General features: G+C 47.4%; 2 protein-coding genes across 2 annotated transcripts; both read right to left on the bottom strand.

Annotated features, from left to right (window-relative positions):
* Positions 1 to 26,753: 26,753 nt before the first annotated feature.
* On the bottom strand, positions 26,754 to 31,999 carry LOC125539242 (probable metal-nicotianamine transporter YSL9). The gene is made up of 8 exons (XM_048702645.1): positions 31,487 to 31,999; positions 30,792 to 31,221; positions 30,526 to 30,698; positions 28,709 to 28,806; positions 28,486 to 28,620; positions 28,193 to 28,382; positions 27,995 to 28,109; positions 26,754 to 27,917 (listed from the first exon to the last, which is right to left on the bottom strand). Exons 2-8 carry the CDS (start codon positions 31,168 to 31,170, stop codon positions 26,995 to 26,997), a joined length of 2,013 nt encoding a protein of 670 aa, XP_048558602.1. The 5' UTR covers positions 31,171 to 31,221; positions 31,487 to 31,999; the 3' UTR covers positions 26,754 to 26,994.
* A 15,835-nt stretch (positions 32,000 to 47,834) lies between these two features.
* Positions 47,835 to 52,749, bottom strand: LOC125539241. The gene is made up of 3 exons (XM_048702644.1): positions 51,285 to 52,749; positions 48,385 to 48,444; positions 47,835 to 48,260 (listed from the first exon to the last, which is right to left on the bottom strand). The coding sequence occupies exons 1-2, from the start codon at positions 52,567 to 52,569 to the stop codon at positions 48,395 to 48,397; spliced, it is 1,335 nt and encodes a 444-aa protein (XP_048558601.1). The 5' UTR covers positions 52,570 to 52,749; the 3' UTR covers positions 47,835 to 48,260; positions 48,385 to 48,394.
* Positions 52,750 to 72,089: the final 19,340 nt, after the last annotated feature.

The following is a 72,089-nucleotide window of genomic DNA, read 5'->3' as shown; positions in this document are numbered from 1 at the left end:
GTATATAGGCATCACGTCCGTGACAAGTAGATCGAAACGATTCTGCATCTACTACTATTACTCCACTCATCAACTGCTATCCAGCATGCATCTAGAGTATTAAGTTAAAAACAGAGTAACGCCTTAAGCAAGATGACATGATGTAGAGAGATAAATTCATGCAATATGAAACAAACCCCATCTTGTTATCCTCGATGGCAACGATACAATACGTGTGAGGGAGTCCTGGATTAGGGGGTCTCCGGACAGCCGGACTATATCCTTTGGCCGGACTGTTGGACTATGAAGATACAAGATTGAAGACTTCGTCTCGTGTCCGGATGGGACTCTACTTGGCATGGAAGGCAAGCTAGGAAATACGGATATGGATATCTCCTCCTTTGTAACCGACCTTGTGTAACCCTAACTGAGGGAGTCCTGGATTAGGGGGTGTCCGGATAGCCGGACTATACCTTCGGCCGGACTCCTGGACTATGAAGATACAAGATTGAAGACTTCGTCCCGTGTCCGGAAGGGACTTTCCTTGGCGTGGAAGGCAAGCTTGGCGATACGGATATGTAGATCTCCTAGCATTGTAACCAACTCTGTGTAACCCTAACCCTCTCCGGTGTCTATATAAACCGAAGGGTTTTAGTCCGTAGGACAACAATCACAACATACAATCATACCATAGGCTAGCTTCTAGGGTTTAGCCTCCTTGATCTCGTGGTAGATCTACTCTTGTACTACCCATATCATCAATATTAATCAAGGAGGACGTAGGGTTTTACCTCCATCAAGAGGGCCCGAACCTGGGTAAAACATTGTGTCCCCTGCCTCCTGTTACCATCCGCCTAGACGCACAGTTCGGGACACCCTACCCGAGATCCGCTGGTTTTGACACCGACATTGGTGCTTTCATTGAGAGTTCCTCTGTGTCGTCACTTTTAGGCCCGATGGCTCCCCCGATCATCAACGACGATGCGATCCAGGGTGAGACTTTTCTCCCCAGACAGATCTTCGTATTTGGCGGCTTTGCACTGCGGGCCAATTCGCTTGGCCATTTGGAGCAGATCGAAAGCTACGCCCCTGGCCACCAGGTCAGATTTGGAAGTTTGAGCTACACGGCCGACCTCCGCGGAGACTTGATCTTTGACGGATTCGAGCTGCAGCCGAGCACGCCGCACTGTCACGATGGGCATGATCTAGCTCTGCCGCCGAACAGTGCCCTGGAGGCCGCACCCGTATCAGCTCCGACCCTTAATTCGGAGCCAACTGCGCCAATCGAGGATGGGTGGTTGGACACCGCCTCGGGGGCTGCAATCTCTACGGAGATCGAGCTGAACACCAGCCCTATTCTATGCGAAGCCCGTGACTCCAAGGAGCCGGACTCCTCTCCAGACTCCGAGCCCTCCGCGCCCCTACCGATCGAACCCGATTGGGCGCCGATCATGGAGTTCACCGCCGCAGACATCTTTCAGCACTCGCCCTTCGGCGATATTCTGAATTCACTAAAGTCTCTCTCTTTATCAGGAGAGCCCTGGCCGGACTATGGTCAGCAAGTTTGGGATGCGGATGATGAAGAAATTCAAAGCCCACCCACCACCCACTTCGTAGCCACTGTCGATGATTTAACTGACATGCTCGACTTCGACTCCGAAGACATCGACGGTATGGACGCCGATGCAGGAGATGATCAAGAACCAGCGCCTATAGGGCACTGGAAAGCCACCTCGTCGTATGATATATACATGGTGGACACCCCAAAAGAAGGCAATGGAGATGGAATAGCGGAGGATGACCCCTCCAAGAAGCAGCCTAAGCGCCGGCGTCAGCAGCGCCGCTCTAAATCCCGGCAAAGAAAAAATGGTGATTCCGGCATGGGAGATAATAACACCCCGGACAATGCCAAAGACAACCACCTCCAGCAAGATTCAGCACAGGAGGATGGAGAAGCCAGCCCTCATGAGAGAGCGGTAGACAGAGAGGTCGAGGACGATAATTATATGCCTCCCTCCGAAGACGAGGCAAGCCTTGACGACGACGAATTTGTCGTGCCGGAGGATCCCGTCGAACAAGAGCGTTTCAAACGCAGGCTTATGGCCACGGCGAGCAACCTCAAGAAACAACAACAACAACTTAGAGCTGATCAAGATTTGCTAGCCAATAGATGGACTGAAGTCCTTGCGGCCGAAGAGTATGAACTCAAATGCCCCCCCAAGAGCTACCCAAAGCGCAGGTTGCTACCCCGATTAGAGGAGGAAGCACCTAAACCTACATCACCAGCGCATGATGCGGTCGACCGGCCACCCCGTGGCCACGACAGAGAGGCCTCTCGGCCCTCCACTCAAGCCGGACCCCGGCGCCGCTCAAAAAATAACAAGGCACGGGAAAATGCGCCAGACCTGTGAGATATATTGGAGGACAAGGCAAGGAAAACAAGATCGATCTACGGATCACGTGGGCGCCCCACAACACGAGACGGTAATCGTCACTCCGGATACAGTCAATCCGGCTGGGCCGAACACAGTAGACAAAGCTCGTTTGAGCTGCGTCGTGATATAGCCCAATACAGAGGCGCCGCACACCCACTATGCTTCACAGATGAAGTAATGGATCATAAAATCCCTGAGGGTTTCAAACCCGTGAACATCGAATCATACGATGGCACAACAGATCCCGCGGTATGGATCGAGGACTATCTCCTTCATATCCACATGGCCCGCGGTGATGACCTACACGCCATCAAATACCTCCCACTCAAGCTTAAAGGACCAGCTCGGCATTGGCTTAACAGCTTGCCAGCAGAATCAATTGGTTGTTGGGAGGACCTGGAAGCCGCATTCCTCGACAATTTCCAAGGCACTTATGTGCGACCACCAGACGCTGATGACCTAAGCCACATAATTCAGCAGCCAGAGGAATCGGCCAGACAATTCTGGACACGGTTCCTAACCAAGAAAAATCAAATCATCGACTGTCCGGACGCAGAGGCCCTAGCAGCCTTCAAGCATAACATCCGCGACGAGTGGCTTGCACGGCACCTAGGACAGGAAAAGCCGAAATCAATGGCAGCCCTCACCACACTTATGACCCGCTTTTGCGCGGGAGAAGACAGCTGGCTAGCTCGCAGCAATAACATGACTAAGAGCCCTAGTAATTCGGATACCAAGGACAGCAGTGGCAGGTCGCGTCGCAACAAGCAAAAGCACCGCATTAACGGTGACAATACTGAGGATACGACAGTTAATGCCGGATTCAGAGGCTCTAAACCCGGTCAACGGAAAAAGCCATTCAAAAGAAATACTCCGGGCCTGTCCAGTTTGGACCGAATACTCGACCGCTCATGCCAGATACATGACACCCCCAAAAAACCAGCCAACCACACCAACAAGGATTGTTGGGTGTTCAAGCAGGCAGGCAAGTTAAATGCCGAAAGCAGAGACAAGGGGCTGAATAGCGACGATGAGGAAGAGCCCCAGCCGCCGAACAACAGTGGACAGAAAGGTTTTCCCCCACAAGTGCGGACGGTGAACATGATATACGCAACCCACATCTCCAAGAGGGAGCGGAAGCGTGCGCTAAGGGACGTATACGCGATGGATCCAGTCGCCCCAAAGTTCAACCCATGGTCTTCCTGCCTGATCACTTTTGATCGAAGGGACCACCCCACTAGCATCCGTCATGGCAGATTCACCACATTGGTTCTAGACCCAATTATTGACGGATTTCACCTCACTAGAGTCCTTATGGACGGCGGCGGCAGCCTGAACCTGCTTTACCAGGATACAGTGCGGAAAATGGGCATCGATTCCTTGAGGATTAAACCCACTAAAACGACCTTTAAAGGCGTCATACCAGGTGTAGAGGCCAACTGTACAGGCTCAGTTACACTTGAAGTGGTCTTCGGATCTCCGGATAATTTCCGAAGCAAGGAGTTAATCTTCGACATAGTCCCGTTCCGCAGTGGCTATCACACACTGCTCGGGCGAACCGCATTTGCCAAGTTCAATGCGGTGCCGCACTATGCATACCTCAAGCTCAAGATGTCAGGCCCTCGAGGAGTCATCACGGTCAATTGAAACACCAAACGCTCTCTCTGAACGGAGGAGCATATGGCGGCTATCGCAGCGGAAGTACAAAGCAGCCTCTCAAGGCAATTCTCCAGTCCGGCCATTAAATGTCTGGACACCGTCAAGCGCGCCCGGAGTAACCTACAACAAGACCACCTGGCATGTTCCGAGCAAGCGTAGCAATGCGGCCCCAACCCCAGCCCTCGTGAACTTGCGAAACCAGTGTTGCGCGTACATAACTACGCTCTGGAAATACCATGGGCACAGGGGGAGGGGCACCATCACGGCACGCCCGAAACGCGGCTTAAACCGCACTAGGGGCTACCGATTTCTTTATTTTCTCTTATTTTCAGGACTCCATTCTTCGGAAGGCTTGTCCGGCAGTAAAAATTGCCGCACAAACGATACAACCAGGGGAGCAGAAAGCTACGCCGCACTATGGAACTCTAAGGTGATCTCTATAACGAGCAATATACCTGTTTCACGTACCATTCCGCAGCCCGCCCCTAGAAAGGACATGTTAAATAGTCCCATCTTTTGCTTATTGCACTATTTGTATCATTCCACTTTGATCGCAGCTTTTTTTAAAAACAATGCATAGCTTCTGTCTATTATTGCATTACTTTTTTTTACGAATATATGTTCATTAATGACATGTTGCACCCATACACTTTGGTACGGCCAATACGCCAGGGGCTTAAGTACCCCACAATACGGTGTGAGAAGTCCGAACACTTTCACAAGTGCGGCACCCCGAACTTATAGCATTATATGCATCAGCTCCGAATCATGTCTTGGGTCAATAGTTGGGTTTGCCCGGCTCCTATGTTTTGGTACCTTATGTTCTGTTATATCGGCTAAGGTAGCACTAGGAGAACTACTGCGATTGTGCCCCAGTTGAGCTGGGCTAAGCACCTCAGTAGAGAAAGCTAAAACCGACCGTCATGATGAGGCGAGAGCTGGTCGCTGTTCGAGAGGTTTTCGAGTCCCTAAAGACTTATGCCGCTTAGAGCGAGGAGTCGGCTTTGTCTGGCCTAGGCATGGATAGCGCCCCGAACTCGGTCTTCCGAACACTAGGGGCTTCGCCGAAATTTAAAATTATAGAATTCTATGGCTAAGTGAGAGTGTTCAAGCATTATAGTCTGATTGCCTTGTTCGTTGTGTTGAGAGCCTCCCTGGAAGGACCCAAGAATGGGAAAAAGAGCGCTCATGTTTATCCCGAACACCCCAGCACTCGTGGCATGGGGGCAGAAGCCGACGACTTGCCATCTCTCAAATTTGATAAACGGCCGCATAGAAGGTAATATTTTAAATTCAAAAGCGTTGCTTAGTGCATATGAACAAGTTTTCAGCGTACAGGATCACAAATGCAAGTTTACTCAAAAATTACATCTTGGGAGCATTCATCCGCTATAAGGCGGGCACCCTTTAGGACGCCCTCATAATACGCTTCTGGGACGCGATGCTCCTTGCCCGGCGGCGGCCCGTCCTTCACCAGCTTCTCCGCATCCATCTTGCCCCAGTGCACTTTAGCACGGGCAAGCGCCCTACGGGCACCTTCGATGCAGACGGAGTGCTTGATTACTTTAAGCCGTGGACAGGCATCCACCAGCCGCCTCACCAGCCCGAAGTAGCTCCCAGGCAGAGCCTCTCCAGGCCAAAGCCGAACGATGAGGCCCTTTATGGCCTGTTCGGCCACCTTGTGGAGCTCGACCATTTGCTTTAGCTGGTCGCTCAAAGGCACCAGGTGTCCGGCCTCAGCATACTGAGACCAGAACACCTTCTCCGTCGAGCTCCCCTCCTCGGATCGGTAGTAGGCGGCGGCATCGGACGCACTGCGGGGCAAATCTGCGAATGCTCCTGGAGAACTCCGGACATGGATAAGTAAGAAGTAATTCACTTTCACGTGCTTGCTTTGCATAATGAATGCCTTACCCGCCGCTATCTTCTTCATCGCTTCAATTTCTTGGAGGGATTTCTGGGCTTCGGCCTTGGCAGACTTCGCGCTTTCAAGGGCTGCCGCAAGCTCGGACGCTTGCGTCTTTGAGTCAAGCTCCAAACTCTCGTGTTTTTTCACGAGAGCCTGGAGCTCTTTCTGCACCTCCTCCACCCGCGCCTCCTACTTCCCTCTCTCTATGTGCTCCGCGGCCGCTCTGTTTTCGGCCTCGGACAGTGCTTTCTTAAGGGTTGCCACCTCGGTCGTGGCCCCTATAATAGCACGTTGATCCTGTCATTTTTTGCAACCACATCTTCTCTATATACTTGCGCAAGGTATTACTTACCTTCCTTCTCCTCGAGTTGCCTCTTGGCATGGCCGAGCTCGTTCTCGGACCGCACGAGGTTTTGCTTCAGCGTATCCACCTCCGCGGTCAGTGCGGCGGAGGCCAGCAGCGAAGCCTGCATACGCATATTGACTTGATTATGTTAGACTCCTGTGAATGTTATTAGATCCTCTATTCGGCTTTTCTTTCCGAACACCGAACAGAGCATCAGGGGCTACTGTCTATGCGGTAATATTTTTACATATTCTTTACTTACCTCAAAGCCTGTTAGAAGGCTGGCACAGGCTTCAGTCAGTCCGCTCTTGGCGGACTGAACCTTCTGGATCACCGCACTCATAATAGTGCGGTGCTCCTCGTCGATGGAGGCACCGTTAAGCACCTCCAGCAAATTGTCCGGTGCCTCCGGTTGGACGGAGGTCACCGACTCGGTAGGCTTGCTCCTCTTGGAAGGAGGCTGCCTACCGGAGTCCAGAACCGTTGAAGGTTCCGGCGCGGTGTCCGGCTCAAGGCCGGACTTGGAGCCCTTGGGGGTTTTATCCCCTTTGCGCCTAGAGTCCGGGAGGTCGCCTTGCGGCGCCTCCAGGACCACCTCCTCCTGGCTTGGAACCTGTTGGGACAGCACCTCGGCATCGTCCGTAGGGTGGGGGGAGGTAGCCGTCGGAAGCGAATTCACATCCGACAAATCCAGGGAACCGCTCGATGACACGTCGAGCCGGTCTTTGGGTGGACTGCATAAACATGTTCGATGCAAGGAAAAGCTGTGCAATGGAGGAATACTATGAATCACTCTAGTATCCGGATACTTACGATTTCGCCAGGGGCTTGGCCCTGAGCGGCCACTCCTCTTCGCCGTCGTCAGCATTGGTGGAGTAGTCCGGAGGAAGGGGTTTCCCCTTCTTGGACCCTTCGGCCTCCCCAGTTGGGGCAGCCTTCCTTTTCTTCCCTCCCCCCGCGGGAGGGGGAGAGGTCTCTTCTTCCTCCTCCTCGTCCTCACGGGAGGAGTGCGCCTCGGAGTCGTCGGATGATGAATCCGACACCTCCAGGCGTCGGGCACTCTTCCGAGTCCCCGTGGCCGCCTTCTTGGCCTTCTTCTCCGGCACCACATAGGGTGCCGGAACTAGCAGCTTCGCCAAGCGAGCGTCCGCTGGGCCTTCGGGCAAAGGAGCCGGACAGTTGATCTGTCCGGACGTCTCCTGCCAATCCTGTCAAAGGTAAGGGAGCTTAGATCTCGCATGGAGTCAAACTATGAAAAACTAATACCCTGTAAAAGGTAAAAACAGCTTACCGCACTAGCGTGACGCTGCATGCTGAATCCGCGATCCTCGGTAGCGGATGCGGGGGCCTCGACGCCCTTGAAAAGCACCTTCTAGGCATCTTCGTACGTCGTGTCGAAGAGCCTGCTCAGAGTTCGGTGCTGCACTGGGTCGAACTCCCACAGGTTGAAAGCCCATTGTTGACACGGGAGGATCCGGCGGATGAGCATAACCTGGACTACATTGACAAGTTTGAGCTTCTTATCCACCAGGGTTTGGATGCATTTTTGGAGTCCGGTCAGCTCTCCTTTTTTACCCCACGACAGGCCCATCTCTTTCCAGGAGGTGAGCCGCATAGGGGGTCCGGATCGGAACTCATGGGCTGCGACCCATTCAGGGTCGCGTGGCTCGGTGATGTAAAACCACCCCGATTGCCACCCCTTTAGGGACTCCACGAAGGAGCCCTCGAGCCATAGGACGTTGGGCATCTTGCCCACCATGGCGCCTCCGCATTCCGCCTGGTTGCCACGCACCACCTTTGGCTTGACATTGAAAGTCTTGAGCCATAGGCCGAAATGGGGGCGGATGCAGAGGAAAGCCTCGCACACGATGATAAACGCCGAGATGTTGAGGACAACGTTCGGCGCCAGATCGTGGAAATCCAGGCCATAGTAGAACATGAGCCCCCGGACAAATGGGTGGAGAGGGAAGCCTAGTCCGTGGAGGAAATGGGGGAGGAACACCACCCTCTCATGGGGCCTAGGGGTGGGGATGAGCTGCCCCTCTTCGGGAAGCCGGTGCGCAATGTCGTTAGACAAGTATTCGGCTTCCTCAATTTTTTGATGTGTCCCTCCGTGACGGAGGAGACCATCCACTTGCCTCCCGCTCCGGACATGGCTGGAGAAGGTTGAGGTGGGGTGTGCGGACTTGGGCGCTGGAGCTCGAGTGCGCGGAAATGGATAGGCAAAGGAGGAAGAAGGCATGGATGAAAAGGTGGATCCTTATCCCCTTATATGGACGGACGCGACTATGCGTCCCCACCAGCCTGGTAAAACTCGCTTATCTCCCCAGCGCCGTAATCAATGGCGTAGTTGGGTTACCCACGCCGTATTGATGAAGAATCCCGGAATAAGGGGACACGATCTCTGCTTTGACAAGACGTGCCAAGGAAACCGCCTCGCTAAACGTGCTGAGGTGGGATAGTAAAACGATTCGAATAAAGGCTTGGCCATGGTGTGATGTCACGCTACGGAATACGTCAGCATATTAGATTTGTGTAAATATTATTCTCTCTATGGCAATATGTGTAAACTTATTTTGCAGAGTCGGACACTACCTTTGTGTTCAAAATCTTCTATGAAGTACTTGGAGGAGGAACCCGCCTTGCAATGCCGAAGACAATCTGCGCGCCGGACTCGTCGTCATTGAAGCCTGGTTCAGGGGTTGCTGAGGGAGTCCTGGATTAGGGGGTGTCCGGATAGCCGGACTATACCTTCGGCCGGAGTCCTGGACTATGAAGATACAAGATTGAAGACTTCATCCCGTGTCCGGAAGGGACTTTCCTTGGCGTGGAAGGCAAGCTTGGCGATACGGATATGTGGATCTCCTACCATTGTAACCGACTCTGTGTAACCCTAACCCTCTCCGGTGTCTATATAAACCGAAGGGTTTTAGTCCGTAGGACAACAATCACAACATACAATCATACCATAGGCTAGCTTCTAGGGTTTAGCCTCCTTGATCTCGTGGTAGATCTACTCTTGTACTACCCATATCATCAATATTAATCAAGAAGGACGTAGGGTTTTACCTCCATCAAGAGGGCCCGAACCTGGGTAAAACATTGTGTCCCATGCCTCCTGTTACCATCCACCTAGACGCACAGTTCGGGACCCCCTACCTGAGATCCGCCGGTTTTGACACCGACACTAACCCTCTCTGGTGTCTATATAAACCAGAGGGTTTTAGTCCATAGGACACAACAACCACAACATACAATCATACCATAGGCTAGCTTCTAGGGTTTAGCCTCTCTGATCTCGTGGTATATCTACTCTTGTACTACCCATATCATCAATATTAATCAAGCAGGACGTAGGGTTTTACCTCCATCAAGAGGGCCGCACCTGGGTAAAACATTATGTCCCCTGCCTCCTGTTACCATCCGGCCTAGATGCACAATTCGGGACCCCCTACCCGAGATCCACCGGTTTTGACACCGACATTGGTGCTTTCATTGAGAGTTCCTCCGTGTCGTCGCCGTTAGGCTTGATGGCTCCTACTATCATCGACGGCGATGCAGTCCAGGGTGAGACTTTTCTCCCTGGACAGATCTTCGTATTCGGCGGCTTTGCACTGGGGGCCAATTCGCTTGGCCATCTAGAGCAGATCGAAAGTTACGCCCCTGGCCACCAGGTCAGGTTTGGAAGCTTAAACTACACGGCCGATGTCCGCGGAGACTTGATCTTCGACGGATTCGAGCCTCCACCTTGTGCATCACGCGGTCACGATGAGTACGATTTGGCTCTACCATCGGACAGTGTTTAGGAGATCGCACAGGCAGCTGCTCCGACCCTCAATTCGGAGCCAGGTGCGCCTTCTGCGGACGGGTGGATGGACCCCTCCACGGAGGCCTTACCCTCAACGGCAATCGAGCCAAACATTGACCTTACCTTGCACGAGAGTCGTGTTGTTAAACTGCCGGATCCTTCTCCGGCCACGGACTCCGAACCGCCTGCGCCCGTTCCTATCGAATCCGATTGGGTGCCGATCATGGAGTTTACCTCCATGGATATTTTTTAGCACTCGCCCTTTGGCGACATACTGAACCCATTAAGGTCTCTCTCCTTGTCAGGAGGATCCTGGCCGAACTATGTCCGCCAGGACTGGGATGCGGACAGAAATTCACGACCCACCCACCACCCACTTAGTAGCCACTGTCGATGACTTAACCCATATGCTCGACTTCGACTCCGAAGACATCGACGGTATGGACGACGATGTGGGAGACGAAGAGGAACCACTTCCTACGGGGCACTGGACAGCCACCTCGTCATATGACATATACATGGTGGATACACCCAAAGAAGACAACGGCGACGAGATAGCGGAGGATGACCCCTTCAAGAAGCAACCCAAGCGCCAACGTCAGCGGCGCCGCTCTAAGTCCAGCCAAAGCAAAAGTGGTGATACCAGCACATTAGATAATAATACTCCGGATAGTGCCGAAGACAACAACAATCCCCTCCAGCAAGATTTAGAGCAGGAGGATGGAGGAGCCAGCCCTCCTAAGAGAGCGGCAGATGGAGAAGAGGAGGATGATAATTACATGCCCCCCTCCGAAGACGAGGCAAGCTTCGGCGATGACGAATTCGCTGTGCTAGAGGATCCCGTCGAACAAGAGCGCTTCAAACGCCGGCTTATGGCCACGGCAAGTAGCCTGAAGAAAAAGCAGCAGCAGCTTCAAGCTGATCAAGATCTGCTAGCTGACAGATGGACTGAAGTCCTCGCGGCCGAGGAATATAAACTCGAGCGCCCCTCCAAGAGTTACCCAAAATGCAGGTTGCCACCCCGACTGGAGGAAGAAGCGTATGACGCGGCTGATCGGCCACCTCGTGGCCGCAATAGAGAGGCATTCCAGCCAAAAACTCAGCCCGCACTCCGATGCCATTCAAATAAAAAGGCATGGGGAGATACACCAGACCTGCGAGACATATTGGAGGACAAAGCAAAGCATGCAAGATCGATCTACGGATCACGAGGGCACGCCACCATGCGAGACGATAAATGTCACACCGGATACAGTAAAAGTAAATCCGGCCGGGCCGAACACAGCGGGCAAGACCCATTTGAGCTGCGTCACGATATAGCCCAATACAGAGGCGCCGCACACCCTTTATGCTTCACAGACGAAGTAATGGATCATCAAATCCCAGAAGGTTTCAAACCTATAAATATTGAATCATACGACGGCACTACAGATCCTGCGGTATGGATCGAGGATTTCCTCCTTCACATCCACATGGCCCGCGGTGATGACTTACACGCCATCAAATACCTCCCACTAAAGCTCAAAGGACCAGTGCGGCATTGGCTTAACAGCTTGCCAGCAGACTCCATTAGCTATTGGGAAGATCTGGAAGCCACATTCCTCGACAACTTTCAGGGCACTTATGTGCGACCACCAGACGCCGATAACTTAAGCCACATAATTCAGCAGCCAGAAGAGTCGGCCAGACAATTCTGGACTCAGTTCCTTACAAAGAAAAATCAAATCGTCGACTGTACGGATGCAGAGGCCTTAGCGGATTTCAAACACAACATCCGAGACGAGTGGCTAGCCCGGCACCTTGGTCAGGAAAAGCCGAAATCTATGCCATCTCTCACGACGCTCATGACCCGCTTTTGTGCGGGAGAAGACAGCTGGCTGGCTCGCAGTAATAACATATCAAAGAACCAAGGTACCTCGGATACCAAGGACGGCAATAGCAGGTCATGTCGCAACAAACATAAGCGCCGCATTAACAGCGAAAATACCAAGGATACGGCAGTCAATGTCGGATTCAAAGGCTCTAAACCCGGTCAGCGGAAAAAGCCATTCAAACAAAGTACGCCGGGTCCGTCCAGCTTGGACCGTATACTCGATCGCTCGTGTCAAATACACGGCACCCCAGACAAGCCAGCCAATCACACCAACAGGGATTGTTGGGTGTTCAAGCAGGCCGACAAGTTAATTGTCGAAAACAAGGACAAGGGGCCGCATAGCGATGACGAGGGGGAATCTCGGCAGCCACACACCAGAGGACAGAAGAGGTTTCCCCCACAAGTGCGGATGGTGAACATGATATACGCAACCCACATCCCCAAGAGGGAGCGGAAGCGTGCGCTCAGGGACGTATATGCGTTGGAGCCAGTCGCCCCAAAGTTCAACCCTTGGTCCTCCTGTCCGATCACCTTCGATCGCAGGGACCACCCCACTAGTATCCGTCATGGTGGATTCGCCGCATTGGTCCTAGACCCAATCATTGACGGATTTCACCTCACTCGAGTCCTTATGGATGGCGGCAGCAGCCTGAAGCTGCTTTATCAGGACACAGTGTGCAAAATGGGTATAGACCCCTCAAGGATCAAACCCACAAAAACGACCTTTAAAGGCGTCATTCCAGGTGTAGAGGCCCATTACACAGGCTTAATTACACTGGAAGTGGTCTTCGGATCCCCGGATAACTTCCAAAGCGAAGAGTTAATCTTCGATATAGTCCCATTCCGCACTGGTTATCATGCGCTGCTCGGGCGAACCACATTTGCTAGATTCAATGCGGTACCGCATTATGCATACCTCAAGCTCAAGATGTCAGGACCTCGCGGAGTTATTACAGTCAATGGAAACACAGAGCGCTCTCTCCGAACAGAGGAGCACACCACGGCCCTCGCAGCAGAAGCGCAAAGCAGCCTCTCAAGGCAATCAACCAGATCGGCGCTTCATAGCCCGGACACCTTCAAGCGCGCTTGGAGCAATCGGCAAATAGACCGCCTGGCGCGATCTGAGCTCGCATAGCAATACGGCGCCCACCCCAATCCCAGCCCAACGGCGAAACTCGTGCCACGCGTACATAATTACGCATTAAAAATACCATGGGCACAGGTGGGGAGGGGGGCACAACTGCGGCATGCCCCAAGACGCGGCTTAAACCGCACTAGGGGCTTCCCGTTTGGTTATTTTTCTCTTTTTCAGGACCTTAATCTCTGGAAACACTGTCCGGCAGCACTATTGCCGAACACATGATGCAGCAACCAAGGAGGCAGACAGCTACGTCATACCACGGAATTCCCAGGTGGATTACAGTAACGAGCGAAATATTCGATTTAATATCATTCCTCAGCTTGCCCTTGGAAGAGACATAGTCCTACTCTTTGCTTATCGCACTATGTGTATCACTCTGCTTTAACGCAATTCTTTGAATAAACAATGCATGACATTACGACTATTATTGCATTCTTGTTATATATATATATATATCTATGTGTTCATTAATGACGCCTTGCAACCATACACTTTGGTACGCCCAATACACCAGGGGCTCACGTACCCCATAATACGGTGTGAAAAGTCCGAACACTTTCACACGTTCGGCACCCCGAACTTATAGCATTATATGCATCAGCTCCGAATCAGGTCTTTGGTCAAATGTTGGGTTTGCCTGGCTCCTATGTTTTGGTACCTTACGTTCCGCTCTATCGGCTAAGGTAGCGCTAGGAGAACTACTGCGATTGTGCCCCGGTTCTGCTGGGCTCAGCACCTCAGTAGAGAAAGCTAAAACTGACTGTCATGATAAGGCGAGAGACTGGTCGCTGTTCGGCGAGGTTTTCGAGTCCCTAAAGACTTATGCCGCTTAGAGCGAGGGGCCGGCCCTGTCCGGCTTAAAGGCGTGTATCGCGCCCCGAATTCGGCCTTCCGAATACCAGGGGCTTCGCCGAAATTTAAAATTATAGAATTCTATGGCTAAGTGAGAGTGATAAAGCATTATTAGTCCGGTTGCCTTGTTCGTTGTGCTGAGCACCTTCCTCGAAGGACCCAGACATGGGAACAAGAGTGCTCAGGTTTATCCCGAACACCCCAGCACTCGTGGCATGGGGGCAGAAGCCGAGGACTAGCCATCTCTCAGATTGGATAAACAGCCAAACAGAAGGCAATATTTTAAATTCAAACAAGCGTTGCATAGCGCATATGAAACAAGTTTTCATAAATACAGGATAAAACGAGCAAGTCTCACTCAAATATTACATCTTTTGAACACTCGTCCGCTATGAGACGGGCACCCGGCAGAACACCCTCGTAGTACATCTCGGGGTGGCAGTGCTCCTTGCCCTCCGGCGGCCCCTCCTCGATCAGCTTCACGGCGTCTAACTTGACCCACTGCAATTTCACACGGGCGGAAGCCCGGCGTGCACCTTCAATGCAGACAGATCGCTTGACGACCTCCAGCCGCGGGCAGGCATCCACAAGCCGCCTCACCAGGCCGAAGAAGCTGTTCGGAAGGGCATCGCCAGGCCACAGCCGGACTATAAAGCCCTTCATGGCCTGATCGGCCGCCTTATGTAGCTCGACCATCTGCTTCAGCTGGTCGTTCATTGGCACCGGGTGTTCGACCTCAGTATACTGAGACCAGAACAGCTTCTCCGTTGAGTTTCCATCCTCGGCCTGGTAAAATTGTGCGGCATCAGACACGCTGCGGGGCAAATCTGCGAATGCTCCTGGAGAGCTCCGGATTCGGGTAAGTAATCGGTAATTTACTTTTACATGCTTGCTTTGCATATAGAAAGCCTTACCCGCCGCTATCTTCTTCATTGCGTCGATCTCCTGAAGGGCCTTTTGGGCTTCGGCCTTGGCACTTTTTGCGCTCTCGAGGGCCGCGGCAAGCTCAGACTCCCGCGTCTTTGAGTCAAGCTCCAACGCCTCGTGCTTCCCCACGAGAGCCTGGAGCTCTTGCTGCACCTCGCCCACCCGAGCCTCGTGCTCCTCTCGCTCGGTGCGCTCCTTGGCCGCTTTATCTTCGGCCTCGGACAGCGCTTGCTTTAGAGTCGCCACTTCGGTCGCGGCCCCTGGCAAATTCATGATAATCCTGTCATTTTGCAATCGCATTCTTTTTATACATATCTATAGACAGGGTATTACTTACCCTTGTTCTCCTTGAGCTGCCTCTTGGCAAGGCCGAGCTCTTTCTTGGACCCCTCGAGGTCCTACTTCAGTACGGCAACCTCCAAAGTCAGTGCAGCGGACGCCAGCAGCAAGGCCTGCATACGCATATTGACATACTTATATTAGACTCCTGCGATATTATTTGATCCTCTGTTCGGCTTTTCTTTGTGAATACCGAACAAAGCATTAGGGGCTACTGTCTATGCGGTAATATTTTTCCTATATTTTAAAAACACTTACCTCAAAGCCTGTTAGAAGGCTGGCACAGGCTTCAGTCAATCCGCTCTTGGCGGACTAAACCTTCGGGACCACCGCACTCATAATAGTACGATGCTCCTCGTCGATGGAAGCGCTGCGAAGTGCTTCCAGCAGATTGTCCGGTGCCTCCGGATGGACAGAGGTCACCGGCACAGGCGTCTTGCCCCTCTTGGAAGGAGGCCGCCTGCCCGAGCCCGGAATCACTGGAGGTTCCGGCGCGGTGTTCGGCTGAGGGCCGAACTCGGAGCTCTTAGGGGCCCCGTCCCCTCGGCTCCCGGAGTCCGGAAGGTCGCTTTGAGGCACCTCCGAGACTGTCTCCCCTCGACCCGGTGCCTCTTGAGACAGCACCTCGGCGTCGTCAGCAGGATGAGGGGAGGTGGCGGTCGGGACTGGATCGCTATCCATGTCCGACGAGCCCAGGGAGCCATCCGATGATACATCGATACTGGCTCGTGGCGGCCTACATAATTATTTTCGGCGTTAGGGAAAGCAGTGCATCAAAGGAATGCTATGAGTTACTCTACTATCCGAATACTTACGATCTCCCAGGGGCTTGGCCCTGGGCAACCACTCGTCTTCGCCTTCGTCGGCGGCGGTGGAACTGTCCGGAAGGAGAGTCCTTCCCTTCTTGGACCCTTCGGCCCCCCAGTTGGGGCGGCCTTCCTTTTCTTATCTCCCCCAGCTGGAGGGGGAGCATCTTCTTCTTCCTCGTCTTTGGGGGAGGAGTGCGCCGCAGAGTCATCAGACGGAGAGTCCGACGACGCTTGGCGTCGGGAAATCTTTCGGGTTCCCTTGGCCTTCTTGGTCTTCTCCGGCACCGTATAAGGAGCCGGAGTCAGCATCTTCGCCAGAAGAGCGTCCGCTGGGCCTTCGAGCAAAGGAGCCGGACAGTCGATCTATCCGGCCGTCTCCTGCCAGTCCTGTCAAAGGTACGGGAGTTTAGATCCCGCATAGAGTCAATCTATAAAAGATAAGTATCCTGTGAAAGGTAAAGTAGCTTACCGCACTACCCCAGGACAGGCCCTTATCTTTCCGGGAGGTGAGCCGCATGGGGATGCCAGATCGGAACTCGGGGGCCACTGCCCATGCAGGGTCACGCGGCTCGGTGATGTAGAACCACCCCGATTGCCACCCCTTTATGGTTTCCACAAAGGAGCCCTCGAGCCATGTAACGTTGGGCATCTTGCCCACCATGGCGCCTCCGCACTCCGCCTGGCGACCGCCCACAACCTTCGGCTTGACATTGAAGGTCTTCAGCCATAAACCAAAGTGGGGCTTGATGCAGAGGAAGGCCTCGCACACAACGATAAACGCTGAGATGTTGAGGATGAAGTTCGGGGCCAGATCGTGGAAATCCAGACCGTAATAGAACATGAGCCCCCGGACGAATGGGTGGAGAGGGAATCCCAGTTGAAGGAAATATGCCCTAGACGCAATAATAAAGTTATTATTTATTTCCTTATATCATGATAGATTTCTATTATTCATGCTAGAATTGTATTAACCGGAAACATAATACATGTGTGAATACATAGACAAACAGAGTGTCACTAGTATGCCTCTACTTGACTAGCTCGTTGATCAAAGATGGTTATGTTTCCTAACCATAGACATGAGTTGTCATTTGATTAACAGGATCACATCATTAGGAGAATGATGTGATTGACTTGACCAATTCCGTTAGCATATCACTTGATCGTTTAGTTCGTTGCTATTGCTTTCTTCATGACTTGTACATGTTCCTATGACTATGAGATTATGCAACTCCCGTTTACCGGAGGAACACTTTGTGTGCTACCAAACGTCACAAGGTAACTGGGTGATTATAAAGGTGCTCTACAGGTGTCTCCGAAGGTACTTGTTGGGTTGGCGTATTTTGAGATTAGGATTTGTCACTCCGATTGTCGGAGAGGTATCTTTGGGCCCTCTCGATAATGCACATCACTTAAGCCTTGCAAGCATTGCAACTAATGAGTTAGTTGCAAGACGATGTATTACGGAACGAGTAAAGAGACTTGCCGGTAACGAGATTGAACTAGGTATTGAGATACCGACGATTAAATCTCGGGCAAGTAACATACCGATGACAAAGGAAACAACGTATGTTGTTATGCGGTCTGACCGATAAAAATCTTCGTAGAATATGTGGGAGCCAATATGAGCATCCAAGTTCCGCTATTGGTTATTGACCGGAGACGTGTCTCGATCATGTCTACATTGTTTTCGAACCCGTAGGGTCCGCACGCTTAAGGTTTCGATGACAGTTATATTATGAGTTTATGAGTTTTGATGTACCGAAGGAGTTCGGAGTCCCGGGTGAGATCGGGGACATGACGAGGAGTCTCGAAATGGTCGAGATGTAAAGATCGATATATTGGACGACTATATTCGGACATCGGAAAGGTTCCGAGTGATTCGGGTATTTTTTGGAGTACCAGAGAGTTACGGGAATTCGCCGGGGAGTATATGGGCCTTATTGGGCCATACAGGAATAGAGGAGAGAGGCCAAAAGGAAGGAGGCGCCCCCCCTCTGGTCCGAATTGGACAAGGGGTGCAGCCCACTTTTCCTTCTTCCTCTCCCCCTCTTTCCTTCTCTCCTACTCCAACAAGGGAAGGAGGAGTCCTACTCCCGGTGGGAGTAGGACTCCCCCCTTGGCGCGCCCTTCTCCTAGGCCGGCCGCCTCCCTCCCTTGCTCCTTTATATACGGGGGCAGGGGGGCACCCCATAGACACAACAGTTGATCATTGATCTCTTAGCCGTGTGCGGTGCCCCCCTCCACCATAGTCCTCGATAATATTGTAGTGGTGCTTAGGCGAAGCCCTGCGACAGTAGAACATCAAGATCGTCACCATGCCGTCGTGCTGACGGAACTCTTCCCCGACATTCTGCTGGATCAGAGTCCGGGGATCGTCATTGAGCTGAACGTGTGCTAGAACTCGGAGGTGCCGTAGTTTCGGTGCTTGATCGGTCGGGCCGTGAAGACGTACGACTACATCAACCGCGTTGTTATAACGCTTCCGCTTCCCGTCTATGAGGGTACGTAGACAACACTCTCCCCTCTCGTTGCTATGCATCACCATGATCTTGCGTGTGCGTAGGAATTTTTTTTGAAATTACTACGTTCCCCAACAGTGGCATCTGAGCCTAGGTTTTATGCGTTGATGTTGTGCACGAGTAGAACACAAGTGAGTTGTGGGCGATATAAGTCATACTGCTTACCAGCATGTCATACTTTGGTTCGGCGGTATTGTTGGATGAAGCGGCCCGGACCGACATTACGCGTACGCTTACACGAGACTGGTTCTACCGACGTGCTTTGCACACAGGTGGCTGGCGGGTGTCAGTTTCTCCAACTTTAGTTGAACCAAGTGTGGCTACGCCCGATCCTTGCGAAGGTTAAAACAGCACCAACTTGACAAACTATCGTTGCAGTTTTGATGCGTAGGTAAGAACGGTTCTTGCTAAGCCCGTAGCAGCCACGTAAAACTTGCAACAACAAAGTAGAGGACGTCTAACTTGTTTTTGCAGGGCATGTTGTGATGTGATATGGTCAATACATGATGCTAAATTTTATTATATGAGATGATCATGTTTTGTAACCGAGTTATCGGCAATTGGCAGGAGCCATATGGTTGTCGCTTTATTGTATGCAATGCAATTGCGCTGTAATGCTTTACTTTATCACTAAGCGGTAGCGATAGTCGTGGAAGCATAAGATTGGCGAGGCGACAACGATTCTACGATGGTGATCAAGGTGTCGAGCTAGTGACGATGGTGATCATGACGGTGCTTCGAAGATGGAGATCACAAGCACAAGATGATGATGGCCATATCATATCACTTATATTGATTGCATGTGATGTTTATCTTTTATGCATCTTATCTTGCTTTGATTGACGGTAGCATTATAAGATGATCTCTCACTAAATTTCAAGATAAAAGTGTTCTCCCTGAGTATGCACCGTTGCCAAAGTTCGTCGTGCCCAGACACCACGTGATGATCGGGTGTGATAAGCTCTGCATCCATCTACAACGGGTGCAAGCCAGTTTTGCACACGCAGAATACTCAGGTTAAACTTGACGAGCCTAGCATATGCAGATATGGCCTCGGAACACTGAGACCGAAAGGTCGAGCGTGAATCATATAGTAGATATGATCAACATAGTGATGTTCACCATTGAAAACTACTCCATTTCACGTGATGATCGGTTATGGTTTAGTTGATTTGGATCACGCGATCACTTAGAAGATTAGAGGGATGTCTTTCTAAGTGGGAGTTCTTAAGTAATATGATTAATTGAACTTAAATTTATCATGAACTTAGTCCTGGTAGTATTAGCATATCTATGTTGTAGATCAATAGCTCGCGTTTAGCTCCCCTGTTTTATTTTTTGATATGTTCCTAGAGAAAACTAAGTTGAAAGATGTTAGTAGCAATGATGCGGATTGGATCCATGATCTGAGGTTTATCCTCATTGCTGCACAGAAGAATTATGTCCTTAATGCACCGCTAGGTGACAGACCTATTGCAGGAGCAGATGCAGACGTCATGAACGTTTGGCTAGCTCAATATGATGACTACTTGATAGTTTAGTGCACTATGCTTAACAGTTTAGAATCGGGACTTCAAAAATGTTTTGAACGTCATGGATCATATGGATGTTCCAGGAGTTGAAGTTAATATTTCAAGCAAATACCCGAGTTGAGAGATATGAAGTCTCCAACAAGTTCTATAGCTAAAAGATGGAGGAGAATAGCTCAAGCAGTGAGCATGTGTTCAGATTGTCTGGGTACTACAATCGCTTGAATCAAGTGGGAGTTAATCTTCCAGATAAAATAGTGATTGATAGAATTCTCTAGTCACCATCACCAAGTTAGTAGAACTTCATGATGAACTATAGTATGCAAGGGATGATGAAAACGATTCCCAAGCTTTTCATGATGATGAAATCGATGAAGGTAGAAATCAAGAAAGAGCATCAAGTGTTGATGATTAACAAGACCACTAGTTTCAACAAAAGGGCAAAGGGAAAGAAAGGGAACTTCAAGAAGAACGGCAAGCAAGTTGCTGCTCAAGTGAAGAAGCCCAAGTCTGGTCCTAAGCCTGAGACTAAGTGCTTCTACTGCAAAGGGACTGGTCACTGAAAGCGGAACTGCCCCAAGTATTTGGCGGATAAGAAGGATGGCAAAGTGAACAAAGGTATATTTGATATACAGATAATTGATGTGTATTTTACTAGTGTTCGTAGCAACCCCTCGGTATTTGATACTGGTTCAGTTGCTAAGAGTAGTAACTCGAAACGGGAGTTGCAGAATGAACAGAGACTAGTTAAGGGTGAAGTGACGATGTGTGTTGGAAGTGGTTCCAAGATTGATATGATCATCATCGCACACTCCCTATACTTTCGGGATTAGTGTTGAACCTAAATAAGTGTTATTTGGTGTTTGCGTTAAGCATGAATATGATTTGATCATGTTTATTGCAATACGGTTATTCATTTAAGTTAGAGAACAATTCTTGTTCTGTTTACATGAATAGAACCTTCGATGTTCATACACACCAACAAAATGGTTTGTTGGATCTCGATCATAGTGATACACATATTCATAATATTCAAGCCAAAAAGATGCAAAGTTAATGATGATAGTGCAACTTATTTGTGGCACTGCCGTTTAGGTCATATTGGTGTAAAGCGCATGAAGAAAATCCATACTGATGGGCTTTTGGAATCACTTGATTATGAATCAGTTAATGCTTGCGAACCATGCCTCATGGGCAAGATGACTAAGACTCCGTTCTCTGGAACAATGGAGCAAGCAACAGATTTGTTGGAAATCATACATACTGATGTATGTGGTCAGATGAATATTGAAGCTCATGACAGGTATCATTATTTTCTGATCTTCATAGATGATTTGAGCAGATATGAGTATATCTACTTGATGAAACAAAAGTCTGAAATATTTGAAAAGTTCATATAATTTCAGAGTGAAGTGGAAAATCATCGTAACAAGAAAATAAAGTTTCTACGATCTGATCGTGGAGGAGAATATTTGAGTTACGAGTTTGGCCTTCAGTTAAAACAATGTGAAATAGTTTCACTACTCACGCCACCTGGAACACCGCAGTATAATGGTGTATCCGAACATCGTAACCATTCTTTATTAGATATGGTGCGATCTATGATGTCTCTTACCGATTTACCACTATCATTTTGGGGTTATGCATTAGAGATAGCTGCATTCACGTTAAATAGGGCACCATCTAAATCCGTTGAGACGACACAGTATGAACTATGGTTTGGCAAGAAACCAAAGTTGTCGTTTCTTAAAGTTTGGAGTTGCAATGCTTATGTGAAAAAGTTTCATCTTGATAAGCTCAAACCCAAGTCGGAGAAGTGCGTCTTCGTAGGATACCAAAAAGTAACTGTTGGGTACACCTTCTATCACAGATCCGAAGGCAAGACATTTGTTGCTGAGGATGGATCCTTTCTGGAGAAGGAGTTTCTCTCGAAAGAAGTGAGTGGGAGGAAAGTAGAACTTGATGAGGTAACTGTACATGCTCCCTTATTGGAAAGTAGTTCATCACAGAAATATGTTCCTGTGACTACTACACCAATTAGTGAGGAAGCTAATGATGATGATCATGTAACTTCAGATCAAGTTACTACTGAACCTTGTCGGTAAACCAGAGTGAGATCCGCACCAGAGTGGTACGGTAATCCTGTTCTGGAAGTCATGCTACTAGATCATGATGAACCTATGAACTATGAAGAAGCGATGGTGAACCCAGATTCCGCGAAATGGCTTGAGGCCATGAAATCTGAGATGAGATCCATGTATGAGAACAAAGTATGGACTTTGATTGACTTGCCCATTGATCAGCAAGCCATTGAGATTAAATGGATCTTCAAGAGGAAGACGGACGCTGATAGTAGTGTTACTATCTACAAAGCTAGAATTGTCGCAAAAAGGTTTCCGACAAGTTCAAGGTGTTGACTACGATGAGAGTTTCTCACTCGTATCTATGCTTAAGTCTGTCCGAATCATGTTAGCTATTGCCGCATTTTATGAAATCTGGCAAATGGATAAACAAAACTGCATTCCTTAATAGGATTTATTAAAGAAGAGTTGTATATGATGCAACCAGAAGGTTTTGTCAATCCTAAAGGTGCTAACAAAATATGCAAGCTCCAGCGATCCATCTATGGACTGGAGCAAGCATCTTAGAGTTGGAATATACGCTTTGATAAGTTGATCAAAGCATATAGTTTTATACAGACTTGCGGTGAAGTCTGTATTTACAAGAAAGTGAGTGGGAGCACTACAACATTTCTGATAAGTATATGTAAATGACATATTGTTGATCGGAGATAATGTAGAATTATTCTGCAAAGCATAAAGAAATGTTTGAAAGGAGTTTTTTAAAGAAAGACCTCGGTGAAGCTGCTTACATATTGAGCATCAAGATCTATATATATAGATCAAGACGCTTGATAAGTTTTTCAATAAGTACATACCTTGACAAGATTTTGAAGTAGTTTAAAATGAAACAGTCAAAGAATGAGTTCTTGCCTGTGTTACAAGGTGTGAAGTTGAGTAAGACTCAAAACCCGACCACGACAGAAGATAGAGAGAGAATGAAAGTCATTCCCTATGCCTTAGCCATTTTTCTGCGAAACTCTAAAACAAGGAAATAAATAGGAACTGGCACTGGGCTCTAGGTTAATAGGTTAGTCCAAAAAATCATATAAAATAGCATATTAATGCATATAAAACATCCAAAACAGATAATATAATAACATGGAACAATCAAAAATTATAGATACGTTGGAGACATATCAGTATCCTGTGTGCATTGTGTTGCGGCTTAGTAGGATCCCCATTGGAGATGTACCGAAAGTTCTCAAGCATGTCTCTCTCTTCAATGATGATGTTATGCAAGATGATGCAACATGTCATGATTTGCCATAGGGTCTTGGGGTTTCAATACTAGGCAAGGCCACAAATGATGGCAAAGCACTTCTGAAGCACACCGAAAGCTCTCTCCACGAGTAATGGCAAAGTTTGAACCAATCATCATGCTTCACCACGGCTTTTGCAATGGTAAGAAAGAAACGTGTGTGCATCCGAAATCGCCGGTGAAAATACTTCTCCGGATAGGTTGGATTGGGGTCGAAATAATCTCTCATAATCTTGGCATGGCTCTCCACTCTATCTCGGTTGATGTGTATATGGCTGAATTGTGATCCTCTCCTCGACCACCGAAAATCTTCATTGAAGATCGTGCAATGGCCATTCCGAAGTGTTCATCATCTTCTTCCTCCTCTAACAGTTTTAGGGGTTTGGTTAGGTGCCGGTTAGAGGAGGATAACTGAAATTATCCTCCTCTAACGTCAGGTAGGTGATCGGTTAGAAATGCCATAATGTTGCATCTTTGTCTCCCAATTGTGCAAGCGCTTATTAGGAGGCCAAATTTCTTCGGTTGAGCACAGTACTAAGCGGGGGAAATAGGAGGTGGTACCACCCTGTGTTTTGAATTTCGGCTGAAAAAAAACGGATTTCGGCCGAATTTCGGCCATCTCGGCCTAGGGCGAAATCTATCTTCCGCCGAAATTGGGCAAATTTGAGAAATTTTAGTCAAATTTTAATCAAATTTCAGTCAAAATTTTGTCAAATTTCGGCCAAAATTTTTAAAAACGACCGAAATTCGGCCATCTCGGCCTAGGGCGAGAAAAATCACAAACCGAAAATCAAAACGCTGGTACCACCACGGTATGCTTCAGCTTGGACCAGAGACCCGTGCTTCATCGCATCTTACGGAACTCTTGACTCTTTTTTTGAGAACTACGGAACTCTTGACTTGGTTGCTCATCGTACCGCACTTCCGAAGTCAAGCCACAAAGGTGTTTGTTTTCTTATGGTGTGTGAGGGAAATCTAGCTTGCTAGCTAGCTAGGTTACCGCGATTCTTGCCGTGATTGCCCGTCGCTGCGCATGTGTGAAGTCAATCAAACCACGAAAGCCAGCGAGTAGTAGTAGTAGCTAGGTTACCCCAGCCTACGGGAGAAAATGAGTTGTCATATAGACAGACAGACTATAAGCGCAAGATGGGCAACTAGTGCGCGGGGGATCATGGCCATGCGGTCCTGTTTTGGATTCTTTTGGCGTGAGATTCAGGCACGGCCGCGCGGGGGCAGTGGCGCCATCGCTGCTGCAGCTTTCGAATCCGTCAAATTGCTCGGCAAACCTAACCGCACATATACGAGCACTACAGAGTATGGGTAGCAACGACCACGATCGATCGTGGCGGTGAGAGATACTGATGCAGACCGTGCCTTGAGCTGCACCAGGAAAGAAAGCTCCACAATGTATGTATGACACTATTTGCTTCAGAGGGCAAAGCGAACCAGTGCGATCGATTCGTAGCAAAGACAAATGGAATCGGCGCAGGCCAAGCTCCGAGGTGACACGCAGCAGGCAAAGAAGGAAGAGATAGCTCACGGCATCATCTGATGTCATGAGCGGCGATGGCTCTCTTCAACTACCGTTTCTTCCACCACTGGCACCGGTCTGTTTTCACAAGGGTGAGTTGTTTTATTTCGGGGAAGCCGTAGCCCGTAGGAAAACAAGTTGTTTATAGTAATCTTTTCACGTGTAAAGTTGGCATTCCACGAGATGAAGTTTGAACTAGAAACAAGTTGAGTAAACTGGAAACAGGTTAGGATGCTGACAAGGAGAGCTTCTTTCAATTGGAGGGAAATTGGTACCTGTCAATTCGAGTCTAAGTAGCATTCCCTTTTATATCATGTCTTTTTATGAAATTCCAGTCGGTGTTGGGAAACGTTTAGATTGTTTCAGAGCTAGGGTGATGTGGCAAGAGGATGTGTCGCAGGTCCACCTCATCTGTTGTGGCCTTGGGCCATGGAGATGCGGTGGATCTCGGCTTTTCCCGGTGGGAGGGCTTCTGCCAGTTTGTAGATGTCTTTTGGTGTCTTTTTAGGCTTCGTGTTACATGTAAAAGCAGAGCAGGTGACTCCATGTGTTGGAGTTACATGTGAAAGATGCTCTTTTTACAAATGTTGTAAAAAGAGACTTAGAAATGGGAAAAGGAACGAGGTTTCGGGAGGAGCGGTGGATAGGGGATACACTACTATATTAGCAGTTCCCTATTCCGCATGATTTTTGCTTTAGTGAGGAGAGGAAAATGTGCTTTATGAGAAAAACTTGGAAAACTGAAGCAAGCTGATGATCCTGTCAATAAGTCTAGTAGATTTAGAAGATGATGTTGCTTGGTCTTGCAAAAAAAAGAGGAAAATTTAATGTTAGATCTTTCTACAAGAATTGTAGTGGATGGATTCCTCTTCCCCACCAAAATAACTGGGAAAATAATGTTTCCTTTGGGTATCAAACAATTTATTTGGCTGGTGGCTCATAATAGCATCCCCTCATAACAACAACATCCTTACTAGTGTCCGTTTCAAAAAACATCCTTACTAGTGAAGGGAAGTGGATCAGCTGTTGATTGTGCAGGTTTATGCTTTTGCTCGTGAAACGAAGTGTTTGATCTTGGTACGGATTGATGTTGTTCTTTGGTCAATATGGACCACAAGGAGCAAACCTCATGATTCGGTAGTGATTGCCAAACTAGTTAGCCATTGGCTCCATACGTGGTCTGATAGACTACAAATTAAAAAGGCGAGATGAAGTCTACGGTCTGGTATACTACTCCCTCCGTTCGGAATTACTTGTCTCGAAAATGAATGTATCTAGAACTAAAATACATCTACATATATCCATTTCTTCGACAAGTAATTCCGAACGGAGGGAGTACAAATTAAGAAGGCGAGATGAAGTCTACTGTTACGAGGAAATTGTTCGAGGAGATGGCAAGGAGGTTTTTAGTTTTTCTAGAACACAAGCAAGGAGGCTTTTAGTGTGACGGAGCTGCTGAAGACTGTGGAATGAGGGGCCCATGGCCCATGTACTGTTGACCAACGTGGCCCAGGCCCATATCAGAGAGGTGCACGACCTAGAGGAGGAGTTTCTCATAAAATAAAGAGGAGGAGGAGCGTCAGACACTAGTATATTGTTAAAAAACGTCTTATATTATAAGACGGAGGGAGTAATGATGATTCTTCATTGGCATATATCTGAGTGAACTATCTTCATTTTGTATGTACTGATGATACTTTTAACGACAACAGCTGGAAACTGACAATTAACAATTGGATCAGCTGCCCCCGAAAGATTATTCCCACATCTTACAGTATTACACCTTGTGTGACTTGTTGCCAAAACTACAAAACTATATACAGCAACATATCAATACAAGAAGAAAAAATGCATGTGCATGCTACAATCTCGCCCGGCTATGCAAAACCTATTTACTGCATTCTTGCCAGGATGTATGTCTTCTAACTGTACATAGAGTAGTTTGTTACCGTCCCTAGTGTGTAGGCCTAAATGCCATGCAGAATGGTGGGCTGATCTTGGCCAGTGCAAGCAAGGCCGAAGGGAAGATCCAAAGCCCATCTCCACATATCAAACCAGATGCAACTGCCGGCACCATCAGTGCAGCCTTACTTCTGTCCATCATGTTCCAGACGAAGACTACTAAGCTTCCCACGCACATGTCGATGGCAAAGCTCGCGCCGACGAGGAAAGGAACCCCCATTGCCATCGGTAGGGGAACACACCTGCCATACTTCGGCGGCAAGAGGTCCCTCATAAGGTTGGCCACCACTGCAAAGCCAAAGAACCCATAGCACAGCTGCAAGCAATGCTGGGGTAGAGCAGAGAAACCCTCCACACCAAGAATCGCCATGTTTCGGTAGATTAGAGCATACGGTGCCTTCCAGGGCCCTTCTGGGTTGCCTATGTCAAATGCCTTGTAGAACAGCATGAATGTTAGTGGCCCGATGATACAGCCCATGGCGGTGCCAATAGCCTGAGCAATCAGCATTGATCTGGGAGATGTTAGTGTGAGATGCCCAGTCTTGAAATCATGCATCAGATCAGCAGATATTGACACCAGCGACTTCACCAGACCGCAGCCTACTAAGCCAGCAACCACACCAGAGTCTTTGCCAGCCCAGGCTGCAAGAATGAAGAGGGCAACCTTCCCATAATTGTAGGCCATGTTGATATCAGTAAGGCCGGCGCCATAGGCGTTGCAGAAACCCAGGGCAGGAGCCAGTAGGTACGCAATGACAACATAGTACCACTTCATCTCGCGGAACATCATGGGGATGACAATTACTGCAGCAACTGATAATGCAACGTAGCCAGAGTAGGCTAGCCATGAAGGTAGACTGTCCTTCATAAAAACTTCATTACGATGAAGGTCATCAAGCACTGGAATGTCTTCATCTAAAAAATAGCACTAACCCCAATCAGATTATCTATACATCACAAAGACTCTGTCATGCATTTATCAGAATGTTTACCTTTCTTTGTGTTCTTCAGATTTGATTTTTCAATCAGATTCTTAATAGTGAAGACAATAATCTTGACAAAATTGTACAGGCCATCTCCTAGGATGAGAGCTATGCATATGAAGGCCTGCAGATTGAGACAAGGTAAGCAACAAGAATTATAGTCAGACATGTACACAGTACAATAACCAAAAAAAAAAAGAAACAAACCTTGTAGCCTTGCAGGCTGCTCATGCTGCTTTCTGGTATATTTGCTGGATACCAGTCGCCTTCCAAATCACTGATCAGAGGCCACATGACACCCCAGGAGAGAATGGCGCCAAAAAGGAGAGACAGGTTAACAAGGTGGGAACAAATCATCCCTGCCCCAACATATGTGAGGCTGAAATCAAAGAAGAATCTGACACCCCAAAAAATCAGAAGAAGAAAAAACAGAATCAGGTAAAAATGTTACTAGTCAAGAAAAGATTTAATATCACAATGAGCAAAGTGGACAACGTTACGTGTGTTTCCAAGCTGTTAGTCCAAAAGTAGGAAACTGCGAGAACCCACAACTGTCCCCACCAGAGTAAAACCACTGGAAGAAGCTCCAGAAGAAGCTGATTCCGAAGTATTTTGTGAATCCACTTACTTGCTGCCTAACATGAAGAAATAAAGGACCGGTTAAAAAACAGATAATTGTGTTTGAATTTGCAAGTCCCGTGTTATGTGAAATAACCAACATACTTTGCCATAGCATCTCCATGAGGCGTATGAAATCCATTTATAAGCACAGCTGTTGCAGTCCCGCTTGGATAAGTTAATTTGTAGTCAATTATCATAATCTGAAATTTACGAAGTTCAACAGAAAAATTAATCATCTGTGTAAATGTGATGTCAAACTTATAGAGGTTCTTGTAATCCAAGAGAAGACTACACGGAATCAAGTTCATTTTGAAGGATTCACAAGAAAAAATATGTTTTCCCAAATATGACCAAGGACTAAAGAAAATAGCTGACAACTCAAAACTTCTATGTACTTTTTTTTTCTTTTCAAAATTATTTATGCTCTCAATGGGTTGCAGCTGAAGATTAGAATAACAAATTTTCAAAAACATAATAACCGATGCCATAGGGCTGGCCACCTCCCATAATTACCAGACGTCATGACTCACGACTATGGCGCCGTCAGATCGTGAATCAATCATGGAGGCCCATGGGCGCGGTCAAATCCGACTTGCTGCAGCCGGAGGCGGAGAGGTTTTCCTCCATTGGAGGTGGTAGGAGTGGTGGCTCACTCTCCGTCTGGCGTGTGGTCTTTGTTCGCCAATCTTGTGGCAGGCTTTTTGCCGATGCCGTTGTGTGCCCGCGAGTGCATCATGATCAAAGGATCATCATGGTCTCTCATGGCATCGCCCTCTCCCCTTTTGGTGACAGGTGGAGGTTGTAGAAGTGTATATGTAGATTGCCTAGATCTTTTCATCTGTTTGGACTTTTGGTTGCGTTGGCTAGTGCATGAAGCTTAACATGGTATCAGGGCCTAAGGTCTTGAGTTGAAGTTGATAAGTGCATGATCAGGGCCTAAGGTCTTGAGTTGAAGTCCCGGCTTTTGCAATTTATCCAAAAATTGTTGTTCAAGATCCACCATCAAGACGGTGACCGGAACACTATTCATATCTGTAATTAAAAATCAGGATCCAGAAGGTTGTGTGGGACCTTGTGTGCCTTTGGTCAGGAGAGCTTCATTCCATACCACTCTCCCCTTTTTTGTCTACCAACGCCTGGTAGAACGAAATGTTGCGGCAATTGTCCTCAAAGGAGAAGAAACCGCTGCTGTATATACATGCTCTGGAATGTATGGGCGGAAAATCGGCACATCTTGAGCACAATGAGTCAATGAGGCTCGCGTACCACAAGGTGTTCCCCAAGGGGTTCTTAGGGTACTGCAGAGAGTTCGAGTGCAGCGCATCCAATTGATCCTAGACTCCTAGTAGCCTATCCCGTTGGAACATGTCAAGTTCAGAAACATGCCCAGCCCTTTTATATTTTGTAACATTTCTTTCTTATTATAGTGAAAAGGCAATCCTTCTGCTATTTTTCTCCAAAAAGAAGGCACATTCAGTAGGGACAACAAAGTCATCACCGGTCAATCTGATATCATGAAAATGATAGAAATGAAATCAGGAGCGAGGAGCTCCTCAAGTCGAAGGAAAAAAAAGCATGAAAATGGTACTCCTAGCACTGACGTCAAACTACATCACCTAACTAAATCGAAGTCAGCTTTGCCTAATCCGTGAGTTGGTCTTATCCTTATAAACAAACAAGGATAGCAAGACAGAGACAAAAAGACCTTACGCCGCACGCGTAGGCGTAGGACAGCAGAAGGAGCCAACATTTTTCAGTTGTCCAAGAAAGAGCAATACAGATAGTGACAAGGAGTTGATTACCACTTTGACAGTATGCAAGCAACATTTGTAGAGGAGTGAGTGTTACAGAATCATTAAGCTTGTGAAGGTAATAGTGCAAGCAAGACTGTGGGGAGCACAAGCATACTGATTACTGACCTTCCTGAGAGGGACGAGCGCGATGATCCCCACGAAGCTGACGGCGAGGAGGAAGCCGGTCATCCACGCAATGCCGGGCTCCTTGTAGCTCCCCGGCACGTTGCCCTCCGTCTCCTCCCCGGCCATCTCGTAGGTGTTCTTGTCGAGCGCGAGCAGGTAGGACCCGAACCCACCTGTGGGAAGGGAAGGGAAAAATCCAAGGACGCGTCTCAATCCAAGGTCTCCACTTGACAAATTGGCAGATGCGATGTGTGGCCGGCACTGACCTCCGACGGCGATGCCGTAGCAGGCGACGGCGCAGGTCTGCACGACGGTGTTCTCCTGGCGCGTGAAGGGGCGGGCGGCGACGCCGAGGCGGGCCAGCGCCTTGGTCCAGGCGCGGAGGAGGACGAAGGCGATGAGCGCGGCGGAGACGTTGAGCGTGGGGACGAGGCCCGTGGTGAGGTTGAGCTTCATCACGATGACGCTGTACATGGCGCCGACCGCCAGGCTCGCCACCATCCCGCGCGCCGTCAGCTGCTCCCGCCACGGCGGCACGCGGCCCCGCGCGTGCCCGGCCCCCAGCTCTGGTTCGTCGCCGTGGCCGTCGAGCTCGCGGATCTCCTCGAAACGGACTCTGCGGCCGTCCCGCGAGTGCGGCGCCATCGCGAGCTCGACGCCCGGCGACGGCGGCGGCGGCCTCCTCCGCCTGTCCTGCTGCATAGACATAGTGGGGGCAGATTCTCGCGGCGTCAGATTCGAGTCCGGGGGGAGACGGAGGAGTCATCGGACCGCCGGACAGAGCACGGTGTTCGTTAATCATTAGTGAGCTCTACACTTGTAGTACTACTAGCTCCGAGTGAGCTCTTGAGAGAGCTGTGAGTGATTCCAAGGCAGAATCCATGGAGCAAGGAGGACATTCTTGATTCTTCGGTTAGAATGGATAATTGCGCATACAGAGAGCATGGATTAAAAATCTCACCTGCCGGGCCCTCTAGCTTCGACCAAAAAGCTTGGGAGCGCCCCCGTCAGAAAATGATGGAAGGCCTCTTGTCCTCTTGGCCTTCCATCATCTAGTGCTGCTCCTCACCGCAGCACTCGGTGCTCCCCGTGAGGCCGAGAGCTTGTGTGCAAACAACGGTGCAGGAGCTGTGTAGCAGATGCATACAAGCAAACTGACGGGAGTTCCTACTCGGCACGCATCGTCGGTAAAATATCTCATTATCAACGCTCGGGAACGAGCCCCGTCCAATCAGAACTCCAGACCAAGGGGCTGAAATTGGAAAGACTTTTAGTTAAAAAAAATAGCGGAGTCAACGAAGATCCGGGCGAGATCGATCTACGGTTGCTTGAAAAATCGTTAACTGACGCGATTGCGTAGCTGAAAGAAGGGTCGGCTTCGGTGACCCCGCATAAATCAGCTGGTTAACTTAACTTTCGGCGTGTGGTCGCCACGGCTGACGGCTCCCCGGCACGCACCGCTCGGAGGAGGAGGCCGCGAGTCCACGTCGACTCGAAAAGCAAGAAATGAAGCGGGGAGAGGAACAGACGGAGTAATACGCAGCAAATCACGCGGATTCTCGTCGGAAAGGACTAATCAGTGATCACTGATCTTTTTTTTTTTTTGCGAACTAGTGATCACTGACCTGATCAAGATACATAACAAATACTCCCGAATCTCATCCGGGGGGAGTAGGAGGATGAGATTCGGGAGAGGAGGCAACTCTCCTTGCGTGGCTTGCTTCCAAAGCAGTCCGGGAAGCGCCTCTTTCATTAAATCAAAGGTGTTTTATTGTTTGTTTGTTTTTGGCGAGGACTAAAAACTTGTATAAAAAATATGTCGGACGGTTCATATTATTCCATATTTTTTTAGGGAAATGCCCAAAATAAACCTTGAACTTGTAGGCGAAATCTAAATCAAACTCTGAACTCTCAGTCCCTAAAATCAGCACACCAAACTCTCTTATCCCGGCCTATTTTAAACCTCGAGAGGATTTAGCTGGTATTCCTTTTTTTTTGTTTTTTTTCTTTTTATTTTCCTTTGGTTTTTCATTGGTTTTCTTCTGCTTTTTTCCCTTCATTGTACTTTGTTTTTCCAATGGTTTTATCTGGTTTTCCTTTCTTCGTTATACTTTTTGTTTTTTCTTCATATTGTTTGTTTTTTCGCTTTTATTTTGTTTCTTTATCGGTAACCGGTTTTCTTTTTTACACATGTCTAATTATTCTCAGTACCCAATGCACAATTTTAGCACACATGTGTAATATTTTCTAATACACTTTCGACATTTTTCAAATACATTAGATAATTTTTTTTAAATACAAGTTTACAATACTTTTTTGAATACACGGTAATACTTTTTCAAATAGATGTTTTACATTTTCTTAAGGACAATAAACATCTATACCAATATAAAAAGACCCAAAGGGGCAGATCCAACAAATCCCGGCCGTCAAATCAGGTCAATCTAACGACTCAGGTTGTTCCAATGGTGAGCGCTCAACATGTTCAGTGTGCAGTTAATAGCATACCAAATATTAATGCCAATGCTAATCACATACTTAATGCATAAATAATATCCTACCTAATACTTACGTGTAATTAATATATTACCTAATATCAACGTGCATTGCACGTACACATTTACTAGTTTTATAAACTACACGAACATTTTTTTACATTGTTACACATTTTTTAAATTGTATACACTTTTTCAAACACATGTCACATATAGTATTTTAAGGGTATGGCATTATTTTTTACATCATGCAAACCTTTTTCTTTACATTGTATACGCTTTTTTAAAGGTTACAAGCACATTTTTTGAAACTCATGAACATTCTTGAAATGCTACCATTTTTTTATGGATGAAACATTTTTTTTGAATCACAAGAATATTATTTTCCATTGTACAAACATTTTTTTAAATGCCACATACGTTTATCTAAACTCGTGATGTTTTTTAGATGCCATTAACATTTTCTTTACACATTTTTTCAGGTTTCAAAATTTGTTTCCATTTTTTAAATTTTCCATAAGTGTTCGCACTTTAAAATTTTCTTCAGGTTTCAAAAATGTTTATATTTCAAAAAGTGTTCGCTTTTCAAAACTGATTGCTTTTTCAAAAAATAGTTGTTTTCTTAAAGTATTTGGAATTTTCAAAAGTGCCCACACTTTATAAAATGTTTGGCCATTTCCAAAATTGTTTATGTTTTCAATATTTGTTTGCCCCTAAAAATGTTTTCAAAGTTCGACGTTTCGGTGTGTGTTTAACTATTTCGGGCCTCTGATTATATCACTCATAGTCATGTGTTCTAGTGGCTATCAAGATAAGCTCAACTTTGCCAGGTCCCAAGTTCGACTCCGGTTTTTACGTCGCGTGGTAAGAAAAAAGCTTCATGCCTGGTGGGCCGGCCCAATTGAGTCCACATGCAACAATCCCGGGATTTAACATGCCATGTCGACAATCCCTGTTTGGGAACTCTCTCAAGGTTCAAAATAGATTGGGATCAGAGAGTCCGGTGTGTTGATTTCTGGGATTTGAAGTTTGGGATTTGATTTAACTTTCGTCTACAAGTTCAAGGTTTATTTCAGACTTCTTCCAAAAAAATTAACGTCCACACAAATCTCTTAATGTTTGTTTGGTTCACAAAATTCTAAAACATAAAGGGATAATTAGATTTATGCCCTTAGTTGTGTCCCACTCGGTTGTTTTACCCCTAATTTCCAAAAGTCATCGGTTTTGTCCAAGTCACTTCGCTCCTCTTATGCTTCTGCCCTTCGACCGTTTGACCGTCAGTTTGAAAAATTCATAACTAATTCATACTAAACCAGAAAAATGCAAATAAGACACCAAAATGTTCAGAAAAACATCAGATATATGTTAGTGTCATTTTCTCTTATAACAAAAATGTTGGAAAGTGCCCATCCAAGTTTTAGCTCTTATGATACCACCATGAATAGTAAAATCTAAAAGAATTAAAAAAATCTAAAAAAAAATTGGTGGCAAAAAAACAATCAGCACTCCCATATAGAATGTCTTTTTGCCACGACTTCCACGAATGTCGTTCCCTGATAAAACTTGGTAGGCACTTAAAATATTTGTCATTCTTTGACACCAATTTCTTTTTACAATTTTTTGAATTTTTTATTTTACTATTCATGCCAGCACCACGTGTTGCACTGCAGCTCCCCGGCCGGCGAGGTCTGCGAGGACACGGCACCACGCATGTTGCATGTTGCATTGCAGGTCCGCCGCCGTGGCGAGATTCAGATTGCAGCGTCCCTGGTCGACGACGAGATCATGGGGTCGCAGCGCTGCTATGTTTGCGTCTAGGAACGAGAAGAAGCGAGTGGAGCGGTTGCAATAGGTGGTAGTACGCGCAGCAGAGATTTTCTAGCTCTTGCAGCGGGTGGCTGCCGCCAGTGACGACGGGTCGGTGGCCGGTGGTGGCTGTTGCTGCGTCGGCGGAAGGAGATGAGGATTTGGGATACGGGAGAGAACGAGCGAGGAAGAAAGAAAGAAAACATGTGGTGGTTGGAGGAGATAGGTGGAGAGAGAGGAAGCGGTGCGTGGGGTCGCAGCTGACATGTGGCGGAAGCTCTGTTGGAAAAGGCAGTGCCTAGGAGCCGCTTAGGCATGCCTAGGCGCTAGGCAATGGCCAAACGCCTCGCCTAGGGCATAAATGGAGGTCTAGGCAGGGAAAGCAAGGAATTGCCTACCCAAGCAAGAAATCATGCCACATACTGCACTGATATGCCAAACAGGTTATATTACAACGTTAGTAGCCGGCAATTAACTTATTTATATGCCCTAAATTAATATCAACACCCATATAATAATCACAAATACACTTCGAGTAAAAACCATATTACCGCCTAGGCCGCGCCTATGGCGCTTAGGCACCGCCTAGGCACTAGGCGAAGGACAACTGCCCCGCTTACGCCTACCGCTTTTTCCAACCTTGGGCGGAAGCAGGAGGCGGCTGAAGTTCCGTTGTTATCAGCCGGTTTAAGAACAGCGTTTTCCCATAATATATCGTCGCCTGGCCGCCAACTGGCGCTAAAATTGGCGTGGGGGTGATCGGGTTCTCAGCCGCCGCCCCCACGTTGCCCCCGGCGCCGATTTCGGACCACTTTTAGCGCAAATTAGCCCATTTTCCAGACCACTTTTGGCGCAAATTGGCCCGCTATCGGTGCAAATTGACCAATTTCAGTCCATATTCGCCGTGCTTCGGCGCAAATTCAACAGAAGCTATTTTTTATCACATAGTTCATCACAAAAAACCAAATAGAAATCAAATAGTTCAATACAAATTATATAGTTCAACAAATAAAAACGCATATTTCATCACACGTCGAGTTACGCGTTGCCCTTGAGGCTCCATAGGTGCTCCACTAGATCTTGCTACAGTTGTTGATGTACATGTGGGTCTCGGATCTCCTGACGCATATTGAGAAAGACAGTCCGGGTTACCGGTAGCTGGTGATCAACTTGGGCAAGAGGACCCTGCCTGTAATATGGTTCAGTGTCAAATATTGGCTCTTCCTGCTCGCTCTCAATGATCATGTTGTGCAAGATGACATAGCAAGTCATGATCTCCCACATTTGATCTTTTGACCAGGTCTGAGCGGGGTACCGGACAACGGCAAATCGAGAATGGAGCACACCAAATGCCTACTCGACATCCTTCCTGCAAGCCTCCTGACACTTGGCAAAGTAGGAGTTCTTGCCTCCTGGCACAGGGCTCGAGATAGTCATCACAAATGTGGACCATCTCGGATAGATGCCATCTGCTAGGTAGTATCCCTTGTTGTAGTGTCGTCCATTTGTTGGAAATATGCCCTAGAGGCAATAATAAAATGGTTATTATTGTATTTCCTTGTTCATGATAATCGTCTATTGTTCATGCTATAATTGTATTAATCGGAAACTGTAATACATGTGTGAATACATAGACCACAACATGTCCCTAGTAAGCCTCTAGTTGACTAGCTCGTTGATCAATAGATGGTCATGGTTTTCTGACCATGGACATTGGATGTCATTGATAACAGGATCACATCATTAAGAGAATGATGTGATGGACAAGACCCAATCTTAAGTGTAGCACAAGATCGCGTAGTTTGTTTGCTAAAGCTTTTCTAATGTCAAGTATCATTTCCTTAGACCATGAGATTGTGCAACTCCCGGATACCGCAGGAATGCTTTGGGTGCACCAAACGTCACAAGTAACTGGGTGGCTATAAAGGTGCACTACATGTATCTCCGAAAGTGTCTGTTGGGTTGGCATGAATCAAGACTGGGATTTGTCACTCTGTATGACGGAGAGGTATCTCTGGGCCCACTCGGTAATGCATCATCATAATGAGCTCATTGTGACTAAGTAGTTGGTCACGGGATCATGCATTACGGAACGAGTAAAGTGACTTGCTGGTAACGACATTGAACGAGGTATTGGGATACCGACGATCGAATCTCGGGCAAGTAACGTAGCGATTGACAAAGGGAATTGTATATGGGATTGCTTGAATCCTCGACATCGTGGTTCATCCGATGAGATCATCGTGGAACATGTGGGAGCCAACATGGGTATCCAGATCCCGCTGTTGGTTATTGGCCGGAGAGTTGTCTCGGTCATGTCTGCATGATTCCCGAACCCGTAGGGTCTACACACTTAAGGTCGGATGACGCTAGGGTTATAGGGAAAGTTTGTATGTGGTTACTGAATGTTGTTCGGAGTCCCGTATGCGATCCCGGACGTCACGAGGACTTCCTAAATGGTTCAGAGGTAAAGAATAATATATAGGAAGTGAGGTTTTGACCACCGGAAGTGTTTCGGGCGTCATCGGTAATGTATCGGGACCACAGGAGGGTTCCGGGGGTCCACCGGGAGGGGCCACCAGCCCCAGAGGCTTGCATGGGCCAAGAGTGGGAAGGGACTAGCCCCTGAGTGGGCTGATGCGCCTCCCACCAGGGCCCAAGGCGCAGCTAGGAGGAGAAGGGGGGAAACCCTAGGCGCAGATGGGCCTAAGGCCCATCCTAGGGCGCGTCCCCCTCTCCCCCTCCTGGCCGCCCCCCTCCATCCCATCTAGGGCTGCCCCCCTAGGGGTGGGAACCCTAGAGGGGGCGCACCCTCATCCCCTCCTCCTATAAATAGTGGGGGTTTTGGGGCTGCCCAACACACGAGTCTCTCTCCCTCTTGGCGCAGCCCTACCCCTCTCCCTCCTCGTCTCTTGCAGTGCTTGGCGAAGCCCTGCTGGCGTGCCACGCTCCTCCACCATCACCACGCCGTCGTGCTGCTGCTGGACGGAGTCTTCCCCAACCTCTCCCTCTCTCCTTGCTGGATCAAGGCGTGGGAGACGTCACCGGGCTGTACGTGTGTTGAACGCAGAGGCGCCGTTGTTCGGCGCTTAGATCGGAATCGATCGCGATCTGAATCGTTGCGTGTACGACTCCACCAACCGCGTTCTTGTAACGCTTCCGCTTAGCGATCTTCAAGGGTATGAAGATGCACTCCCTCTCTCTCGTTGCTAGTATCTCCTAGATTGATCTTGGTGACACGTAGGAAATTTTTGAATTATTGCTACGTTCCCCAACAGTGGCATCATGAGCTAGGTCTATGTGTAGATTCTATGCACGAGTAGAACACAAAGAAGTTGTGGGCGATGATTTGTTCAATTTTCTTATCGTTACTAGTCTTATCTTGATTCGGCGGCATTGTGGGATGAAGCGGCCCGGACCGACCTTACACATACGCTTACGTGAGACTGGTTCCACCGACTGACATGCACTTGATGTATAAGGTGGCTGGCGGGTGTCTGTCTCTCCCACTTTAGTCGGATCGGATTCGATGAAAAGGGTCCTTATGAAGGGTAAATAGCAATTGGCATATCACCGTTGTGGTTTTGCATAGGTAAGAAACGTTCTTGCTAGAAACCCATAGCAGCCACGTAAAACATGCAACAACAATTAGAGGATGTCTAACTTGTTTTTGCAGGGTTTGCTTTGTGATGTGATATGGCCAAAAGGATGTGATGAATGATATATGTGATGTATGAGATTGATCATGTTCTTGTAATAGGAATCACGACTTGCATGTCGATGAGTATGACAACCGGCAGGAGCCATATGAGTTGTCTTAATTTATTTATGACCCGCGTGTCAATGAAAATGCATGTAATTACTTTACTTTATTGCTAACTGTTAGCCATAGTAGTAGAAGTAATAGTTGGCGAGGCAACTTCATGAAGACACGATGATGGACATCATGGTGTCATGCTGGTGACGATGGTGTTCATGCCGCGCCTCGAAGATGGAGATCAAAGGCGCAAGATGATATTGGCCATATCATGTCACTTTATGATTTGCATGTGATGTTTGTCATGTTTTTACATCTTATTTGCTTAGAACGACGGTAGCATAAATAAGATGATCCCTCATTAAAATATCAAGAATTGTGTTCCCCCTAACTGTGCATTGTTGCTAAGGTCCGTTGTTCCGAAGCACCACGTGATGATCGGGTGTGATAGGTTCTAACGTTCGCATACAACGGGTGTAAGCCAGATTTACACACGCAATACACTTAGGTTAACTTGACGAGCCTAGCATGTACAGACATGGTCTCGGAACACGGAAGACCGAAAGGTTGAACATGAGTCGTATAGTGGATACGATCAACATGAAGATGTTTAGCGATAATGACTAGTCCGTCTCACGTGATGATCGGACACGGCCTAGTTGGCTCGGATCATGTATCACTTACATGACTAGAGGGATGTCTATCTAAGTGGGAGTTCATTGAATAATTTGATTAGATGAACTTAATTATCATGAACATAGTCAAAAGGTCTTTGCAAATTATGTCGTAGCTCACGCTTTGGTTCTAGTGTTTTAGATATGTTCCTAGAGAAAATTTAGTTGAGAGTTGACAGTAGCAATTATGCGGACTGTGTCCGTGAACTGAGGATTGTCCTCATTGCTGCACAGAAGGGTTATGCCGCTCAGTGTGTTGAACCTCGAGCATCGTCTATAGATGTTGGGAAACATCTGACATACACGTTTTGATGACTACGTGATAGTTCAGTGCGTAATACTAACAGTTTAGAATTGTGGCACCAAAGACGTTTTTGAAACGTCGCAGAACATATGAGATGTTCCAAATACTGAAATTGGAATATTAGACTAGTGCCCACGTCAAGAGGTATGAGACCTCTGACAAGTTTCTTAAGCCTGCAAACTAAGGGAGAAAAACTCAATCGTTGAGCATGTGCTCAGATTGTCTGAGTTCTACAATCGCTTGAATTGAGTGGGAGTTAATATTCCAGATGAGATAGTGATGGTTCTCCATAGTCACTGCCACCAAGCTATTGGAGCTTCGTGATGAACTATAACATATCAGGGATAGACATGATGATCCTTGAGCAACTCGCGATGTTTGACACTGCGAAAGTAGAAATCAAGTAGGAGCATCAATTGTTGATGGTTAAACCACTAGTTTCAAGAAGGGCAAGGGAAAGAAGGGATACTTCATGAGACGGCAAATCAGTTGCTGCTCTAGTGAAGAAACCCAAGGTTGAACCAAACCCGAGACTAAGTGCTTCTATAATGAGGGGAACGGTCACTGAAGCAGAACTACCCTAGATACTTGGTAGATGAGAAGGCTGGCAAGATCGACAGAAGTATTTTGGATATATGTTATATTAATGTGTACTTTACTAGTACTCCTAGTAGCACCAGGGTAACAAACACCGGTTCGGTTGCTAAGTGTTAGTAACTCGAAATAAAAGGCTACGGAGACTAGCTAAAGGTGAGATGACGATATGTTGGAAGTGTTTCCAAGGTTGATGTGATCAAACATCACACGCTCCCTCTACCATCGGGATTGGTGTTAAACCGAAATAATTGTTATTTGGTGTTTGCGTTGAGCATAGACATAATTGGATTATGTTTATTGCCATACGGTTATTCATTTCAGGAGAATAATGGTTACTCTGTTTATTTGAATAATACCTTCAATGGTCTTGCACCTAAAATGAATGGTTTATTGAATCTCGATCGTAGTGATACACATGTTCATGCCAAAAGATATAAGATAGTAATGATAGTACCACATACTTGTGGCACTGCCATTTGAGTCATGTTGGTATAAAACGCATGAAGAAGCTCCATGTTGATGGATCTTTGGACTCACTCGTTTCTAAAAAGATTGAGACATGCGAACCATGTCTATTGGTAGATATGCATGAAGAAACTCCATGCAGATGGATCGTTTGGACTCACTTGATTTTGAATCACTTGAGACATGCAGATCATACCACATGGGCAAGATGACTGAAAGGCCTCGTTTTCAGTAAGATGGAATAAGAAAGCAACTTGTTGGAAGTAATACATTTTGATGTGTGCAGTCCAATGAGTGCTGAGGCACGCAGTGGATATCGTTATGTTCTTACTTCACAGATGATTTGAGTAGATGCTGAGTATATTTACTTGATGAAACACAAGTCTGAATTATTGAAAGGTTTAAGTAATTTCAGAGTGAAGTTGAAGATCGTCGTGACAAGATGATAAAATGTCTATGATATGATCATAGAGATGAATATCTGAGTTACGATTTTGGCACACAATTAAGACATTGTGGAAATTGTTTCACAACTAATACCGCCTGGACCACCATAGTGTGATGGTGTGTCCGAACATCATAACTGCACCCTATTGGATATGGTGCATACCATGATGTCTCTTATCGAATTACCACTATCGTTTATGGGTTAGGCATTAGAGACAACCACATTCACTTTAAATAGGGCACCACACAATTCCGTTGAGACGACACCGTATGAACTATGGTTTAGAGAAACCTAAGCTGTCGTTTCTTAAAAGTTTGGGGCTGTGATGCTTATGTGAAAAAGTTTTAGGCTGATAAGCTCGAACCCAAAGCGGATAAATGCATCTTCATAGAATACCCAAAAATAGTTGGGTATACCTCCTATTTCAGATCCGGAAGCGAAAGTGATTGTTTCTAGAAACGGGTCCTTTCTCGAGGAAAAGTTTCTCTCGAAAGAATTGAGTGGGAGGATGGTGGAGACTTGATGAGGTTATTGAACTGTCACTTCAACTAGTGTGTAGCAGGGCACATGAAGTTGTTCCTGTGGCACCTACACCAATTGAAGTGGAAGCTTATTATAGTGATCATGAAACTTCGGATCAAGTCACTACCAAACCTCATAGGTCGACAAGGATGCATACTACTTCAGAGAGGTACGTAATCCTATCTTGGAAGTCATGTTGCTAGACAACAATGAACCTACGAGCTATGGAGAAGCGATGGTGGGCCCGGATTCCGACGAATGGCTCGAGGCCATAAAATCCGAGAGAGGATCTATGTATAAAACAAAGTATAGACTTTGAAAGAACTACTTGATGGTCGTAAGGCTGTTGAGTGCAGATGGATTTTAAAAGGAAGACAGACAATGATGGTAAGTGTCACCATTAAGAAAGCTCGACCTGTCGTTAAGATGTCTCCCGACAAGTTCAAGGAGTTGACTACGATGAGACTCTTTCACTCGTAGCGATGCTAAGAGTCTGTTGGAATTATGTTAGTAGTTACTGCATTATTTATGAAATCTTGCAGATAGGATGTCAAAACATTGTTTCCTCGACGATTTTCTTGAGGAAAGGTTGTATGTGATACAACCAGAAGGTTTTGTCAATCCTGAAAGATGCTAACAAGTATGCAAAGCTCCAGCAATCCTTCTAAGGACTGTAGTAAGCATCTCGGAATTGGAATGTACGCTTTGATGAGATGATCAAAGATTTTGGGTTTATACAAAGTTTATGAGAAATTTGTATTTCCAAAGAAGTGAGTGGGAACACTATAGAATTTTTGATGAGTATATGTTGTTAACATATTTTTGATCAGAAATGATGTAGAATTTCTGGAAAGCATGCAGGGTTATTTGAAAAGTGTTTTTCAATGGAAAACCTGGATTAAGCTACTTGAACATTGAGCATCAAAATCTATAAGGATAGATCAAAAACGCTTAATAGTACTTTCAAATGAATACATACCGTGACAAGATTTTGAATGAGTTCAAAATAGATCAGCAAAGAAGGAGTTCTTGGCTGTGTTACAAGGTGTGAGTATTGAGTAAGACTCAAGACCTGACCACTACAGAAGAGAGAGAAAGGACGAAGGTCGTCCCCTATGCTTTAGACATAGGCTCTACAGTATGCTATGCTGTGTACGACACCTGAAGTGTGCCTTGCCATGAGTCAATCAAGGGGTACAAGAGTGATCCAGGAATGGATCACATGACAGCGGTCGAACTTATCCTTAGTAACTAGTGGACTAAGGAATTTTCTCGATTATGGAGGTGGTAAAAGAGTTCGTCGTAAAGGGTTACGTCGATGCAAACTTTGACACTAATCCAGATGACTCTGAGTAGTAAACCGGATTCGTATAGTAGAGCAGTTATTTAGAATAGCTCAAAGTAGTGCGTGGTAGCTGCATCTACAAGATGACATAGAGATTTGCAAAGCACACATGGATCTGAAAGGTTCAGACCCATTGACTAATAAACCTCTCTCACAAGCAAGATATGAACAAACCCCATGGGTGTTGGATTCATTACAATCACATAGTGATGTGAACTAGATTATTGACTCTAGTGCAAGTGGGAGACTATTGGAAATATGCCCTAGAGGCAATAATAAAATGGTTATTATTGTATTTCCTTGTTCATGATAATTGTCTATTGTTCATGCTATAATTGTATTAACCGGAAACTGTAATACATGTGTGAATACATAGACCACAACATGTCCCTAGTAAGCCTCCAGTTGACTAGCTCGTTGATCAATAGATGGTCATGGTTTCCTGACCATGGACATTGGATGTCATTGATAACGAGATCACATCATTAGGAGAATGATGTGATGGATAAGACCCAATCTTAAGCATAGCACAAGATCATGTAGTTCGTTTGCTAAAGCTTTTCTACTGTCAAGTATCATTTCCTTAGACCATGAGATTGTGCAACTCCCGGATACCGTAGGAATGCTTTGGGTGCACCAAACGTCACAACGTAACTAGGCGGCTATAAAGGTGCACTACAGGTATCTTCGAAAGTGTCTGTTGGGTTGGCACGAATCGAGACTGGGATTTGTCACTCCGTATGATGGAGAGGTATCTCTGGCCCCACTCGGTAATGCATCATCATAATGAGCTCATTGTGACTAAGTAGTTGGCCACGGGATCATGCATTACGGAACGAGTAAAGTGACTTGCTGGTAACGAGATTGAACGAGGTACTGGGATACCGACGATCGAATCTTGGGCAAGTAACATACCGATTGACAAAGGGAATTGTATACGGGATTGCTTGAATCCTCGACATCGTGGTTCATCCGATGAGATCATCGTGGAACATGTGGGAGCCAACATGGGTATCCAGATCCCGCTGTTGGTTATTAGATGGAGAGTTGTCTCGGTCATGTCTGCATGATTCCCGAACCCGTAGGGTCTACACACTTAAGGTCTGATGACGCTAGGGTTATAGGGAAAGTTTGTACGTGGTTACCGAATGTTGTTCGGAGTCCCGGATGAGATCCCGGACGTCACGAGGAGTTCTGGAATGGTCCGGAGGTAAAGAATAATATATAGGAAGTGAGGTTTTGACCACCAGAAGTGTTTCAGGCGTCATCGGTAATGTACCGGGACCATAGGAGGGTTCCGGGGGTCCACTAGGAGGGGCCACCAGCCCCGGAGGCTTGCATGGGCCAAGAGTGGGAAGGGACCAGCCCCTGAGTGGGCTGGTGCGCCTCCCACCAGGGCCCAAGGCGCAGCTAGGAGGAGAAGGGGGAAACACTAGGCGCAGATGGGCCTAAGGCCCACCCTAGGGCGCGCCCCCCTCTCCCCCTCTTGGTCGCCCCCCTCCATCCCATCTAGGGCTGCTGCCCCCCTAGGGGTGGGAACCCTAGAGGGGGCGCACCCTCATCCCCTCCTCCTATAAATAGTGGGGGTTTTGGGGCTGCCCAACACACGAGTCTCTCTCCCTCTTGGCGCAGCCCTACCCCTCTCCCTCCTCGTCTCTTGCAGTGCTTGGCAAAGCCCTGCTGGCGTGCCACGCTCCTCCACCATCACCACGCCGTCGTGCTGCTGCTGGACGGAGTCTTCCCCAACCTCTCCCTCTCTCCTTGTTGGATCAAGGCGCGAGAGACGTCACCGGGCTGTACGTGTGTTGAACGCGGAGGCGCAGTTGTTCGGAGCTTAGATCGGAATCGACCGCGATCTGAATCGCTGCGTGTACGACTCCACCAACCGCGTTCTTGTAACGCTTCCGCTTAGCGATCTTCAAGGGTATGAAGATGCACTCCCTCTCTCTCATTGCTAGTATCTCCTAGATTGATCTTGGTGACACGTAGGAAATTTTTGAATTATTGCTACGTTCCCTAACACCATTGACCTCGAAGTTGATCGGAGGAGAATGACCTTCAACAAGCTTGGAAAAGACAGCAGAGTACTGCAGTACGTTGATGTAATTGTGAGTTCCTGGCATACCAAAGAAGGAGTGCCAAATCTAGAGGTCGTGTGTGGCCACTGCCTCAAGTACCACACTGCAACCGCCTTTGGCGCCTTTGCACATCCCCTACCAAGCAAATGGATAGTTTTTCCATTTCCAATGCATGCAGTCGATGCTTCCAAGCATCCCAGGAAATCCTCTTGCTGCATTCTGTGCTAAGATCCGAGCAGTGTCTTCAGCATTGGGTGATCACGAGTATTGCGGTCCAAACACTACCAGCACTACCCTGCAGAACTTGTAGAAACACTCAATGGTCGTGGACTCGGCCATGCTTCCATAGTCTTCCAGTGAATCACCGGGAGCTCCGTATGCAAGCATCCTTATAGCCGTCGTGCACTTCTGGAGTGAGGTGAATCCAAGTGTGCCCGTGCAATCCTTCTTGCACTTGAAGTAGTTGTCGAACTCACGGATGGAATTCACAATCCCGAGGAAGGGCTTTCGGCTCATCCGAAAACGGCGCCAAATACTTTGTCGTCGTGCAGTGGAGCGTCAGCGAAGTAGTCGGAGTAGAGCAAGCAATAGCCTTCCAGTCGATGCCTTTGCTTTGCCTTCAGCCGGCCCAGCACCGAGCCACCTCGTCCGCGGCTTTGCATTGCTCGCGAGCAGGCGGCCAGGGCGGCGAGGACCATGAGATGCTCTTCGTCCTGGGTGTCGAAATCGGCTTCCTTCTCTAGGAGCACCGCGAGCCCCTCCTCGTCGTCGGAGTCCATGGCCGAGTAGACAAATCGCCGAACACCAGACGGGCGTGGTAGGCACACAGCCGCCGGTATTCCAGCCCTGCGTGGCCGGAACATCGGAAAGCTCGCCCAGGAACGGGGTGGAGGATGCCGCGGCGGAGCCCTCTCTTTTTTCGACGGGGGGATGGCCTATCTAGCGGCGGTGGGTGGGTGGGCGGTGCCAGGATCGACAAGGTGGCGGCAGGGGCGTGCGCGCGTGGGGGGGGGGTCTGGACGTGCAAGATGCGTTTTCGCCTGACGGTGGTGGCCCCGATGCGGTTTTCCCTTCCGCCAGCCAGTGCGCTGGGTTCGTCCTAGGATCGCCGAGCCGGCGGATTTCAACGTCCTGGGGGCGCGACTGGGATTTTTTGGCGCCGACGCTAAAAAACTTGCCCTGGGGGCCTGGTGGGGGCGGGAGTGGAGATGCTCTAACCTGGGTACATGCCACCCAGACAACTTTAGAGAAAATAGTATTGGGCCCGCGGAGTAAAAAAATAGATGTACCTCACTGCACACTCTGCACAACACGTTCCCTTGCGCAGATGTGCACGACAAGGGTATTTGCATGTATGAACCGATGTATGTCCACTTTTCTCATTTCAATGAACTTTAGCGTACAAATCACCTCTGCCTGGACGACCGGTTGCATAGCTGCGATCAGTTGCCGCTGCGGGCAGGCTGCAATCGGTCTTTGCATCATGTGCGCAGCTGGTCATGTAGTAGGGTTAAGGCAAGCTGGGTAGGGCCAAAATTATCATTGGAGTTACTGCTGCTCTTTCATTTGGAATTCCCTAGTTATGACTTTGATGTAAGACTCAAACATAATAGCCTTAATTATGTAAGACTTTAACCGTTAATGGGTGTAACCTGTGATATCAGTTCGTTGTGTTAACTGGACATTGATTTTGAGATCACTATGCACACACAAATCGTTGTCTTCGGTCATCTAGACCAGGGTCCCCACAAGAGGGCACACAATGCTCGACCTTTTGCCGACGGAGGAGATGTTGTGGTGGAGATTGGAGAGTAAGTAGGAAGGGATGAGGGAGAGATGGGTAAGAGTCCAAGCAAGAGGTTTTTGTGTGTTGTGTCTCTGCTCTCGTCTTTTTACCACAAGAGTATGTCGGAGTACGATAAATTGCAAAGGTGTAGCGAATTGAGTTTAAAGGATGCAAACACGAGGGCTCGATGATATTTCTTTTGTCCGGTGTTTGGATAGCCTCTCTATCCTAGTCATCAAGTTGATGGAGGCTTCGAACAACAAAAACTTTAAATAACACAAAAAGCATCATTTGAGTCGCCCACCAGTTGCAACCCCACCTATTCCATCATGGCTACAAATGTTAAAGCCTCTTGGGGTAGACCTTGACACACAAAAAGGGATCTTCGAGTCTTATACAGACGAGTCATTCACACTAAATGACAACCATTTAGGAGGCGTACAACCTTCAAGAGGAACAAGCAAAGTAATGTCACTTGGATAAGCTCTTCGACGATCTTCAATCAAAACACTATCAAGAACTCATATGATCTCACTCTCACAGAAGACACTCGAAGCAAACAAGAGAAACACTCAGGAATTGAGATTCAAGCACGAGGAGAGTTTGGCGTTCAAATAATCAATTAAGTGCTCATGGATCACCCAACAACTATCTTGCCTTGGGGTTCAGGCCAACCCTACTACTGAAGTAGAAAGCATCATATTCCGGTTTTTCCAACACTTGATCAGGAACCGGGCGCAGAAATTCCTTTAAGAGAAGGGGATGCCTACAACCAATGCCTAAATAAAGGCATATGTCGAAAAGTGCAACTACTAATAGATTCAGTAAAAGAAGGCCTGGAACGACTTGGATGAAATGACTACGAAAATTAAGTGAAAAAAGTTGGAATTGGTTTGAGGTCGCCACAATGAAAAGATAAACTTTGAGTCATTCATAGGTGGACGTGCCCAGTGGTCAAAATGCTGTCCAAACAACGTAATTGCCTAATCAATGACAAACCCTGCCTCGATAGTGCTGGTAATTAATGTGTGAAAAATGGCAAATATGCGGTGTTAGCATCCACACATCAGCAGCTTTATAAGAGTTGCCACTGGTATGCCACTTTGCATGTTCACGGACATACAACTCACAAAATAAAAAATGTAGGATCTAAATGACACCCAAGCAGGTTTAGTTGCCCGCTGGTATATTTACTCGCAACAACAGCCGCTAAGGTACTGTAAACAAAGCCAAGCTAAAATACGATGACATAACCTGAGCAACGGCACATGGTACATTTGCAGAACATAAATATCTTTACAGTGTATCTATATGAATAACTCTCTCCAGCAAAGCTTGCCCCCAGGTTTCAAGGCACAGCAATCTAACTCCATAACACCTTCAATCAAGCAAACCCACTTTCTCGATCACAAGTATTCGCATCTTGCACCTCAGTTTGCTCAACGGAGTCACTTTTGCCTGCGTCAATTATAATATATTATAGGTTGGCAGGATTTCACTAGAAGCAATAATTCTCGCCTTTTCAATCAAGTAAAAAAAATGAAGAAGAACAATAAGACAACAACACCCGGCAATAACTCACTTTCTTGACCTCAAGTATTCGTATCTTGCACCTCAGTTTGCCCAAGGGAATCACTTCTACCTGGATCAATTAGAATAGATTATAAGTTGCTAACGTTTCACTGAAGAAAAACAAGTGAGCAAGAACAATAAGGCAAAACAACACCAAGCAATAACCACATTTCAAGTTGGCTTCGGTCAATATCTTATTACAAACTTCACTTCCTTGTTTAGGAAATTGACTTGGTTCAAAGGCATTTTGACCTCTGTTGTTATATGCTAGGGAAATTAAAGATCGACGGTCGGATTCGTACTAGACCAAATCCAACAAAAGTGGTCTCAGGCATTGCGGTCCCCCAAACGTGTGGCCTGGATTTGGTGTGTCAGACGTATTGCTCAAACTGAAGCACCTAGAACCTCAGTTAAAGAAGTTTCCCGCTCCACCGCGACTTCTCTGCTTCAGCACTGCAGTCGCTCCCTCCCTAGCCATCTCTTGCTGTCATTCCACATGCTCACAGAAATTGTCACCACTCCCTGACATCTGCCATACACGCCCTCTCCACCAATCGTGGCAAGCACTCCCCATCATCCGGTCTTCCAATCCCCTGGTCGGGGCGCTAGCACTGCCGCAGGCCGAAGTCCATATCACTGGCCCTCTCTGTGTGTGGGTTGCGGGGGTGCTAGCTGCCGGATGCCAAACCACTGCAGCCCGACCATGCACTGAACACAACATCTTCAACCGCACACACACACACACACAACTTGAAGAGGCAAAATAATATTTCAGAAAGTAGATGTGGAGTACAAAGTTCTTCGATGATCTAGAGTTTATATTTCTGTAAACCATATGCCGATCAAAATCTGAATCCGGTATATGTATTCCACTCCAAGAGGAAACCAAGGAATATGTTGCAGTCTTTGTGTTCAAGTCCAAAGTGATTTTCATTTTTTTATGTCCATTGCAGTGAAATGCTGACCAACTCCAAGTATTACAACGATTTACAAAATCCTTGCTGATTTAAACATTTCAAGTGATCCATCATTGCATTTGCTCTACAACAATATGAAGAAAAAAAGTGTTGATGATTGCATCCATAACTACTGGAGTTTATGTCGACTTTTTTTCTCAAATAGTTGGACGTGTCTAAAGCTTGGCGTGTTTGTATGGCTACATGCTCTTGCTATGTTTCTACTAATAATGGGGTGTTTGTTACGTTACTTTCTCTACGTATACAGAAATTATAATGCATCACCTTGGCAGATTCATGCTCGGACAATTATCTAGAAAGGAAATTAAGGAATTATAAGTCAAAAAACAGTTTTATCGTGTAGCTAACAATAGATATTTTTTCTCCATTGTCAGGACGTAACAATTTTGTTAGCAGAACTACATTTGTGCCTGCAAAGACTTGAAGACCGCAAAGTACCTATAGGTACATTTTCTTTATCTGCAGTTCAATATGGGACTTTGGTTTCTCATACTTTCTAATTCGGTGTCATAATAAAATACTACATGGAAAATATAATGTGTTTTGCATCAATGGTCTTACTTGACCGGTGCTCCAATTATAGTTTGTGTCTAACATAATTATTGGGGTTCCAGATACTTGTGCTGTCATCGAGTACCTTGAATTATTTGATGTAAATAATAATTGTGCTTAATTAACTCTCCTCTAGTTTTTGATATTTATGATTATGGGATGTGTTCTATGATGCAGGGATACGGCACATAGGTGCCGAATCGGTGCAGGACACTGCACCAGGACGGGGATACACATGGATACGCGTGGGATACACGTATCCCAAAGCATCACAATTTTCGAATTAAAATAAGGAAAAAAATCAGAATACAGCTGGAACACGCAGGGTATACCCGAGGAATACGTATGGGGCTGTTACGACTTGATCAGGCCTTTCATTGCTGTTGATAATAGCATCCATAACTAGTGTGGAGTTTATATCAATTTTTATTAAAAAAAAATCTCATCTCAAATAGTTAGGTATCTCAAACTTGCGTATTTGTATGGCTACATGCACTTGCTATATTTCTCCTAATGGGGTGTTTGTTATGTTGCTTTCTCTACATATATAGAAATTATAATGCAGCACCATGGCAGATTCCTGCTCAGACAATTATCTAGAAAGGAAATGAAGGAATTACAAAAATCAGTTTTTTAAATCCTGTAGCTAACAATAGATATTTTTTCTCAATTGTCAGGACGTAACAGTTTTGTTGCACTACATTTGTGCCTGCAAAGACTTGAAGACCGCAAAGTACCTAAAGGTACATTTTCTTTATCTGCAGTTCAATATCGGATTTTGGTTTCTCATACTTTCTAATTCAGTGTACATGTAAATAATAAATGTGCCTAATTAGCTCTCCTCTAATTTTTTATATTTATGATGATAGGCTGTGCAAGCTGTAGAGATTGCCGTAACCATGCTAAGGTTGCGGCTGGATTCACTGCAGCACATGTAACAGTTCTCAACTCAGCAGATTTAATTTCTATTTCCCAACTATCGCAAGAAGCCCTAACAGTCGATGCACTACTCTACCATTGCATCGCATCATCATTATCAATCTCGTCCTCCTAAATCAAGTGTGATAAGTTGCTAGGTTGTAATCTCAGTTTCATCACACGGACAATCCTAGAGCAATGGACATTGTGACGAGAACACAGATCTGTGTTTTGACACCCACATGGTGCTAGATTAGCTAAGCATGGGCTGAACACTGCTTACTGGATGTGGATCTGCTGCCACAATATTGGTGAAGTCAAGCTTCCCTGCTTACTAAAAGGATCCAAATATAACACCCCCTCTTTGACTTTCCAACATGTTTTCAACTAATAGTACATAAATAACAGGGCATAAATGACACCCAGAGCAGTTGTTGCCACAAGGGCGAAAGAGCAGAGGTACCTGGAGTCGTGATATGTTTGGAGATTCCACTGGCAAGGAAGTAGCGCATAAAACCAAGGTGCCTCTTGGGTAGCTTCGCCACTCCTCGCAGAGTCGGCATACTGAGATCAACAGAGAATACTGTCGGCATAGCCCTCATGCCGGTGCCCTTGGCCAACAAGTAAACAATATCATCACCATCCGTGATGCTCAAGGTAGGGTAAGCCATGCGTAGAGATTCCAGGGACAAGACTTCCTCTGCAGCATTCCCCTCCTTGTTGGCGCTTCCGCTCATGAGCTTATGCAACAGCTTATAATGCCTTTTGACATCAGCAGGAATATCAATCTCAGTCGACAGGGCGGAGCATCGAAATTGCCAGCCATTCACTGAAGTGACCGGGATAGGCATGCTCCATGTGGTGGCCCTCCAGGCACCACCGTGCAAGTTCATCTTGACATACTTGATAGTGCTTTTGCTCTGGTCGACAATGATGTCACGGAAATAGTAGGGGCAGCAGTCAAGGAATAACCTCCAATCACTCTTAGAGACAGAAGGCAGAGGCACGTCACGGAGCGTGGGGCTAATTTCCAGCACGTCGCAGAGAAGGATGCCTCGCCAGAGATCGACCCAGCCAACGGTACCTTTAGCACCACCAAGCGTGATCACCTTTGTTGTCTGATGATACGAAAGCATCTGCGATGCGAGAGAGATCGAGGACGAGTTGTCCCTCGGCAGCTCCTTCACATTCAGCTCTATATCCAGCAGCTTGGAGGTCCAACTCCCTGGCTTGCCAACAGGTCTAGACCGGTACACGTGAAGCTTAAAGGTACACATACCCAAGGTTTGAAGGGAGGCCACAGCGTACTTGCCGTCGCCGCAGCTCAGTATGGCGATCTCCTTATCTCCGAAGTAATATGGAGCAGACTTGGGGAGCAGGTCCAGCTTTGGGATTTGGGAGTGCGCCCTGTAGACGAAGTAGTCGCTAAACATCGGATTAGACTCGCCAAAGGGTTGGACGGGGACGCGGAGGAGAACGAGGTCAGCATCCGCGCTGATGACCTTGGGCGCCAGGGACAAACCCTCGGGTTCCGGGCATGCCGCGCTGCTGAAGGAGAAGTGCGAGAGGACTGGCGGGCGGGCGGCGCAGAAAGTCACCGCGATGGGCAGGCCGGTACTCGTCTTGGACGTGGCGGTGGTGGCGTTGCGGCTGGGGCCGATTTGGCCAAAGAGGTCGAGTATGACGGAGCTTGGGATATAGTGGCGGCCCTTGCCCTCGCGGCTCGCAAGGACGGCAGCTGCCGCCATGGATTCCGATTGGTCAATCCACGACCAAATCGGACAAGACTGGAGCTTCAATTGGATTTGGGATACTCATCTGGGGGCCGAAGGAGCGTCAGCCGGCGGCGGAATTCAGGGAGTAGGGTTAGGAATTTTAGGGAGGGCGATGATCCGTTCTCTTCTTCCTAAAGGCCTGGCCTTTTTTTTTGGGAGTGCAACCTGAAAGCCTTTGAAGATCCTCGGTGAGTATCATATAATAGTATCATGCATATGATACTAGTTATATGATACTACCTCCCTAATACATAGTATCATATATTATTATTATGTAGTATTTTATTTATTGTCATGCATGACACAAAGTAGCATAGCATTTATTATGATACGGTATCATGATACTCTATGATACTCCACCATCTCTTTCTTCATTTAAGGTTATGACACCTCATCAAAATTGCTTAGTTGACATGCATGATACTAACTATGATACTACCATTACGACTAGCCTAAGCGAGACAGAGGGAAGCCTCGCGTCGGAGAGCTCCAGATGGGCCGGCCCAGCCGCGCGGGAGGGTACAACCTCCTTTTTCTGTTCTTTTCTACGTTTTCTGTTTACTTTTTTGCTTTACTTTTTACCTTTTTATACTTTAACATATTATAAATATATATCAATAAAATTTTATTTTTTATCAAGCATTTGATTTTTTTTAAATGTGTATAGATAAATTTCTTATCACACGAGAATTTTATAAAAAAACGATTATGTATTCAAAAAATGTTAATTAAGCATTTGAATTTTTTTGAAAAATGTCAATGTGTTTAGAAAAAATGATGGAAATTTTTTATCATGAAAATGTTACTCAAGCATTTGAAAAAATGTTGAACACGTTTTCGGGCCCGTGGGACTGGGGGTACCCAAACCCGTTTGCCTACGGCCCCTCGCGCGGCGCACTGCCTCGGCCCCACGTGCGGCCCATCTTCAGGCCTCGCAGATAAGCCCTCAAGTGGACCCCCTCCTCGCGAGGCGCGCACCATCAGGCATCGCTAGTAGCCTCACGAGGCAGCTTCCCGAGGCCATCTCCCGAGGCCTCCTAGGAGTCGTATGGATCAAGGAACCAACCAAGGAGTCACGCTGCCCCACGCCTTCACGTGGGTGACCCGCGTGGGGACAAATGGAGCCAGAGGAGCGCCAATAGGTCCAGACGAGGAGGTTTGCCTCTTTGGTGCTAAGGGAGCAAGGACAGCTCACCGGTTACCAAGCGATCCCTAAAGGTTGCCTCTTCGGTGCAAAAAGACCAGGACGACGGGCTCGCTAGGACGAAGGTCATCACCGAGCCCACCGGCGCGTCATGGCAGAGAGCTTTGGCAGGCGAAGACCAACTTTAGTCAAGATAAGTTGTACTCTTGTCCCCGTTCGTATTTGGCCGTTGTGGCAACCCTTCCTGCCTGGTGTTTTCGGGGGAAGAGGACCAAGGCCAGCATAAGTAGAGATAGAGTGCCACCATAGAGAGGGATCGATCAACCCTCTTTGTACTCGTGTGTTCATCCTCCCTCGCGAGGCAATCCATCCACAAAGCAGGAGTAGGGTTTTACACCGCAAGGTGGCCCAAACCTGGGTAAACTGTCATGTTTGTAGTTCGTCTTTCCCTTTGCTCGAGCACGCCGGAGCATCGCCGTGAGGTAGTGTGGAGCTAGGCAGGGCTTGGCGAGGTTCCTCGCGCACACCCCAGTGTTCGAATCTTTCTGGGGTCCCCGAATCCCAAGATCTGACATTTGGCACGCCAGGTAGGAGTGTGCCGAAGTTCGTCCGCTTCACTCCAGTTTCTGCTCCGCCATCTCTGTAACGTCCCGAGACCGATGCGTCAGGTGTCTTCCAGTTATTCGCCATTGTTTGCCATGTCATTCGCTTGCGTGATTCACTTTGCCATGTCATCATGTGTATTGCATCCTCATGTTTTTTAAAACTTGCATTCGTTCGGGTCTCCCAGTTCTCTCTGTTGTCCGTTCTGAGTCCAGCCACACTCACACACGCTCGCGGCACCTCCGATATATTATTTTATAAGTGGCATAAAAATGTTCTCGGGATAGGGTGAAAGTTGGCGTGCGGTCTTGTTATAGCGTAGGTAGACCGCTTGCCAAATTTCGTCGCGTTCGGAGTCCGTTTGATAGCTCAACCGTCATCTGTAGCGACACCGTTGCTGGTTAATACACCGGACGTTTTCTGTCTCCTGAAACTGTTGCCGGGCCTCTCTCACTCTTCTCTCCCGCAGCCCACGGCCTTCTACACAGCCACAATCAGCCCACCTGCAAATCCACCTAAACTGCCTCCACTCGGGACCGTCGAATCGCGATCGGAGGGCTTTGAAACAGCCTCAAACCCCCTCCAAACCCTAATCCTAGCCCCCTACTATAAATAGACCCCTCCCCCTACCAAATCGGGGCTAAACCTACACTACTAGGGAAAAGCCTATACACATGATCTTACCAGCAGCGCGTTTCAAAATAAGGCGCTGCTGCAATGTAGCAGTAGCGCGCTCCAGCAGAACTCGCTGCTGAAATAAAAGAAGCAGTAGCGCGCCTCTTGTAAGCCGCGCTACTGCTATAATTCCCACGACCCCGCTGCGAAGCTAGTTCTAGCAGCAGCGCGTTAACTGGAAGTGTGCTACTGCTAGGTTGTTTAGCAGTAGCGCCTTTCCCTATAGCGCGCTACTGCTAAAACTAGCTATCTCCCACCACCCACGCTCTCCTCTATCCGATCCACTCACACTCACACTCACTCGATCTCCCCCTCGCGCCGGTCCTCCCCCGCCGGCCGCCGTCGCCCACCCCTCCTCCCTCCGTACCGCCATCACCTTCTCCTCCTCACTGGACTCGGTACCGCCCTCCTCCTCCGTCCTCCCTTGACTCGCCGCTAGCCGGCCCCTCCTCGCTCCGCCCTTCCTCCTCCGTCCTACTCTCTCCTCCCTCCTCCAGTCGCCCCTCCTTCTCCCTCCTCCCTCCTTCTCCCTCCTCCCTCCCCCATCCACAACCCCTCCTCCCTGCTACATTTTGATTTAGTAGGCTAGTTCATATGCAACATTTTGATTTAGTTCATATGATTTAGTTGATTTAGTAGGCTAGTTGATTTAAAACATTTTGATTTAGTTGATTTAGTAGGCAAGTTGATTTAGTAGGCTAGTTTATTTATAGAACATTTTGATTTAGTAGGCAAGTTGATTTAATAGGCTAGTTGATTTAGTTGATTTATAGAACATTTTGATTTAGTTGATTTAGTACGCTAGTTGATATTGCTTCTCGCGGAAGAAGAATCAAATTGCTTCTCCTGGAAGAAGAACCAAATTGCTTCTCGCGGAAGATTTGGCATTTGCCTGCTAGCTGTTGGTTCTATTCTAGAAGGTGTTAGTAAGCTATGAAAATATAACTGAAGAAGAAACAAAAATATCACATGCTACTGTTTTTCTTTCCTGTGAAGTGGATCGTTAATCCTTTGCTCATTTTGCTTTAGGAAAATGGCGCCACCACCACCACCATGTCGATTGTGCAAGTCAAGGTGCGCCAGCAGCCTTGCAACTGGCAAGCTGTTCGGCATCTACTTCCAGCCGAGTTTTCGTCATGCGGTGGTAAGAAATTATATGAAATGTAACAACTATTTTATTTTTAGTGTTGGCATTACTGCATTGTGTCATTTTGCTTTTTTTACATAGATCGTCCCATGCAATGTGAGGTTAAAATTCAACAAGCTGACAGGAGACACTGTGACATTTGAGGCTCCTGGGGGGGGCGTACACTATGGAGGTCGAGTAAGGACGCAATATGTCGTAGATTTGAGGAGATGGATGGGCATGTTTCCTCGCCCGCATGCATCTTAATGGTGGTGAGTTGATCTTCTTCTCCTTCAGAGCAGAAATACCCAAGCTGGCTATCATTTATATCAACCTGGTGGAAGATGATGAAGATAATGAGGACCCACTCGATGAAGATGATGAGGACCCACTTCATGAAGCCATCGTAGCTCAAAGAATGAGGCCGAGCGAGGAGGAGGCGTGCAACCTATGGGACATAATTCCGCCATGTGCTGACTTTGTCGGGGTGCCATTCGTGACCCGCCTAACAAGTACCATGGTCAATCGACATGATATGGTATGTTATACTTACAAATGCAAATTATCCGATGATATGCTTAGTGTAGAGTCCAATGATATGTTGTGTGGAATCTAGTCAATGATATGCTTTAGTGTAGACTCCGATCACATGCTTATTAGTGTAGAATCTAAGGAACTATTAATAGTGTATATAATCCATATATACTTATTTGCAAGAGTATGTGCTAGGCTATTTATTAATTGATATGTTTTTCTTATTCAGAAATTGGCAAAGAGCCTATCTGTGAGTTATGGTATCGAGCTTGATGAAGAAGGCTCAGCTGGACTACGCCTTACCGCAAGGGGCTCCGTCACAACCTATACTTACCGCATGGACACGGACGGTCGCACACACTTAAACTCGGTTGGGTGGAAGAGATTCCTCATTGGCAAGAATCTTCGTGTTGGATAGGCCATCCTAATTACTATCAGGAACACCCACCGCCCAGTCTTGAGGATGATGATCGTCGTCGATATCATCTAGAAGTACATATGTGTGTGTGTGGCTATATCATCTAGAACTACATATGATGATCGTCGTCGATATCATCTAGAACTACATATGATGATTGTTGGGGATATAACTATTAGGTATGACCCGCCCAGGAGGGGCCGGGTTATACCTATGGCAAGTCAAGATATGAAGCCCAAGACGACACGTGAAGATGGTGTTTCAGTTAAGGGTCCAAGCCCAAAGGCGACTCAAGGCCCGTAGAGATAAACCGCCATATGTATGTAACTTATGTTGTAAGGCAGGAATAAACAGAGACCGAGCCGGACACTGTTTATGAGCCGGCCAGGACTTTGAGAGCCGCTGGGCGTCGACCTCTGTATATAAAGGGACGACCCAGCGGCGGTTCAGGGCAAGTAAGATCAGATTGAGAGCTAGGTCAAGCGATTTCGCTCCCTGGTAATCGAGACATAAGCAATCCCACTCAAAACTGGATCGTAGGCTTTTACCTTCACCGTAAGGGGCCGAACCAGTATAAACCCCGTGTCCTTTGTCCCGATTAACCCCTTTAAGTTTCCTAGTTGCGATGGCTCCACGACTAAGTCCTTTTACTAGGACATCTGACGTGACAATTCCACAATAGTTGGCGCCCACCGTGGGGCCAGCGCACAGTTGATTTGAGTTCTTGAAGGGCAGCTTCGAAGGGCTCAAGGGATACGCTGCGGGCCGGATGACCAAGAGTCGTCACGGCAAGCTCTACATCAACAACGGAGGCTAGGGCCCTGACGCCGGCTCAATTGAGTATGGGTACCGGTCCCCTTCGGCGGAATCCACGTCTTCATCGGCAAGATCGGCGAGCCGGGACCTGAGCCGAACATCTGCACCGACCTCATCAAGATGGCTCAGCGTGCGAGACCTGCCCAGGCTCAGCCTTCCATGAAGCGTGCCTTCGTGGGATGCATCCACGGAGGGGAACTTTCTGAAGGATCTGTGTCCGACGGTGAGACGGCCATCTACTCTGATGGTGAGTCGTCCACGGGTGAGACGGATTCATTATATCAATTTCAAGACGGCGGGCTTGGGGTTTGTTCTGATGGCAGCAGTATTTTGGACCTCCTTGAGCCACCGAGCAGAGTTGGGATCTTCATGGCTGGCACGCAACCCGTTCAAAACTCTATGACTGCGGCAGTGATAACCTCTGGGTCAGCGGCAGCCGGGGTAGGAGGCCCTGTGCGGCCGCCGGCTCAGGTGCTGATGGATCTCATGGATAAGATGACGGCGCTATTAACCGCTGTGGTCAACCCGGCGGATCAATCTCAACATGATGCGAAAGTGGCGCAGTTAAAGCAGGATATAGTACAGGATAAGAAAGACCTAGCGGCGGAAAACGTCAGGATGACCGCAGAGTGGGCGACTCTGGACGCCCAGGCTCAGCGGATTCAATCGCAGGCTTTCCAGCTCACGAGGGATCAGAACGCATCAAATGAGGTCATGAGGAGGAGGTACCAGAAGACTCAATCCCGTCTGCCTTCGGTTTACGATCCTCGAAACCTCTTTCGTACACCCGATGCAGGGCCCAGTAACCCACCGGAGATAGACCGGATTGCAGCGCCCGGGGCTGGAACGCTGGTTCAGCCACGTATGATGGAACCTCCGCAGATGAATACTGCTCCACCTCAGTATGTACCAACACCATCGGGTCATTATTCTAACCCTTTGGAGAACATGATTTTTGCGGCGGCACGATTGGCGACGCTCCCGGTGGAGGGCGATTCTCCGACGGCGGTTGAAACTCGAAGGGTCAGAGAGCTTCTTCAGACAGCTTTGGCGCAACAGGAGGCGTACTCGTATAGCCGAGATAGGATTCATTTGACCCCTGATCCAAGCCGGAGCCCGAGTTATAGCAGGCACATGGATTCAGCGGCCATTTCAAGCAACGCCTGGCGCCGTGACCAGTCGGGCAGGCATGACCTGGCGTGTGATGGAGCTCTTAACTTGGTTGATCAGGACAGAATACGTCAAGAGGCTGAGCGGGCGGCTCAGCAGGCGGCTGAGCAGGCGGCTCAGCGGGCGGCTTACCAGTCTTTTTCGGTTTATCCGACGACTTCTATTGAAGATGGCGTGACCACTAGGACCAGAGGTGTCCCTTGTCTGGTGCCGGCTCTGCGGAACGAGCGTTTTCCCAAGGATTTCAAGGGGCCTTGAAAAGTGCCTAATTACATGGCCGACTTACAGCCTGGGGCGTGGATTGAAAGCTATGAGATGGCTATGGAGCTACTAGAAGTCAGTGACATTGCGATGGCCAAGTACTTCACCGTGATGTTGGATGGGACGGCCCACACTTGGTTGAAGGGACTGCCGCCTAATTCCATCGGTTCATGGGCAGAGTTAAAAGCCCGGTTCATTCAGAACTTCAAAGATACATGCAAGCAGCCCATGTCAATTGTGGATTTGACTAATTGCAAGCAAGAGGAGGGTGAGTCCACGACCCATTGGGTGCGCTGGGTCAAAGCCATAATACATTCGTCTGATAAGATGGATGCCGACTCTGCAGTCTTAATGTTGGAGAAAAATTGTCGTTTTATGCATCTGAAGATGAAGCTGGGGCGGCTCAAGCGCAATTGTAATGACACGGGCCAGCTGATGTCGGCTCTAGTCAAATACGCCGACTCTGATAGTACCAAGGATCCCGAGTCTGATGATGAAAAGACAGGGAAGGGAAGAGAAGAACGGCAACGCCAAGGGTCCCTAGCATAACCCAGAAAATCAAGGAGGTAATAATAAACGTAATGCTGATGGTAGCTTGGAGTTTGTGGATAACACCAATGCGCAAGGCAACAATCAATGACGTAAGGGGAGACCACCTCCTCGGTCCGGCGGGTCAAGCCCCACGCTTGAGCAGTTACTGAATGAGCCCTGTCCAAGGCATGGTACTCCACAGAAGCCGGCCACTCACCTATGGAAGGACTGTACGATCATGAAAGCTTTCAAGAATTCCAACATGTTCAACGGTAATCATGGGCCGGGTGGCGGCTGAGGTGACGGCGGCTTTCATGGCCCGGGCGGCGGTTCAAATTCCAATTCTCAAAGCTCTTAGGGTAATCAAGGCGGTTATAATCAACAATCTGGCCAGGGAGGTCAGCAGCAGCAGGGTGGATATCAGAGTAATCCAAAGCAGCTGAATAGTGGGCAATATCATGTGTTTACCGCCAGTTTGTGCAAACGGGACCAGAAGCTTCGTAAGACGGTTGTGAACGCTGTTGAGCCGGTAGTTCCTCGTTATTTGAGATGGTCTGAGCAGCCTATTCTATGGAGTAGGGAAGATCACCCTCCCCGGGTTGACAATCCGGGTCACTTGGCCTTGGTGGTGGCACCTCAGGTTGGTGGATACAAATTCACTAAGGTGCTCATGGATGGAGGCAGTAGCATCAATATCCTCTATTATGAGACTTCTCGCCGCATGGGTTTGACTGATAAAAATCTCAAGACTTCCAACACTGTTTTTCATGGGGTGGTCCCTGGTAAGTCGGCGTACCCAGTGGGTAAGATTGAGCTGGAGGTAGCCTTTGGAGATGAGCATGATTCTAGGGCTGAGAAGTTAACCTTTGAGGTGGTCAAAATCAAGAGCCCGTATCACACCCTATTTGGATGGCCGGCTTATGCCAAGTTCATGGCACGGTCGTGTTATGTTTATTTGCAGCTCAAGATGTCGGGTCATAAAGGCACCATCACAGTGCATGGGAGTAGGAAGATAGCCTTGGAATGTGAGGAAGGCGATGCCACATATGCTGAATCTGTTTGTGCAACAGAGGAGTTGAAGCTCTACAAGGACAATGTTGACCCGGCAGACATGATGTCTTTGAAAAAGCCAACCATAGAGCATGAGCCGGTAATGAAGTTTAAGTCAGCCGGTGACACCAAGCTTGTTGATTTTGTTCCAGGCGACTCATCTAAGCAGTTCAGTATCAGTGCCAATCTGGATCCCAAATAGGAAAGCACGCTCATCGAGTTCATCCATGAGAACCGGGACATCTTTGCATGGAAACCTTCTGACATGCCGGGTGTACCGAGAGAACTCGCTGAGCACACTCTCAATATTGATCCAAAATTTAAGCCGGTCAAACACTTTCTTCGGCGGTTCAATGAAGAGAGGCGTAAGGCCATTTGTGAGGAAGTGGCCTGGCTCTTGGCGGCCAGGTTCATTATTGAAGTTTTTCATCCAGAGTGGTTGGCTAACCCGGTGCTGGTGCTTAAGAAGAACAACACTTGGCGTATGTGTGTGGATTACACGGATTTAAACAAAGCTTGTCCAGCTGATCCCTTCGCTCTCCCTCGCATTGATCAAATCATTGATGTTGCGGCGGGTTGTGAGCGTTTGAGCTTTTTGGATGCTTATTCTGGTTATCATCAGATCAAGATGGCAGTTAAGGACCAAGAGAAGACGGCTTTTATTACTCCATTTGGAGCCTTCTGCTATGTGTCTATGCCTTTTGGGCTTAAGAGTGCCCAGGCGACTTATCAGCGATGTGTGCAGAACTGTCTTCACAATCAGATTGGGTGCAATGTTCATGCTTATGTGGATGACATTGTGGTGAAATCCAGAGAGAAGGGGACCTTTGATAATCTCCGGGTCTACAAGATGATGCTTAACCCGGCCAAGTGCGTTTTTGGTGTGCCGCCAGGCAAGCTTTTGGGTTTTCTGGTTTCTAATAGAGGCATTGAGGCTAACCCAGAGAAGATCAAGGCAATCACCTCTTTGGCTAAACCGGCGTGTATCAATGATGTTCAGCGCCTGGCGGGTCGTATTGCTGCTTTAAGCCAGTTCATAAGCCGGTTAGGTGAGAAGGCCATACCGCTGTATCAGATGATGAAGAAGACAGACGACTTCGTCTCGAGTGATGCTGCTAACGCTGCCTTTGAAGATTTTAAGAGACAACTAGTTGAGCCGCTGGTCCTTGCTGCTCCCATTGATAAGGAGCCATTATTGTTATATGTGGCTGCTAACACACGTGATGTCAGTGTGGCCATTGTGGTGGAGCGCAAGGAGGATGGAAATGAACAGCCGGTTCAATAGCCGGTTTATTACATTAGTGAGGTACTTATTGAATCCAAGCAACGGTATCCACATTGGCAGAAGCTTGTTTATGGGGTGTTCATGGCATGCCGGAAGCTTAAGCAATATTTCCTGGGCCATCCTATCACTGTGGTCAGTTCTGCTCCTTTAGTAGATATCATTCAAAACAGAGAAGCCACATGACGAGTCGCCAAGTGGGCCATTGAACTTGGGCCTCACGGTTTAAAGTATGTGCCACGCACTGCTATCAAGTCTCAAGCACTGGTGGACTTCATCAGCGATTGGACAGAGCTGCAGATGCCTGAAGAGAAGTCGGACAACACATATTGGACTATTCACTTTGACGGGTCCAGGCAATTGGACGGCTCGGGGGCTGGAGTTGTTTTAGCTTCCCCTCGAGGTGAAAAATTTTGTTATGTGCTACGGTTTATGTTTCCCTGTACTAACAGTGCAGCTGAGTATGAGGCCTTGCTCCATGGTCTTCGAATGGCTAAGGAGATGATCTTAAGCCGGGTAAGGTGCTTTGGCGACTCAGATTTGGTGGCTCAACAAGTATCAGGCAAGTGGGATTCCAAGGATCCTCTCATGGCGTCTTATCGCCGTGAAGTTGATGCCATTGCTGGACATTTCAAGGGTTACCAAGTGGAGCACATTGACCGCAGAAAGAACGAGGCGGCTGATGCCTTAAGCCGGCTGGGTTCTCAGCGTAAGCTAGTGCCGCCTAATACTTTCTTGGATATTCTGCATAACCCTTCTGTCAAGTTGTCTATAGAGGAAGACTTGGTTGTTCCTGACCCAGAAGCACAATTGGTGGCGGCTCTTCACATCATCCCAGATTGGACAGTGCCATACTTGGCTTACATGACCCAGGGCGAGTTGCCCGAGGATGAAACCTTGGCCAGGCAGATAACCCGGCGGTCTAAGTCAATGACAATTGCCAATGGCGAGTTGCATCATCGCAGTGTCACTGGGGCTTTTCAGCGTTTTGTTTCTCCCGAGGAAGGTCAAGAAATTCTTCGTGAGATTCATGAAGAAGATTGTGGCCATCATGCTGGGCCAAAGTCCCTTGTGGCCAAGGCTTTCTGTCATGGATTTTATTGGCTGATGGCGCACGCTGATGCGGAGGATCTGGCCAGTAAATGTGACGGTTGTCAAAAGTTCTCGAGAGGTGCTCGCATGCCAGCTCAAGAGTTGAGGATGATTCCAATTACTTGGCCGTTTGCAGTCTGGGGGCTTGACATGGTTGGGCCTTTCGAAAGGTCCAAAGATAAAAATACCCACCTCTTGGTGGCGGTTGACTAGTTCACAAAATGGGTTGAGGCAGAGCCAGTTAGTAAGTGTGATGCAGCCACGGCGGTTCAATTCATGAAGAAGGTGATATTTCGCTTTGGGTTTCCACACAACATTATAACTGACAATGGTACTAATCTGTCTAAAGGCGCCATGGAAGAGTTTTGTCTACGTGAGCATATTCGGCTTGATGTTTCATCAGTAGCTCATCCCCAGTCCAATGGTCAAGCTGAAAGAGCCAATCAGGAAATCTTGAAAGGCATCAAGCCCCGGCTTTTGGTTCCCTTGCAATGGACGTCGGGTTGTTGGGTTGAGGAGTTACCCTCTGTGATATGGAGCATCAATACTACTCCTAACAGGTCTACGGGTTATACACCTTTTTTCATGGTTTACGGAGCCGAGGCGGTTCTCCCTAGTGACATCCGTCATGACTCGCCCCGCGTGGCGGCTTATGTGGAGGCGGACAATGAACAAGCGCGCCAGGATGCACTTGACATGTTAGATGAAAAGCGTGACTTGGCAGCATCTCGCTCGGTGATTTATGAGCAGGACCTACGCCGTTATCACAGCCGCCGGGTTAAGTCCAGAACCTTTCAAGAAGGTGATTTGGTGCTCCGGCTCATCCAGGATCAAACTGATGCACACAAGTTATCCCCACCTTGGGAAGGGCCCTTTGTGGTCAGCAAGAACTTAAACAACGGGTCATACTACCTTATCGATGTTCGAGAGCACAAAGACTCACGTAAGTCAGAGGAGGAAACCCGCCGGCCGTGGAATATCGCTCATCTGCGGCCTTACTACACTTGAGCCACCGGCTCTCATGATGTACATATTTTGACGATGTATATATTATGATAAGTAATAAAGCAGGACCTCTGTCCTTTCCATCCTCAATGATCATATGTCTTCATCATTGTCATTTTAAATGACCATTTGGGGGCTGATCGTATTGGAATCTAGCTTAATCCGCTTGGTCCGGCTCATGATCGTATTCGAATCTAGCCGTTACACCTCATGATCATTAGGGGGCTTCCTGTTCAAACATAGGTCTTATTCGAACCAAAGAGAACATAGCTGTCGATACCCTCTTGATCGGCACAATGCCAAGCTCACTAGGGGGCTTCTTGATCATATTCGAATCATAGCTTAATCCCTTTTGGGTCAGACTTTGATCATATTCGAATCAGAGTCGTTAAAAAACTCTGAAGGTCATTAGGGGGCTTCCTGTTCAAACATAGGTCATATTCGAACCAAAGATAACATAGCCGTTGGTACCTCTTGATCGACGCAACACCAAAGCCACTGGGGGCTACATGACCGTATTCGAATCCTAGCTTAACCCCTTTGGAATGGTTTACTGACGATATTCGAATCAGAAGCCTTGATTTTTTCTTTGTATCTGATTTAAGTTATTTGAAAACAATTTTTGGATTTTGTCTTGAGACTTTCTTGTTCAGATCTAAGTTTAAGTGTGGTTTAAATTTAACCCGGCTTGGCTTTGGACGATAAGTCGCCAGCATATGATAATCATCATACATTTGGAAGTCTTAGCTTCTACGGATTGGGTTATCACCCTTACTGTTCAGGTTACATAAACCGGCATGGCAAACTCAAAATCATAGGTATGATATTATAGTTGTCTCCAAGCTATAATTCATAATAGGCTTATATGTGACTCCTTTTTTCCATACTAATGGTTATATGTAAAGATACTATGACCCGCCCTATGATAAGCCGCCAAGGGTTCTTGTGATCTCTTTCTGTGTGCAGGATAGTTCAAAGGCTTTCTTCAGCATAGGGAAACAGTTGATAAGTATAACATGGGTGAATATAAGATGGCGGCTTAACAGTGTTGAGCACCAAAACATGCATGATGGCACGACAAAACAAAGTTATTTCTACCCTATTACATGACTCCCCGAGTCCAAATGATTAAAATTGTTTTTTCAGCGGACCACAGATATGAGCCGCCCGGCGGGTCAATTCTCTTGTTGGCCTAAAGCTTCTGGGTCAGCCCTCTCCGCTTCTTCGCCTTGTTCCCTGTCCTGGAAGGTTGATGATGACCAGTCAATGCCATTCAAAGCTTCAAATTCAGCTTCATCATCAATTAGTCCGGCTGGTTCAACTTCAGGGGCGAAGGTATGCTTACAGATTGGTGGAATCAGGCTGGTCACTTTATAATGCGGTGTTGGAATCCTCCGGTTCTCCGCGTCATAGCCCGGTTGGTACTTGGTGAGATCCGCTTCATCAGCTATCAGGGTGGCCACAGGGCGTATCTCCTTCACACAAGTGGCGAAGTCTTCCTATTCAAAGGGAGTGCCATCCTCCTTAAGGCTTGGATAACCAATGGCGATGTCGGCCGGGTCTAACTCCGGTAACCAAGCTTTGGCCCGGCTTAAGGCAGCCACGGCTCCGGCTCTTGCAGATGATCGCCTTAGTTCATTGAAATGCTGGGGGAGCACAGATAGCTTCCTTAGTACATCCGCCAAGAGTGTGGGAACTTCATTTGACAGGGCCACTGTGGCTAAGGCACGCTGGGATCCGGTGTAAAGTTGTTCCACCAGCATGTAAATTGCCTTCAGCTTTATCAGCATGTCTTGGTTAAGATTTGAAGTCCTGGGGCCTGCATAACGATGTCAGGTGAGTTAATGACAATTTATATGATCATTACAAAGATTCAAGTATTTAACACTTGGAGGGCGACTTACCAAAGATTACTGAGACCATCTGAGATACATGGCGTTTTAAGCCGGATAATTCGATGGTTGCTCCTTCAAGAGCCGCCTCTGCCTTCTCAGCTTGATTGATCAAAGCAATCTTTTCATCAGCCCAGGCCTTTTTCTCCATTTCAAAGTCTTTTTCAGTTTCTCTTGTTCAGATACACTGAATTCAAACTTGGAGTTGGCTCTTTGGGTTTCCGTCTCTTGTGCTTCCAGGCGGTTCTTCAAGTCAGATACTTCCGATTGAAGTTGACTGGTGGTGGCCGGTACAAATACCGGGTCAAAATCATGACTGTTATCATGTAATATTAACTCCCAAGCCTTTTGCAAGCAACAATACTTGGCACTTGGGGGCTAATGTCCACCGAAGAATTTTTCCTAAGTGGCGGTTCATGAGATTAAATCCCAAGAACCTTGCAAGCAAGAGTACTTGGCACTTGGGGGCTAATGCATATTACTGTTAAAATTTTACAAGTATTTTATTCTCTACAAGCATGAGAAGGACCGGCTCAAACATGATTGTGGGAGTCCTGGATTAGGGGGTCTCCGGACAGCCTATTGGAAATGCCCTAGAGGCAATAATAAAATGGTTATTATTATATTTCTTTGTTCATGATAATTGTCTATTATTCATGCTATAATTGTGTTATCCGGAAATCGTAATACATGTGTGAATACATAGACCACAACAAGTCCCTAGTGAGCCTCTAGTTGACTAGCTCGTTGATCAAAAGATAGTCATGGTTTCCTGACTATGGACATTGGATGTCATTGATAACGGGATCACATCATTAGGAGAATGATGTGATGGACAAGACCCAATCCTAAGCATAGCTCAAAGATCGTGTAATTCGTTTGCTGTAGCTTTTTCGAATGTCAAGTATCATTCCTTAGACCATGAGATTGTGCAACTCCTGGATACCATAGGATTTCTTTGGGTGTGCCAAACGTCACAACGTAACTAGGTGACTATAAAGGTACACTACAGGTATCTCCGAAAGTGTCTGTTGGGTTGGCACGAATCGAGACTGGGATTTGTCACTCCGCATGATGGAGAGGTATCTCTGGGCCCACTCGGTAATGCATCATCATAATGAGCTCAATGTGACCAAGTGGTTGATCACGGGATCATGCATTACGGTACGAGTAAAGTGACTTGCCGGTAACGAGATTGAACGAGGTATTGGGATACCGACGATCGAGTCTCGGGCAAGTAACGTACCGATTGACAAAGGGAATTGTATACGGATTGATTGAATCCTCGACAACGTGGTTCATCCGATGAGATCATCGAGGAGCATGTGGGAGCCAACATGGGTATCCAGATCCCGCTGTTGGTTATTGACCGGAGAGTCGTCTCGGTCATGTCTGCATGTCTCCCAAACCCGTAGGGTCTACACACTTAAGGTTCGGTGACACTAGGGTTGTTGAGATATTAGCATACGGTAACCCGAAAGTTGTTCGGAGTCCTGGATGAGATCCCAGACGTCACGAGGAGTTCCGGAATGGTCTGGAGGTGAAGATTTATATATAGGAAGTCAGTTTTTGGCCATCGGGAAAGTTTCGGGGGTAATCGGTATTGTACCGGGACCACCGGAAGTGTCCCGGGGGTCCACCGGGTGGGGCCACCTATCTCGGAGGGCCCCATGGGCTGAAGTGGGAGGGGAACCAGCCCCTAGTGGGCTGGTGCGCCCCCCTTGGGCCTCCCCCTGCGCCTAGGGTTGGAAACCCTAGGGGTGGGGGGCGCCACCCTTGCCTTGGGGGGGGGGGAAGGCACCCCCTTGTCCGCCGCCCCCCTAGGAGATTGGATCTCCTAGGGCCGGAGCCCCCCTAGGGACCCTATATATAGTGGGGGGAGGGAGGGCTGCCGCACCCAAGCCCCTGGCCTCTCCCTCTCCCTCCCGTGACACTCCTCCGTCTCCCTGCGCTTGGCGAAGCCCTGCCGAGATCACCGTTGCTTCCACCACCACACCATCGTGCTGCTGGATCTTCATCAACCTCTCCTTCCCCCTTGCTGGATCAAGAAGGAGGAGACGCCTTCCCAACCGTACGTGTGTTGAACGCGGAGGTGCTGTCCGTTCGACACTTGGTCATCAGTGATTTGGATCACGACGAGTACGACTCCATCAACCCCGTTCTCTTGAATGCTTCCGCGCGTGATCTACAAGGGTATGTAGATGCACTCCTCTCTCCCTCGTTGCTAGATGACTCCATAGATTGATCTTGGTGATGCGTAGAAAATTTTAAAATTCTGCTACGTCCCCTAACAGTGGCATCATGAGCTAGGTCTATGCGTAGTTTCTATGCACGAGTAGAACACAAAGTAGTTGTGGGCGTCGATATTGTCAATTATCTTGCCGTTACTAGTCTTATCTTGATTCGGCGGCATTGTGGGATGAAGCGGCCCGGACCGACCTTACACGTACGCTTACGTGAGACTGGTTCCACCGACTGACATGCACTAGTTGCATAAGGTGGCTGGCGGGTGTCTGTCTCTCCCACTTTAGTCGGATAGGATTCGATGAACAGGGTCCTTATGAAGGGTAAATAGAAATTGGCAATTCACGTTGTGGTCTTGGCGTAGGTAAGAAACGTTCTTGCTAGAAACCTATAGCAGCCACGTTAAAACTTGCAACAACAATTAGAGGACGTCTAACTTGTTTTTGCAGCAAGTGTTTTGTGATGTGATATGGCCAAAGGATGTGATGAATGATATATGTGATGTATGAGATGATCATGTTCTTGTAATAGGAATCACGACTTGCATGTCGATGAGTATGACAACCGGCAGGAGCCATAGGAGTTGTCTTTATTTATTTATGACCTGCGTGTCAACATAAATGTCATGTAATTACTTTACTTTATTGCTAAAGCGTTAGCCATAGTAGTAGAAGTAATATATGACGAGACAACTTCAAGAAGACACGATGATGGAGATCATGGTGTCATGCCGGTGGCAACGATGATCATGGAGCCCCGAAGATGGAGATCAAAAGGAGCAAATGATATTGGCCATATCATGTCACTATTTGATTGCATGTGATGTTTATCATGTTTTACATCTTATTTGCTTAGAACGACGGTAGCTTAAATAAGATGATCCCTCGTAATAATTTCAAGAAAGTGTTCCCTCTAACTATGCACCGTTGCGAAGGTTCGTTGTTTCGAAGCACCACGTGATGATCGGGTGTGATAGATTCTAACGTTCGAATACAACAGGTGTAAGCCAGATTTACACACGCAATACACTTAGGTTGACTTGACGAGCCTAGCATGTACAGACATGGCCTCGGAACACAGAAGACCGAAAGGTCGAGCATGAGTCGTATAGAAGATACGATCAACATGAAGATATTCACCGATGTTGACTAGTCTGTCTCACGTGATGATCGGACACGGCCTAGTTGACTCGGATCATGTTTCACTTAGATGACTAGAGGGATGTCTATCTGAGTGGGAGTTCATTGAGTAATTTGATTAGATGAACTTAATTATCATGAACTTAGTCTAAAATCTTTACAATATGTCTTGTAGATGAAATGGCCCACGTTGTCCTCAACTTCAACGCGTTCCTAGAGAAAACCAAGCTGAAAGATGATGGCAGCAACTATACGGACTGGGTTCGGAACCTGAGGATCATCCTCATAGCTGCCAAGAAAGATTATGTCCTAGAAGCACCGCTAGGTGACGCACCCATCCCAGAGAACCAAGACATTATGAACGCTTGGCAGTCACGTGTTGATGATTACTCCCTCGTTCAGTGCGGCATGCTTTACAGCTTAGAACCGGGGCTCCAAAAGAGTTTTGAGAGACACGGAGCATATGAGATGTTCGAAGAGCTGAAAATGGTTTTCCAAGCTCATGCCTGGGTCGAGAGATATGAAGTCTCCGACAAGTTCTTCAGCTGTAAGATGGAGGAAAATAGTTCTGTCAGTGAGCACATACTCAAAATGTTTGGGTTGCATAACCGCTTGACTCAGCTGGGAGTTAATCTCCCGGATGACGCGGTCATTGACAGAATCCTTCAGTCACTTCCACCGAGCTACAAGAGCTTTGTGATGAACTTCAATATGCAGGGGATGGAAAAGACCATTCCTGAGGTATATTCAATGCTGAAATCAGCGGAGGTAGAAATCAAAAAGGAACATCAAGTGTTGATGGTGAATAAAACCACTAAGTTCAAGAAAGGCAAGGGTAAAAAGAACTTCAATAAGGACGGCAAAGGAGTTGCCGCGCCCGGTAAGCAAGTTGCTGGGAAGAAGCCAAAGAATGGACCCAAGCCCAAGACTGAGTGTTTTTATTGCAAGGGAAGTGGTCACTGGAAGCGGAACTGCCCCAAATACTTAGCGGACAAGAAGGCTGACAACACTAAAGGTATATGTGATATACATGTAATTGATGTGTACCTTACCAGTACTCGTAGTAGCTCCTGGGTATTTGATACCGGTGCGGTTGCTCACATTTGTAACTCAAAGCAGGAGCTGCGGAATAAGCGGAGACTGGCGAAGGACGAGGTGACGATGCGCGTCGGGAATGGTTCCAAGGTCGATGTAATCGCCGTCAGCACGCTGCCTCTACATTTACCTACGGGATTAGTTTTAAACCTCAATAGTTGTTATTTAGTGCCAGCTTTGAGCATGAACATTGTATCAGGATCTCGTTTAATTCGAGATGGCTACTCATTTAAATCCGAGAATAATGGTTGTTCTATTTATATGAGAGATATGTTTTATGGTCATGCTCTGTTGGTGAATGGTTTATTCTTAATGAATCTCGAGCGTAATGTTACACATATTCATAGTGTGAATACCAAAAGATGTAAGGTTGATAATGATAGTCCCACATACTTGTGGCACTGCCGCCTTGGTCACATAGGTGTCAAACGCATGAAGAAGCTCCATGCAGATGGACTTTTGGAGTCTCTTGATTACGAATCATTTGACACGTGCGAACCATGCCTCATGGGTAAAATGACCAAGACTCCGTTCTCAGGAACAATGGAGCGAGCGAACAACTTATTAGAAATCATACATACTGATGTGTGCGGTCCAATGAGTGTTGAGGCTCGTGGTGGCTATCGTTATGTTCTCACCCTCGCTGATGACTTGAGTAGATATGGGTATGTCTACTTAATGAAACACAAGTCTGAGACCTTTGAAAAGTTCAAGGAATTTCGGAGTGAGGTTGAGAATCAACGTGACAGGAAAATCAAGTTCTTGCGATCAGATCGTGGGGGAGAATACTTGAGTCACGAATTTGGCACACACTTAAGAAAATGTGGAATAGTTTCACAACTCACGCCGCCTGGAACACCTCAGCGTAATGGTGTGTCCGAACGTCGTAATCGCACTCTATTGGATATGGTGCGATCTATGATGTCTCTTACTGATCTACCGCTATCATTTTGGGGTTATGCTTTAGAGACTGCTGCATCCACTTTAAATAGGGCTCCATCGAAATCCGTTGAGACGACACTGTATGAATTATGGTTTGAGAAGAAACCTAAGTTGTCGTTTCTAAAAGTTTGGGGATGCGATGCTTATGTCAAGAAACTTCAACCTGAAAAGCTCGAACCCAAATCGGAAAAATGCGTCTTCATAGGATACCCTAAAGAAACTATTGGGTATACCTTCTACCTCAGATCCGAAGGCAAGATCTTTGTTGCCAAGAATGGGTCCTTTCTAGAGAAAGAGTTTCTCTCGAAAGAAATAAGTGGGAGGAAAGTAGAACTTGATGAAGTATTACCTCTTGAACCGGTAAGTGACACAACTCAAGAAAATGTTCCTGAGGTGCCTGCACTGACTAGAGAGGAAGTTAATGATGATGATCATGAAACTTCAGATCAAGTTGCTACTGAACTTCGTAGGTCC

The sequence above is a fragment of the Triticum urartu genome, chromosome 2 (genome assembly GCF_003073215.2).
Source record: "Triticum urartu cultivar G1812 chromosome 2, Tu2.1, whole genome shotgun sequence".
Taxonomy (NCBI): domain Eukaryota; kingdom Viridiplantae; phylum Streptophyta; class Magnoliopsida; order Poales; family Poaceae; genus Triticum; species Triticum urartu.
This window is presented reverse-complemented; position numbering and strand designations above follow the sequence as displayed.

What these genes read in the sequence shown, in the direction of transcription:
- LOC125539242 (XM_048702645.1), bottom strand. Translation starts at nt 31,170, where the DNA reads ATGGCGCCGCACTCGCGGGACGGCCGCAGAGTCCGTTTCGAGGAGATC. An exon ending in CGCTCGTCCCTCTCAGGAAG is followed by an intron (nt 28,807 to 30,525) that starts GTCAGTAATCAG and finishes CGTAAATTTCAG; the next exon opens with ATTATGATAATTGACTACAA. An exon ending in CTAACAGCTTGGAAACACAC is followed by an intron (nt 28,383 to 28,485) that starts GTAACGTTGTCC and finishes TTGGGGTGTCAG; the next exon opens with ATTCTTCTTTGATTTCAGCC.
- LOC125539241 (XM_048702644.1), bottom strand. Translation starts at nt 52,569, where the DNA reads ATGGCGGCAGCTGCCGTCCTTGCGAGCCGCGAGGGCAAGGGCCGCCAC. An exon ending in CAAACATATCACGACTCCAG is followed by an intron (nt 48,445 to 51,284) that starts GTACCTCTGCTC and finishes TAATTGATCCAG; the next exon opens with GTAGAAGTGATTCCCTTGGG.